The 72,089-nt window shown below is 42.6% G+C and overlaps 1 protein-coding gene across 1 annotated transcript; it reads right to left on the bottom strand.

The window, feature by feature from the left end:
* Positions 1–22,499: 22,499 nt before the first annotated feature.
* Positions 22,500–36,010, bottom strand: LOC310995677 (microfibril-associated glycoprotein 4-like; the record flags this gene model as incomplete). The annotated part of the gene is made up of 7 exons (XM_083984794.1): positions 22,500–22,967; positions 23,250–23,417; positions 23,772–23,868; positions 27,707–27,892; positions 31,249–31,431; positions 33,684–33,869; positions 35,999–36,010. The coding sequence occupies 7 exons, from the start codon at positions 36,008–36,010 to the stop codon at positions 22,702–22,704; spliced, it is 1,098 nt and encodes a 365-aa protein (XP_083840920.1). The 3' UTR covers positions 22,500–22,701.
* Between the last annotated feature and the right edge of the window lie 36,079 nt (positions 36,011–72,089).

Here is a 72,089-nt window from a genome sequence, read left to right as displayed (position 1 = left end):
TCCACTCAGGCGCTCTTAATTCCTCCCGCTGTGAGAGTCCCGGTCTGCAACTGGCTGCCGCCGCGGTGGCGACGCTCCTAATTTGCATTAAGTTGAACTTCTCTCAACTTCTAATTTGACGGCTCTCGAGGCTCCGGCGCGCGTCAACGCCCATCGACGCCCGTCGACACCAGTCTCCATTGAAAATGAATGACATCTGGCCGCCGCGATGCTCCCGATGCTTTTGCTGTGAACGCACCATTACTGTGCATCCCTTATCAGATCTATTAAAAACGTATGCTAAAATAAAAATGTTTCTCTGTCATAGAAACATCCTTCAACTCCATACCCAACCATCCAACTGAGAGACCGAGACTGGAAAACTGCCCTGTCCAAACGATGTCTGTGTGTCATCAGTGTTGATGAACTTGAGGTATGTTCTTGCACTTCAATGGACGAGGCCTTCATCGCAGCCTTCTGCATGTACTTCGTGTTCAACATGGCATATCCTCCAGAGGTGGGTAGTAACGCGCTACATTTACTCCGTTACATTTACTTGAGTAACTTTTTGGATAAATTGTACTTCTAAGAGTAGTTTCAATACAGCATACTTGTTACTTTTACTTGAGTATATTTCTTCAGAAGAAGCGGTACTTTTACTCCGTTACATTGAGCTGCATTCCGGTCGCTACTTATCGATCCAATGCGCAAATTGTTTATTTTTTAATGCAGATACTTCCGAGCCTCTGTCACATGACTGCGTTTCACCAATCAGATGTAGCCACTCGCGACGTTTGCCTCCGTGTAACCAATCAGACAGAGCCAGGGAGTCACATGACCGCACACAAAATGTCCGCGGTAAACAGGACGGCCACTCCACCTCAAATTTGAGAAACTGCGGCTAGTAAATGATTAGGATGACGTCAGCCCTGGTATGTTGTGGATAATGTCCGTCAAGGCAAAGATATTCAATATAAACCGTCTTTGGTGAAGGTTCTCAGTCATCCAGGTCATCTTATTCTTCTTCCTCCCCAGGAAGTTTAAACCCCATACACACCTGGAGACATGTGACTCCTAGTCACATGACCACCCCTCCAGTTTCGGGGTGTGGTCATGTGACTTTGGTTTCACTAGAAACCAATCATAGGACCACTCACTCTGGGTTTAAACACCTGGGTTTCTGGCATTAGTCTCAGACAGTTCATATCATAGATAGGCCTACAGTGGGTACTAGTTTCATTTGGAGGGTTTCACGCGAGATTCACGCGTGAGTCACGGGAGGCTCACGCGGATTTTTTGTGGAGGAGTAATTGTGTTTTCACCAGAAGCTGCAATGTGTCCAAACAACCGCCAGGTGGCATCTGTGAGCAGCAGATCGCCTCTATAAGACAGCAGCACGGAGCAGTGAACACTAATGGGGATGCAATATAATAATAATACAGTATAGTTTTTCAATGAGAAAAATGTAACGACGGCAGCTATACGTCTCACTCTCTTTTATCGATCCTCTTGTCAGCTCCAAACACACCCATCTGCACCGCGATTACGGACCACAGCGTGGTTTTCCACACAGCAGTTAATTAACTCAGTGGGCGATGCTGCCGGTGTGTTTTTAAAATGAGCCAACTACTGTACAGTAGTGTTCATTCCCCACCTTGTTTGACTGAGAGTGTAGCTGGATGATTTCTCATGAATGAACGGGCAATAGCCTATGTCACTTTCGGGCTGGGCGATAAAACAGGATATCCTGAAATAACTTTCCCTCGATAGAAATAGGCTACAAGATGTGTGGATATAGGTTTGCCACAGCAGCCGCGACCGAAGATGGAGCCGTGCTGATGTGACCGCAAAAAAACAAAAGTCAGTCGGGGTCAGCTGGTTTACAGCCGGCCGACTCTGAAACACTCGAGACACAATAACATTAGTAACGCAAGAAAGGTATAGTTCACTTAGTAGAGCAGCTCTCACTGTAAGCAAAGATTTTATTTCAGTCTGGGATCGAATCCCAACGTGCAGTTTTAGTGAATAATGCATTTTCTCTTATCATCATTATTATGATCACTGATATAGCCTATATGTGCGGCTATATATACCGTATGTGTGTGTTTGTGTAATGCAGGGGTGCTTTAAAAAAAACACAGTTGTCTGCACAGCAGGCATTTTTCTCACAACCGACCTCAAAAGCGAGGGCAGGTCCGCCGAAGCATCATTCCGGGTGTTGTCTTTGTTGTTTCTTTGCTGCAGCTCCACAGAGCACATGGCTACTTAATTATGCACGTGCTGACCATATATGGTTGTGCTGATGCATTCTGGGGGTGGAATATGAGGTGTGTTCATGTCCGCACCATTCTTGGGTCCGGTGTGATTTATCAATGGAATATTGCGGAGAGTTGTGCGTACGCACAGCTTGATCAGTGTTTCCCACAGAAAAAATAAATAAATAAATGTGTCCACGTCTCACGTGTGTTTACGTGCGGTGCGCCCGCACGCGAGAGAGGCGACAGGTTGAGAGGCTGACTGGCGGAGATGAGATATGGTGAAACACTAACATGATTATTAAAAAAACACCATCTCTGATCTCTGCCTGCACATAGACAGACACAGGTTCACATACAGACAGGGGCGCACGGTAAATGCAGCTGCAGCGCTATTAAACTAGAGCAACAGCAACTCTCATATTAAATTGTGTTTTATATTGATTTCATATATTTCACTGATTGCAATTAGGCTATAGAATGCTAGTGTGTGTTTTATTGAAAGCGAGGCTGGGTGAATATCGCTAGTGTGGTTTATATGCAGCGGTCTGCTTAATAGACACATCAGCGACACATTAGCACCTTCATTTATCTCTGATCAATAGGTGTGGATACTTCACTCAAGTAGGCTACAGCCCTGCCCCCCACAGAACTTCACACAGCTGTTCAGTCAGCTTTGAACAGAAAAACCGGTTCTTACAGTAGCTACCTCTCCTCACACTTTTCATAAGCCGGGGGACAAAACTGTAGGCTTCGCTTCATTGTTTCGTTTCATTTCGTTAAATGAAAATCATCTCTGAATTATGGAACTAAAAATAAAATAGGTCTATCTTTAAAAAAAAGATCCTATGATATTTAGCCTAATTGCATTATTTTTATTCAAATGTGACTGAGACCTTTATCTACCTAAACAGAGGGTAACATGAATAAATATCCTGTTTTGTATTTCTCTGGAAACTGTTACATTATGTAACGTGAACGCGGCACTCTCTCCCCCCCTCTCTCCCTCCCGAATTGGGCATATTATGATAAATATACTGTAGATAAAAACAATAATTGAAGAAAAAAATAAGCTATTGTCGGCCCGGGGTATAAATGCCCAGAAATCGAATGTTTCATTTGTGTAAGTTGTAAGCTTCAGAAACCATCACATTTACGTAAGAAAAACACAAACGCCTGTGTGAGACCATCTGGGTGGTTCTAGTGTTAACATTAGCCTAATGAAGAATGAAGAAAACACGTTACAAATGAACTATAACCGGATTGACAGCAGAAATAGTGTGCACTTATCTCAAGGACATTTAAATCGAATGCAACTGTAACTTGTAATCCAAGAGGCTGAAACGTCTTCCTAGACGAATAACCAAGTCCAGTTGCATTCGATTTAAATTTCCTTGAGATAACTATGACCGGGAGTCCGGGACAAACGAGAATATTCACAGGCTTAGTGCATGTGCACACGCCGGCCGGAGTCAACTCGCAACAATGTAGCTTTCCCTCGATTAAAGTAGTTCTGTCATCTCCCACTTTGTACCGGATAAGAGACAGCACCCGACAGATATGCTAAATGTTTGGATGCAACAAAGTCACTGTTAACAAAATCAGCATCTAATCTGTCCCTTCAAGAGCAGCTGCTGACAGATGTGCATTATTGCTCCGCTTGTGAGTCCAGCAGCATCGGGTCCAGGCTGCTGGCACGGACGTAGCGATCGTGGGCTGAGTGGATTGTTACATTCACCAGAACTTGCAGAACTCAAACTACTCAAACTTGGAGCCACCCAGCCAGGCTACAGGAGAGATCAGAAATATGCAGGGGACCCCCAAAAGGCTGAGAACCACTGATCCTGTTGAACGTAACCACTGTGAAACAATAAAAAACAACAACATTGATCTGATTGACCGGCGTAGCGGTCCCTCTCTTCATCCACTCTCTAGCTCTCTCGACCACAGCTGCAAATTAAGTACCTATGGCCTATGAACAGCGCCACTCTCCATTGCAGCTACGTTGTGGTCAAACGTGGAATTACCCCAAAATCTTTTGAGCTGCATCTCAGTACGATGCTTCCACCTAGTGGCTACAATGTGACCTACAATTTCACGCAACGCGTGAATCACGCTTTCCGTGAGGGAAACGTCCAAATGAAACTAGTACCCACTGTATAAGATCCAGAAAATCATGGAACTTCTGAAGGTGCATGGTTTGATATTTACAATAGGAGACACTAAATTAACCACTGTTAAAAATGCATCTATTTGACCTTTTTTTCTTTTTTGAATTCTCTATCAGAACAACACAGTTGAAATTCGCAGAGAGGTTGCCATTCGCTGCTTGGTGGTCTATCTTGGGGAAAACGAGGATGATCTTTTCGAATATGTGGTAGGTAAAACCGAATATCCATGCAACACCTTTCCCATTGTGACACAACGCAGCTCATTGACATGCTTGATTGTCTGATAAATTGGTCGTTAGACATTTCTATCTTGGAGTGAAATTGAAGTTATGAACTTTAAGCAAAATTTAACTTTCCTTTCATGCTGTCTTTGTCAATCACTCTCCTGTATCTGTCTCTCTCTTAAGCGCATGTCCCGAATGGAAATGCGGTAAAACAGGTTTTCCTTGTCTCCAGAGCACTGTTATAGAATTTGCCTTCCACTATGGTAACCCTCATGCTGTCCTCAGGTCAAGGAAGGAAAGGAGGATGAAGGAGGGAAATGAGTAAGGGAGGATGGAAAAAAGGAGGGAGGGAAGAAAGAGGTAGAAAAGAAAAAGGGAACGAAGGAGGGAAGAAAGTTAAGAGAGAATGGAAAGGGGAAAGACGTAACAAAGGAGGACGAAGGTAGGAAGTAGTGGAAGAAGGAAGGTAAAAAGAGAAATGGAGCGAGGAAGGCAGGGGAAGGAAAAGGAAGGAGGGAGGGACGGAGGAAAGAAGGAACAGTAAAAATATATGGAGTCAATTTGACGTGAGAAGACAACACGAGGGTTAACAACATGTGTTTCTCATATTCTTGCATTCAGGATTCTGAGGGCCAAAGTGGAGACCTTGAGAGTCGGGTCATGAAGATCCTAGTCACCAAAGGCGGCACAGCATCTCATCCAGCCAGTGCGACCATCATGATAGAGGGCACAGAAGTCCTGCAGGGGCTGGATGTACCAAGGGCCTGTGCTCTGCTGATGGGCCTCATCTATGCCCTCAATCTGAGCTACCCACGAGAGCTGAAGTACACTTGTGAGGTATTTCAGAAGGTATTCCTGAAATTAGATGGTCAGAAAAGCAGCCCAAAAGTCACATCTCTAAAGCAAAAGCTGCTATGAAAAGCCTTTGGGCCTCATGACTGAAAATCAAACATGGACACCTCATTTGTGCTGTGATGGACTTGCTGTTCCAGTTGTTCTTTCTAGATTACGTGGTTAAATGTCATCCAGCTTGCATCTGAGATGGTTGCTGCTTGTGTTATTCCAGTCTTTGAAGTTGATTGTCGTTGATTGAGAGCTGGAATATTGTGGACTGTATTCTTTTCAGCTGACCCAGAATGTTAACCGTTTTTGATGGCGCTTGTCAGCGATATTTGCATTTGGATCCACAACCATAAAGGCATAGTTCATGAGTTTGCCAAAAAAAGTTAGTTAATGAAAATGTACGTTTTATCCTTGGTCACAATTGTGACTGGTGGGAAACAGCATAGTCAAACCCATTTACCCATCAGAAAAACTTAAACAGGTGCAACATATAACACCTAGGCACACTACACACACACACACACACACACACACCATACAAACTTAAAGGGAAACTTTGGTTTATTTTAACCTGTCATGTGTGCTTCATGTGACTAGTGACGTGAAAATATTAGTTGTCATGGTAGTCGTTGCCTAGATACAGACAGGGTGCAGCTACTAGCTTCAGACCTGTTAAAACCTAAGTGAACGGGCATACTTTCACGGGCAAAGTTAGTCCACTAAACAAACTTTTTTTCCACCAAGACCGCCTCACATCGTTAGTATAAATGTCAGAGAACATAATAGAAACCACATGGAAATGTGTCGTGTTAGCTTACCCGTTTTAAGCCATCTTTGTTTACATGTTTGTTTGAGCTAATTACCTCCACTCGTCTGCATGGTATTTGTATGGCAATCAATGAAAGCTGCACCGGATGACGGGTAAGCTAACACAACACATTTCCATGTGGTTTCTATGTTCTCTGACATTTATACTAACAATGTGAGGCGGTCTTGGTGGGGAAAAATATGCCTGTTTACTTACATTGTAACGGGTCTGAAGCTACTAGCTGCGCCCCAGTTGTATCTAGATGACGGCTAACATGACAACTAATATTTACACCTCTAGTCACATGAAGCACATTCATGACGATAGGAGACAGGTTGAAATAAACCTAAGTTTCCCTTAACACACTAGTATACACACTAACACTACAGACGCACACTAACACTAAACACACTCATTAACACACTACACACACTGTAGCACACTACATACACACACACTACTGACCAAAATGGCAGCATCGAGATCAACAAATGGAATTTGATGTTAAACAGCTCTTGATTCAGACAACTATGGGTAGCAAGTTTTTGATAATGTTGTCGGCAATATTTGCACTTATATCGAATCCTCAACCATGCATAGTTGATGAGTTTGCCAAAATGTAGAACTGTTCTTTTACCTCTGAGGGTCACAGTGTTTTGACATCACTGCCGCAACGTACTACTGTTAGGTCTGTTACAGATGAATGATGTCAAAAGTTTAAAGGATGTTCACAAAATAAAGTATTTGAATTGTAAATTGTGGTTCTTGTTTATTATTTACCCCAACTTGAGTAAAATGAGTTGCATATACTATAATAAGTATGTTTACTTTTTGCATGGACATTTCTGAGTAGAAAACATTCACTAAATAAAGTTAGAACAACTTAAATTTGAATGATGAGATGACACTACTTGATTTAGCTCTTGGATATATATAAAAAATCATGGTCATTGTACTTGATTTTATCTTGTACTTAAAACGTATATCAAGTACAATCAACGTGAAAATTCAAGTAGTATATACAAAAAATCAATTAGATTCAACTTAATACAGCTTTAGATTTGTGTGGCTATTTAAGTTCGCCTTACGATGCTGGACTAGTACTGATTACTAAATTAACACTGAAGTTAGGACAACTCAAAAAGATCTATGCAAAAAGTAAACATACCTTTTTGAGTAAACTCAGTACATTCTTTTTTAGAGTGTATTGGATTTTTACATGCCCACGAACCTAATTTCAAGATTGAAATGTTTTGACACCAAAGTGTCACTTCTTGATTCATTATTACAGACTCATGTTGATGTATGGTCCTCGCCCATTGTGGTGCATGAGGTTTGAAAGTAAGCACCAATACTTTAAAAATATTGTGGATAACTGTAATAGCTTTGTCAACATCACTGCAACTCTGAGCAGTCGCCATCAGATGAAGCAATGCTGGGAGTTTTCTTCAGGTAAATTCCTAGTTGACTATGCGCTCAGTAAAGGCATTAGTATGCCATTTTCATGTCTGCCAAGTGAGTTAAAGCAGAACTATGCAGGATTTGGGCTGTAATTATTGTGGCTCAGAGACACTGTGATGGTTGAGTGACCTGTTATGAGGTAAACAGGGTCTAGGCCAATGCCCCCCCCCCCCCCCCCCCCCCGCCACTGGCTGAAAACCACACTTGCAAGATCAGTCGTCCGTCTCGGTGTTACAAATCTCGTCAATGGATAGAACTATCGCGAGAAACTGCCTTATGGCAGTACGAGATAGGAACGCAGATGACGTCATGCATGTCATGAATCGTGATTGGTTTTAGTTGGGAAAGTCGGAGGAAACCATGGAAACATGAAATGTTTGTACTGATGAAGTTCTGCTTGTGGCTAACATGGAGCTAATGCTAAAACAGACACACACACACCATGGATCTTTTATAAGCTACATCATGACACACACACGCCTTCTCGTTTTGGAACATTTATTCATGTGTGTGTATGTCTGTGTCTTTGTCTGTGTGTGGCCGTGTTAGCGTTAGCTCCGTGTTAGCATTAGCTCCGTGTTAGCGTTAGCTCCGTGTTAGCAGGGCTTAGCAAACACCGCTCTCTACCTTCAGCAGTAAACACAAGCACATGTAGGGGGTGGAGGGGGTGGAGGAGGTGGTGGCAGCAAGTTTTTTTTTTTTTTTTTACGACAGTGACATGTGCCTCCCAGAACTGTGGGGGAGCTCCGGAGAGGGAAAAAAAGAGAAACCAACGAAGGAGCGAGCTATTTCTGGCCGACTTGCATAGTTCTGCTTTAAAGAAAACTCTGAAATTAAACCAGAGATTTGAAAATGTTCACTTCGAGGATAAAGTGCTTCAGCGTGTATCATCTGTTTCTGTCAATACTGTCAATTATGCACTTTGGGATGTTTTTGTTGTAGGGCATGTGCACACCGAAGCCATCCCTTTGTTCTTTCAAACCAAGTACATACTGAATGTGGACACATTGTGGGTGTTCTGTGGAAAACTGTTAATGCACCTGTAGGTGGCGCTAGCATCAATTACTCCCGAACATTTTTAACAGCAGCCCTTAAGCATATATTCATGTTATACATTGTTAGAAAGCTTAGATCGCCCCGATCAATTCAAGACCACCCATTTTTTTGGTTGCTCACAGCCCTAACAGGATTAGCAGTTAGGTCGGCTAGCCGCTAAGCTAACGTATGATGCGTACATACCTTTCAAGTCTTCCCTTTATCCACAGCTGATCTACAGCAACCATCTTATGACACAAGACCGTTTGTACAGCTCGCCAAGCAGGGTTTTTCCTGCATTCAAAATTGCGTGCCTGAATCTTGATTGAAAATCAATGTAGTTCTATGGAAGCTCAGTGGCGCTGTTTTCAACTCAGGGTTCAACTCGACCGCAGCAGAAGGGGTGCGTTTGATTTCAACTCCGGGCCGGGCTGCAAGATGACGTTGACGCGCTGCCATAGACTGTAAAAAGAATGGACGTAGCACCCGTGACGTCACCCATTGGTTTGGGGGAGTCTGTTTTGTGCCGCTACTACGGGGGTTTGAACCGCGCCATGTTGGATTCTACTTGCCATATTTGGAGCGGTGCGGCCGTTGGCCAGCCGAGAACCCGCCCACTGGCCTCGTAGCAGCGGTCTCTGGACCTGTCACTCAACGGTTCTGCGCCCTAATTGGCCAGAACTTTAAACCTAATAACAGTAAAACGGTAGCCTGATACATCTGCCGCTTACTTCATTACATTTCATATAGCGGTCTGAACACGAGCCATAGGGATTCGTTTGCTTCCGGGAGGCGGTTGCTTACATTTGCTTCAACTAATCGCTGCTGCTTGGTGGTCACGTGTGCTATACACCGGTTAAGCTCATAGGTTAATCTTGAGCGCTTGAGTTCAACGTCATCGCCTTCACTTACCCGTCTGTTCGCTGATTGGTCCAGCAAACCGAAACGCATTGCTAGTTCCCTGACTACATGGTTGAGGCAAATGAAATTTGCCGGAACCAGTAGGCGGCGCTAGCCTGGCTAGTAAAACGGTAGAGTTTAAAAAAAATTCACCCCCCTCAGAGTGTGTGCGGGGGTAGAAACTATCGGTCGAGACCAAAAAAATAAAATGTACCAGGCTGTAAATATGTTTTTTTAAGCTGTAAAATCGGCTATTTTAACAGGTTCAGAGGTTGTGCTGAGCGTGAACCAATGCACCCCACCGGCACAGAGCGAGAAGAGAGAGAGATGCAGTGGTGTCCTTTGCAGCTTGGTGACAGGACTTTGGGTAACCGTAAAAGCCGACTCCCAATTTACTGCCGGTCTCAAATATCCGAGGTTACCGTATCAAGTTGAACAGCTTGTGTGTCAAAGACACTAGAGACTACGAAGCAGGATTTGAGCTTATCCAGGTAACTTAAGGGTTAACTCTGGGTCTTCCGTACTACGACGGTGGTTCACTTCTTACCGGGATAAATCTCCATGGTAAGATGCTGAACGACTAACCTGGTCCGGAGCAGGTTATGTTCTCTTGGAAAATGACGGGACAGTGAGCGCACGACATGGTTCAATCATCTGACACAGGTTTGTCAGTTTGTCGCTGCCTGAACACTCAGGATCCTCTCACGATCAGCGCTCCGAGTTTTTTTTTTTTTTTTGACACTAGTGTGTGTGAGATATTCACACACCTAACTCATATACACCAAAGTTACATGTGAGCAACAGGCCAGTTAACTCATTGAGTGCCGCGCTCCTTTCCAAAGTTTTAGTCAAGTGTACCGGCAATTTAGACCATTTTTGACTTTTTATGTAGAGCCATAGTGTATTCTATATTATTGCCACCAACACATACTGTAGCTCATTTGAAAGGTGAAACTTTATGCTTCAAATGGCCACAAACCGTTTGTTTCTACGTGCCTCTGTTCCTGAGGAAAGTCAAGCTAAACATGGCTGGGTTTCACCAAAACCCCTCCTTTTTTTCTAGAAAAGGAGATAGAGCGTCTTTTATGAAAGGTGCTCTGTTTGTGCCTGTCGCTCTTCTGACACTCGCATTTCTGGATCAAAGGGCTCGTGTAAGATAAATATATACAACAAATGTTGTTCTATTCACAAAACCACCATCGGGGGCGGGGGGGCGCCACTAAACAGCAATAACACAGACGCACCGTGCCGTGTCACAGCCTCTCGCCGCGGAACGTGAGGGTCTGTCGGCCACAGCGGCTCGGGAACACCGGTCCCGCCGGTGGTCGCGGTCCTGCTGTGGTACGGGTCGGCCGGTCTGCTTTGGCCCAGAGACCATCAGATTTTACCGCGGGAGGACTTTGGGGAGGACACGGTGTTGCTCCAGATGAAAACCGGGCGGGACTGTCGGCTGAGAGCTTCCTGTTTCGGCTCCGAGCTGCTGGAGCCTCGAGGGTGAGAGCAGAGCAGCTGCTGCATCCACATGCAGAACTCCGTTTGCAAAAGCTGAGTTATGATAAAAACTTCCAGATCATGAGCTGTCATGAGACTTTGATCGTCATCTATTTCAGTTCTGCTCGTCGTAGAGTCCCCAAATTTACATATAATGTGTATTAAAGTGTCTATTTTCATAATTAAAAAAAAAAGCAAAAAACGTAAAATCTCGTTTTTGGCACTCAACGCATGGGAACGAAAAACGAGAAATGACGTGGTTGGCACTCAATGAGTTAAGAGGAATATAATGTGATTCCTGTAGAGCCAGTGATTTTATTTAATGTTAGGGTTAGGTTAATGTTATGGACTAGCCTACTGTATAAGCATTGTCACGCAGCAATATGGGACTCCAACCCCCCCCGCCTCGGCCGAAATTTTGGCCAGGAAAAACCCTGCCAAGTATCCATGCTTGTGAAATATGAAATCCGTTTCCTTCTAACCGAAGTATTTTACTCAATATGTCCATGTGTTTAGTCCAATGCGTAACGTAATACACGCGGATCAAAACAGAAACCGACCCCGTTACCGCATTTTACGAGTTGCACAGCGATCTGTGATTACATGTGACTGAATGTTTACATCCGTGAGGTCTTCCTGCTTCAAACGACACCACTCAGTAGCCAATCGGTGGTGAGGATGGGCCGGGACATGTCTCGAAAGCCAATGAGGACACGTGACGATGAGACTGACAACGTGACTTTGATTGACAGCTGCTTGAGCCAATAGAAATTGTCCGTGAAATGAAGCCGATAACCTTTTAGCCAATAGTCTGAAGTTTTCAACGGTGTATGACACTACGCCATCACGTTTGGTTGCTGATAAACAAACCCCCGTGTATCCGGCGTGCACGCCACCCGCTCCGCCGCATAGAAATACACAATGTAGATAGGCGTATAGTTCTATAATCCACTGCTACTGCGCGCCAGGAGTTTAGCGGTTGTATTTGTTTTGTTTCTTTTGGTCTTTTGACTTGAAATTTGGACTGCAGGAAGCCAAGACCTGTGGCTGTGGCCTAATTGTGTCTATAGCCTGCTGAGAGCTCCCTGAATGTCTGTACCCATGTCATTCTATAGGCAAACCTATGGGCGGGGAAACAATTTAATCATTCTAACCTTTGCCATTTTTTGTCAGTAAAGTCACAGAATCAAAAAACCACTTAAACCACTCCTATAAATTCTGTAATATTCGCCTATCCAAGGCGTACCCAAAGTAAATTGAATGCTGTTCTTGAACTGTTTGGAGAATATGGATGGGCTTGGTCTCTTTTGAAAGGTATCACTCTGAAGTTTTTCCCCAAACTGAAATAATCACTATAAGTGCTACTATCATAGAGATATCTAAGTGGGAGCACACTGAATTAGAATGTTTTTATTCTCGCCTGAATTTTTTTGTTGCAATCAGATGCCTGAAGATGAGTGTGGCTGAGAATTTTAGCTGGAAAACACAATGGGACTACAGCATGAAGCCTTACCTGGCCCCAGTTCAAATTTGATAACAATCCTGCTAAAAATGAGTATTTTACACATGTTTTTCTAAGTGTATATCTAGGCGTTTTCCTAAAGTTGCCATTGAGAAACAATACATGCGCCAAAGTGCAGCTTTTGCAAAGTTACGCATGAAAATGGCAGTGCTGCCTTTTCCCAGGGACCGTGAATGCAGCACATCGTTCGTTTCGTAATCTCATTGGCTATTCAATGCTACAGTTTCCATCGGGATCGGTTCCTATTGGCTGAAGCCATTCAGCGCTGTCGGAGGGGATGTTCCTCATGAGACACAGCCACTCCATTCGCTATTGCAGGCGGCAGCCGGGGACAGGGAGCTTGTGATTGGTCGAGTGAGCTGTCAATCGAAAGGTCAGAGGGCAGCGCCATTTTGTAAAGTGAAATAAACATTGTTTTCATGTAAACGCCGGACTTATGAGGAGAAATAAACGGATTTACTGGATATACAATGCGTAATTTCATAAGATGCAGCAGCGGGATGAGGTTATCTACCGGTACAACCGTGTGTTTTGGACTAAATACTTTACTGGATTGGATTTACTGGACTTTTCTGAATGTAACGACACCAAGTTTGTGGGGAAACCCTGTGATCCTGAGCCTGCCCTGACACAAATCGTGAGTTATATCGGCTTTTTACGAACTTTGTTAGCATGTTTATAGTCTGATTCGAGTGTTGCTGTGATGATTATATTTAGGAATGGTCGGCATATCTTTAATCACAAGAGTTTTAGCTTTCCAACGATATGTGGCATGACTATTTCAAGTGACTGGTGACATCCTCTATGACACCTCCCTGATTAAAACCCCCCCGCGGGCCCGCCGGCGGGCCGTCGGAATGACAAGGGGTTATTAACAGTAATCCTGAGAGTGTTACCTTTACAATGATACCAGGCACATCTCTGAATCTTAAACTATGTTGGATCTGTGCTGCTCACAACTTGGGCATGGCGTTATGGCAAAAAACATAAAAAATAGGGGCGTACCATAACTGGTTAAACATGTAAATGAGAGCAATAACTGATGAAATATGCGCTAATTTGCATGTACATTTCCAGAAATAAAAATCTGAGAAATGGATGAAGCCTTTTTCAAAATTGTTTTATTTTGTTGAAACATTAGAGTCAGAAGTTTTTACAGAGGGGATTTGTATATCTCTTTTTATCACTTTATCACTTTGTAGGACAGCAACTTTTTGGCAAAAACTACTTTATAATTTTTCAATATGGTTAAAATGTGTGCCTGGGGTACCTGCAATAGCGACTCCGGATATCTGGAATGTATTCCTGAAGTCATTTTTATCCCATTCCCAAAACCCAAGACATCAAACTTAGCCTATGTACTGTATATAACATATGACTTTAACCTTCTGTTATGTATTTAGTTGAGCTTAATAATAGGGTTTGGGGGTGGTCCACTAGGGGGAGCTCTAGGCATAGGTCAGGGGTTAACTGCATAGTTTTGTTTGTTGTTGTTGTGCAGTCCTCATGAGAAGTGAGCCTGTTTTCCCTGGCTGTACTGAAGTGCTATTAAAGCTCATTCATTCTCCAGTCTACTCTCCGGTCGTGTTTATAGACAGAGAAGATCTAATACCTTCATCTATCTAGCAAACGTAACATTACCGCTGCTAATGTCTTTTGAACTTTGTGAAGTTTTACGAGGAGAAACGGGAGATCAGCGGAGATTAAGCGTTAGCATGTAGCTAACGTTAGCTAGCGTCGTTAGCTACTAGCTAGTGAGTGACCAAAACAATGATTTTCCCCCACTTTTCGGAAAAGTCGGGTAATGCCCGTTCAATCGCTCTTTAGCCACGCCTGTCTTCTATCACGGACACCATTTTTCTGATTTATAAGTTAATTCAAATTTTCCTTACAAGCAATTTAAATCTGCCTAATTTTCAATGGTTTCCAATGGGAGTTAACCCTTCCGTGACCATTGTTTGTCCAACCTAGCAACAGTAACCGTGGGGGTCGGGGCCTTGACAAAGGGTCAATTACAGGAGCCATGGAAAAGGGGATGGAATCCGCCAACGTTCCGAGGGTAATTGCCTAAAACACAAATGAAGTCATTAATGTAAGATTGTGTATGATTGTGAATAATAACAACAACAACAACAAATTTACATTAAATAAACAATCTCAAAGTGCTTGTGTACTACTCTGTCCATGCTGACTGTGCTAACTAACAGACCTACACCACCTACCTCTGCATTTGCAATTCTGTTTATAACAGATACAGGAATCTTTCCCTGGCACTGCTGCCTGATAGTCTCTGGGCCCTGGCTTGCTTGACTCTGGCTTGCAGGACTCTGCCTAGATGAACCTGGAAGGAAGTTGCTGGCAACACTTTGTGTAGAAGCGATCATCTCCACCTTCTTCTTATGGATCTCTGTCTGGCAGTGACCCTGCAAAGCATGGCTGCCTTTGTTTGCATAATTGATGTTTTTGTGGCAAAGAACACATCTGGCAAATCCCTGCCTGTTGATTTTGTTGAAAACACCCCGTAGATGAAAGGACACCTCTTGCCCTTTTACTGACACCTTTCCCTCCAGCTTGAGCCAGGACCAGTTCCAGCTGCATTTTAACCCAGCATCCAGCTGTTTAATAACAACACACTCATTCTGCAAAAATAATGTTTGTATTAATGTTACGGGTACTTAAGTATGAACTGTAACCCACCCCCTGAAGCCTTACGTGACACATAAACACCACAAAATTACCACACGGATTGTGCCGCAGGAAGAAATGGTGCCCTGACTGTCAGTGGATGGAGCGCAGTCTACGAACGTGAGATGCTTAGCTTCCACGATTTGAAATGGCTCAAAACCACTTTCTATTAAGTTTTAATGAATAAATAAATACCATCAAAGACTGCTATTAAAAATTCGGACACGTCTGGGTTCATTACAATGTATGTTTTATGTGTCACGAAAGGCTTCAGAGGCTGGGTTATACAGTATTTACTAAGGTGCTCTCGAGAGGATCACCTCACCTTCAGCCTTGTCAGTCCTCTCACCTCATGCCCTGGAAATACAAGTTAATAGAGATTTTAGAAAGAAGCACTATTATCAGTGTTTCTTTTCTGTGATTTTCCGTTAGCTATACAAGCTCGAAGCTAAAAGTAGGGCTGGGAGATTTTTTAAAAAAAAAACGAATTTATTAGAGGCTTTGTAATTAATTAATCGAAATTAATCGCATATAAATATTTGACCTGAAAACAGTGAGAAGCATTTTTCTTTTCACATGGATTTTAGTATCTACCATTGAATAATAACTGAATACATAGGCTTAAGCAACAAAACAATGTTTATTTGTTTTCATGGTGGTACTTGACCGACTGAGACCAACAGACTAGGGATGAAACTCACAGTAGCATAAACTGTTTTGTTGAACTGAGCCTGATGTAAACATGATTAAAACTAAAAAAAAATGAACCTAAGCAATTTTACATCTGTTTTAACACAGACCTATGTCCAGGCGGAATTTGACCTTTCTCAGGTACCAGACAGGAAATATTTATTATATAATTATATTTCACTAATTCAAAATCACTAATGGTGAACTATGGTTATTCATTCCATCCAAATACAACGGGGGGCAACCGCCATTCCGACATGCCGCCACTCCGACATTAGGCCCTAATTGTCGGAATGGCAACACTTTACCCTTTAATAAACATCCCACCATTCCGACAATTTTCGTCTCCTAAGGTCGGAATGGCGGTATTTTTTTCTCTTTGAAACGTGTTGCCATTCCGACAAATCTTTTAAAAGCCTACCCCACCCCACCGCAAAAAAAAAAAAAAAAAAAAAAAATAGGCCTAACACTATTTTGCACTAATGATATGCCGGCGCAAAATAGCAGTTTGCCCACGTTTGTCCAGTGCATCTCATTAAAGCACACAGATTGGTCAGATAATTCAAACGGCAGACGATTTCAAAGCCTCAGATTTTAAGCAGAGGGACTCCACAACCTCGTAAACCAACGAAGGAGGAGATAGGCCTTGAACGGGAAGCAGACCGTGCTTTCAATCACACACTCAGAACCCACTTGTTGCACTTTAGAAAATATAATTCAGGGGGGAAAAGGCTTACAAACATGGACCAAAACGGCTCCAAAATACGCACAAAAATCCAAAAGAAACGAAAATTAACTAAAAGATTAACTAAACAGGTCGGTGTTTTACGCATGCCTCTGTGCGTCTGGCACACGCGTCTTGGAGCTCTCCCACATTGGTTTGTGAATGAAAACTATATGTTCAGCTCCCCTTACATGTGAAATGTATTACTTATTATTATCTAACTATATGGACAGTGCCATGGATTTATCAGTGAAGAGTGAACTGCTGATATTTTGTAGTGCTGAAAGACAGCGGAAGCGCTGTCCGCTGTCTCGGTGCTGAAGAGAGAGAGAGACTCTGTACGCAACGAAATGTCATTTTACATGTAAGCGGAGCTGAACAGGCAGATGCGTAAAACACATATTTTGACTACTTCATGCTGTTGCTATTTTTTTTCAAGTTACCTTTCGTTTCCTTTGCATTTTTGTGCGTATTATGAAGCTGTTTGTAAGCCTTTTTACCAGGAGTAAATTCCCCAAAGTTGCAACAACTTGTAGTGATGGGAGCGTACCTATGTTCCCCGGGTTCTATGTTCCCCAGGTCCTATGTTCCCCGTTTTTTCCAAAAAAGCTCCTATGTTCCCCGGTTTGTATGGAACCGGGGAACATAGGACCCTTTATTTAAAAAGAAGGTCCTATGTTCCCCGCTGTTGCCGGGGAACATAGGACCTTCTTTTTAAATAAGGGTCCTATGTTCCCCGCTGTTGCTGGTTGACACACACGCACGTTTTAAGACATGCGTACAGATGTGATACAGTCAGTGGAAGCTTAATAAATAAACACAAAGTCTCCCCCCCGTGTGCAGGTGTGTGTGTGTGTGTGTGTGTGTTGGCGCGTGGTGAGGGCGAGTGAGGGAGAGAGACGCCGAGGTGACCACGCCAATCCTCTCCCTCGTCCCGCTTGGCTGCAGACGGACCCGGCCGTGCTGCGTCCAGACGGGCCTTTACAGGGTAACAACACACCATAAATAATCCACAATGATGCTTTGGAATCGCCCCCACACCAGCCGTCCAAACGCCGACTGCCACGGTCCCATTAATGCACCTGTGCGCATTACGCACACAACTTACGGCAAAAAAACAAACAAAACATTCATTCATTCATTCATTACAGGTCCGCACATCCCCGTGCGCAAACGCCAAGGATAATTGATCATGAAAAAAACCTGGGGAGCAAAGCTGCAAATCAACGAGCCCATAGCTCCAACAGACTATAGGCAAAACCCAGTGGATCACTACAAGTTGTTGCAACTTTGGGGAATTTCCTCCGGATAAAAAAGGCTTACAAACAGGGACCAGGACAGCTTTATAATATGCACAAAGATCCAAAGGAAACGAAAGGTAAAGAAAAAACAAAAAAACAAACAAAAAAAGCAACAGCACGAAGTAGTTAAAATGTGTTTTACGCATGCCTCTGTGCGTCTGCCTGTTCAGCTCCACCTACACGTAAAATGACATTTGGCTCAGCCAAGATGTCCGTTGTCTATGCTCACAACCATTACAACAAACGAAATTATTCCAAGCAAATCATTTGGTGATTTGAAAGCCTAACAAATTGACATTTTCATTCTTTAAGATGAAGAAACTTTGTCTTGAGCAAAACTTCTTTCCTGCCACTTCTTTCTGTCATTTTACTGCACGTTTGTTACCAGTTTCCATCATATTTGTATCACAATAAATCCTGAGAAAATGTTTATTATAGCAGCAAAAGGAAATGTGCAATAGTAAATCATATGCATTAGGTTCTCAAATCAGCTGTTAATCTGCAGGGAGGGCAGGAGTCATAAACTGAAAAACAAATGTGTAGACGAACAGGAGAGCTGGTAGGAAGAAAGAAAAGAAAGAGTCAGAGCGCAGCGCATCCTGTGGATAAAGATGCATCCGCCGCGATCTCCGTCTCTCTCTCTCTCTCAGTGACGCGCTGTCATTCATTTCAGCACCGAGACAGCGGACAGCGTGACTTGGTCACAGTTCAGCACTAGACAAAAGATATCAGTAGTTCACTCTGTGGCAAATACATCCATGGCACTGTCCATAAGGCAGAAAGAGAACTCAACACTGTCTTCTCCACAAGTAGAAAAATATAATAATAAAATAATAATATAACGCATTTTATAATGGGCTGGGTTGAGGGTGAGGAAGACAGAGTCCTGTCTGTCTGTGTGTGCCTGTAGGTGTGTGAGTGGGGGTCCAGTACTTGACTGGAGTTGAAATATTATCATCAGAAGCTGTAAAACCAGAACCAGTCCCAGAAGCTCCAGGCCCGGAGACCCAGAGAGGGGACCCTCCCAAAGCGCTCCCCGAGAATGGTGCATTGCCGCCCGCGTAAAATACGTGAGGGAGAGGGCTGGAAGATTTGACGCTTTTTTCAAAACTCCGATCTAAAATATCAGATTATACCACTTTTCCTTGGTCGATTGAGTCCAGTAAAAAGTATGAGAGAGAGAGAGAGAGAGAGAGAGAGATTCTCCGCGTCCGTCAACCGGCAACGGTGGGGAACATAGGACCCTTTATTTAAAAAAGGGTCCTATGTTTCCCGGGTCTTTGGGTGAACAGTGGGGAACATAGGACCTTTTTTTAAAAAAAGGGTCCTATGTTCCCCGGTTCCATACAAAGCGGGGAACATAGGACCTTTTGGGTGAACAGCGGGGAACATAGGACCTTTTTATAAAAGAAGGGTCCTATGTTCCCCGGTTCCATACAAAGCGGGGAACATAGGACCCGGGGAACATAGGGATGATCCCGTAGTGATCCACTGGGTTTTGCCTGGCCAGCCTGGGTAGTTGATTTGCAGGTTTTTTTCATTGTGTATTAGGCCAGGGAAATGATCAATTATCCTTGTGGTTTGCGCAAGGGGACGTGCGGACCTTTAATGAATGAATGAATGTTTCTTTTTTGCTGTAAGTTGTGTGCGTAATGCGTAAAAGTGCATTAGTGGGACCGAGGGTTTAAATGGGGAAGTGACGTGGTGAGAGGGGAGGAGAATGAGAGACACGGTCGGCGTTTGGACGGCTGGCGTGGCGGCAATTCCAAAGCGGCATAGTGGATTATTTTTCCTTTTGGACACTGCACGGCCGGGCCGTTTTCAGCCAAGCGGGACGAGGGAGAGGACTGGCGTGGTCACCTGGCGGAGCCGCGGCGTCTCTCCCGTGTGGACAGTAGGACAAACAAACTCTCTCTCACTCACCCTCACCACGCACCAACACACACACACACACGGACAGTGACAGTGGGGGGGGGGGGCTTTCTGTTGATCTGTGTGTAATTGTTTATTATATACACACACCCTAACCACCGCTCGGAGTAACGCACATTTCCTTATGGAAATTAAAGCCTTGTCGGAATGGCGGGACGAAACTGTCGGAATGGCAGGACGTTTACATGTCGGAATGGTGGTATGTCTGAGTGGTGACATGTCTGAATAGTAGAATGTCGGAATGGCGATATGTCGGAGTGGCAGCATGTCGGAATGGCAGCATGTAACCAAATACAACTGTTCTTGAGTCATTTTGAAAATTCACCCAGGCCTTTATACTATACAGACATCATTTCAGTGCTGCACCCTAGGGACAGAAACAGGGTTTGGTTTTAGCATCATGCCACTCCACAAAACAGTTTTTGTCCTTGCCAAGGGTTAGGTCAGGATAAACATTAGTCGTGTTTCCACTGCAGGAGTTCCTGGTAAAGGGAGAGGGTAGGAACTTCTACAGGAACCGTCCTCTCACTCGGCCCTCTCAGTGGTCGTGTCTCCACTGCAGAGTCGGACCCCGCGGCGACATCATGAGTTTCGATCACCGCTTAATCGCTGTGCGACAGTTTCGACTGTGTCGTAACCCAGGCAGGTCAAAAGCACATGCACAAAAATCATAACAACAACGGAGAAGGATGGAAGGAGCTGAGGCGGTAGCCGCGTTTCTGGTTTGTGTGTTTGTGCACATGGCGGTTGATTGTAATCCTGCTTGAGTTTTTTTTTTTTTTTTTTTTACTTTTCACGGCATTGTTTTGCGGCGTGATGGATCCCCAGTGTGTCGAGGTGCGCTGATATTTTCATTTCGCCGCGATGACTCAAACCCCCTCTGAATCTCCTCGGTGCCGTAGACTGCAATCAATGTCTGCACCTCACCGTCGCTCCATTTGATGTACATCTTCCTGCTGTTTTCTTGTTGTTTACAGCTGCTAGGATAATGCTCCCCTTCTGCTCCCCCTTTTAAAAATGCCGGTTGTTTTGGTGCTTTCTGGTGGCGTCAGAGCTGCTCTAGCTTTAGCCAGTCAGTGCCGGGTTAACCTCGAGCCCCACCCAGGAGCTTTTCAGGGCCGAACGGAGTACCTACCCTGGAGTAGGTACTCTGTTGGCCCCCGTAAAAGTTCCTGTAAATGGCCCTGTGGGGGAGGTTCCTGCAGTGGAAACACGCACCAACGGGGCTGGCCCCGTAAAATTACCCTGAAGTTCCTGCAATGGAAACGCGCCTATAGAGTGGTGCCAAAGACGCTGAACTTGGGTGAACTCGCTACGTGGCAAAATGTGATACAGTCGCCGTGTAGGGTGGAGATTATGTTGATGAAAGATCGCAACATGACATCTGGACAAATCACAGGGCGTACACTGGGGAAGAAGTGTCATGTTCACCTCTCATTTTAATAAGAAGGCAGGGCTTTTACAGTACAGTATAAAAACAAAGTCACAGAGAGAAGAAGTTTAGTCTGGTCTGGGACAGGCTCGGGGTTATGTCCATTTTTTGGGGGTGTAAACTCTAATGCACTGAACTTCATCTCCATCTTTTCTAATCATTTTTGTGAAGTTTTATTGACGCTTTGATGACTTTTTTTTTTTTTTTACTTTTTGAACACTTTTGGATACTTTCATTTGTATCATTGAATGTGGAAAATAAAGATCCTCGATCACAACTAGCCCTGTTTTGGATCCTGATTTTTTCTCCAACAGTGAATGAGGAGGAGGAAGAGGAGAAGGTTGAGGAGGAGCAGGGTCGGGAAATTATTATTAGCTTTATTTTGAAGATACAGCTTGAGCTGGAAAATTGACTTGTTACAGCAGCAGATGAAAAACAACAAAGGTAAAATAAATAATATAAATAAAAGAGACATTGTAGCCTAAAGTTTAGACTTATATTACTGATATAAATCTTTGGACAGATATTCATGGTTCCCTGATGTCAAATCATTATAATTTTAATCCTGTAGTGCCGCTATGAAGTTAGTGTTGTGAACTTTAGACACATGATCCAAACAGGATGAACTGTGGTGACTCTGATGATCACATGACTTCTCCTCCAGCACCATCATCTGCTCAAATGTTTTATTTATCCAACACTCTAGTTTATGACTTGTGAAACTAAAGATGCTCCAATCAGTCTCATCTTTATTTGTATTTGGTGCTAATTATTAGCATGTACGGCCAGTTGAGAAAAATAGAGGAAAAAATGAACTCCTTATAAATAACAGTGAGATCATTTTCTACACTGAGGAATAAAACTGATATTAAAAATGACAACATTGAAGTTAAAACAATCAAGTGTATTTATTTGATAATCACTCAGATCAGCATCAATCACGAACAATAATCACTAAATACAATTTTTGATATGAAAAAAAAAATCAGGAAACTGAATTTAAATGCATCTGGTATAAAAACATAGGAAGCAAGTGCATGCACCTGTTCAACAGAGTTATCATGTCTAACAGGAATTTTGAAACAAGATGAGTAAGAAAGAGAACAATGAAAGATTTTATGATCATTTTGATTCAGAGGTTATTGTTGGCATTAAGTCCAGTCGGACTAGTGATTATATGCCCGAACATCCCAGCTCTCCAACCCTGATGGAGGGCGTGATTATCTCATTGATCTACTGCTGATCAGATTAAGTGCATGGATACTTAGCAACTGATCTGATTTTCATGGTGATGGTCTTAAGGGAGCACACCTCTCCTCTCCATGCGGACCATAGGATTTGGACATTTTGATGGTTGACACCATTAGGTGCGTACAGGCCGTTGGGGTTTGTGCTTTGGCAGTCTTTGTACCAGAATCCACCAAGATGTTGCCGAGCACAGTTTTTATCCCACACATCCTGGTCTTTGTCATAGGTGGTGAACTTCATGGAATTGTGGTCTGTTAAACTGTCCCCTAGAAACAACAGAGTCAAAATGTAATTTCAATTTGGAATGGAGGAGGAAAGATGCAGTTAATCCAGCTAAAAGAAATTTGTTTGTTTGTTTATACAGTGAAATCAGTGAAACTGCCAAATTTTTCTATTTTCTAAAATTATTTTTATAGAATTCAAAAAATCATGTGATATTTTTTTAGTCTGTTTGTCCACAGTGTAACATTCAGCCTTCACCTGGCTCATTGTTGAATACCTACAGTACAAGTAAGAAAAGGAAACATTTCCACTGAAGTGACCCTCACCTGCTGCTCCTCCTGTGAAGCGGCCCAGATCCAGCTGATATCCTTCCCTCTCAGAGTTGACGAAGAAAGACGAATACTGAGCAAAGGCCTTCGCTCCCAAACAGCCCTCCATGTCCACCCGCAGCTCGTTCTTCTTCCTCATCGTCAGCAGGAAGATGTTGTCCAGACCTGAGGACACACACACACACACACACACACACACACACACACACACACACACACACACACACACACACACACACACACACACACACACACACACACAGCTCCGATTACACTTCACCTCTTGCACCAAGGCTCTACAATATTTTAATTTATTCATTTCTAAATGCTCCACTGTGTTCACCAGCCACTCACTGACTGTCTGACTGACATGTGCTGCTGCTGCAGGTTGTGCAGCTTCTTTTCGTTTTTCTTATTTATTTAGTAAAAGCCGCTGCCTGCTGTGCAGTGTAATGAGAGCATCTTTAATCCACAGATACTTTACAGTAATATACCTGTAATTCTCCCTCTAGGACTCACCCAGCCAGTGCTCCCCTGCTACATTCCCAAATCCACTCTTGTAATGTTTCCATGGCCGGTAGAAGTTTTCACTCCCATCCAACCTCCTCTGAAAGACCTGAAAGGGAGAATCACAACAATTCAGTCAACTAAAAATAAAGCTATTCAATTAGCAGGACTTGAAATCACTTAAAAAAAGAAAAAGAAAAACATCTTTTCAACTGAACCAGGTGAGTTTGATGACTATCTGGTCTGTAAACAGCAATCACAGTTGCTGTAGTGTCTTTTATTTGTCTGTCACACTGTGCTCTGTCACATGTTTAAGTGACAGAGATTCCTGATATGAACATCATCACAACTGCTGCGGTGATGGACTAACTAAATTATACAACATGGACACTGGTTACTTTCTCAGACTTTCTAAAAACAAGTGTCTGCTGCTGTAAATATTGTTTACTTGGGCTACTTCATGAGAACATACATTTTAAAATGTTTTGTTATAATTAAAGATCAACAAAATCAGGCATTTTCATTCATTTAAATACACTAAGGTTTTTTTTCAATATAGTTTTCTATACAGAAAACTGTGCAAGCTGCCACAGCTAACAAATCAGATGATGATCATTTAAAGGTACAATATGTAAGAAATCTAAAGAAACTGGCTGTAAAATCCTCCTGTCATGTTGCTTGAAAGTATTGTGTTAGTTAGTCAGCAGCCTAGTCCCATTTGTTTATATTTGTAACCATAGCAACCTAGAGCTGGTGCATTCTGGGAAAGTAAAGGCTGCCATATGTAAGCTGTGTCTCAATTCAGGGGCTGCAGCCTTCGGAGGACCCAGCCTACGCGGTCTCCGGAGGCAACGGCTTCGGAGGCTCCTCCGTCGGCCGCATCAACCGTCGGTAAATGAGACGGTCTAGCCTTCAGAGCATTTCCTGATCCGAACGTAAACAACGGCCGAACGTAAACAACGGCCGGACGTTAAACATTTAAAAGTGCCGCTTGTAACGGCTCTACCGCTCCTCCTCCTCCTCCTTTTTTTTTTTTTTTTTTTTTTCAAGAAGTAGAATCAATACAAGGGCAGTTATCATTAATATACTAATAAACAAACCATTGAACAGCAGCCAGGGGGGGGGGGGGCTTCAGGCAAGTGAATAGAGAATAAAGAGCACAAGTAATGTGTTTTCATAGCTTTCTTATTAAAAGTTGTCACACACCTCCGCTCCTCACCTGTGCAGCCAGAGCAGAGCAGAGCTCAGCAGCGGGCAGCCACACCTCCGAGCCGGCCGCAGAGCCGGTTACCGTGGCTACAGCACAGAGCTGCTACGTTCGATAGCTAACGGCTAGGTTGCTAATAACAACAACGGTGCAGCAAAGCATCTTGGGATACGGGAGGCCGCGAAGGATGGTAGCGATGCATCCTCCGAATGCAGGGGAAAGGAGGACGCATTTGGAGGCTGCATTTGGAGGACCCTTCGAATTTGGACGAATTGGGACAGCCTTCGCGCAGCGCTGTGACGTAATCGGCCTTCAAATCCACCCTCCGAAGGATGCAGACCCTGAATTGGGACACAGCTGTAGTGATCAGCTACAGGTGTGACCTCTCAGTTGTCAGCTTCGCCTTCTCCGTCTTTCTTTCTCTCCTTTCTTGGCTAAAGCAACGTGTGTAAGTATTCTTCAGTATGTAACATTGAGTCGTTACTCATTTTGAATTTTGTTGTTGATTGTGACAGCTAAGATGTTGATTAGCATGAGCAAGGCCCAGTTAGCTTTGTTAGCTCTATTGTATTTATCTGTTGTGCTGTTATATTAGCCAAGTGTGCTATCTACACTGATATTCTGTATCAGGTTTGTTTAATAAGTATTTTACTGTATTTTGTTGCAGTTTCACAAATATCTCAAGTAAACTTCATGGAAGTAACAAAGCTGTGTCCTGGAGTTTCTTGGGAGTGTTTAGTTGAGTTAAGCAATATCACACTCGAGGTCGTGCTGTTGTACTGTATATCAGCACGGCTGTGATTCGGTCAGATAATCACACCGTGCTGATATACAGTACAACAGCACGACCTCGAGTGTGATATTGCTTTTATACAACAGTGCTACGAGCGCATTTTAGAACAGTAATAAACTACAAGAGATTATGATTTGTTTGTTTATTTAATCATTTATTTGGCTCCGCCAACAGAAATAGTTCCGCAACTGGAAGGGAGACAAGGCTGTTGCCAGGCAACACATAAACATTTCATACTAGCTTGCTACGAGCTACAAGCTTCTCCATCGAGCTGCTTCCAGTGCTGGTTCTGGTTCTGAGCCCGTGTCTGATTAGCACCGCAGCAACAGGACCAGCGTGAAGACATACAGAGACGTTATCGACACCGTATTACATTTGTTTATCTGCTATGTAATCAATATAAACACAGTTGAAGCTAAGTAGCTGAGCTACGTGGCTAACAACAGCTAACGCTAATATCAAAACACATCACCGTCAAAACGTAGTTGCCCCCGCGGCGATTTTTCCCCCAGCCGGGTTTAGTAGAGATTTATCGCCAATTAGACGGACCAGGTCAGGTCCAGGTTTTAATGTTCAGGTCCGTTTATAACTGTAGCAGCAACAGCAGCAGCAGCAGAGAGATGGGGCAGCTCCTGTATGGGGAGCGTGGCTCTGACTTAGCTCATATAATACATCCATGCTTAGCTCCTGTCCAGCTGAACAGCGGAGTGATTATGTCTGTGAAAAGTCCCAGTGCTGTTATACTGTATATCAGCACTATGGAATGTCTCGTTGTCCAATCAAATTGCTCGGTTGGGACCGGTCGGAACTAACTGTTGTATAATGGAACATAGTCTATGACACCTCCTAATATATCAGAGAGATTCAGGAATAATGTTCATATAACATACTGAATTCACCAACAACAATCCTACAGCCAAAATATTCGCCACCCAGCGCCCTCTCCCAGTCACAGCGTCAGTGGCATTTCAGCCTCCGGGTTGCCAGTTAAGCTTCCATTCAGCTGCAACTACGGCTGGGAGATAAAACGAGATTGTGAAAAAAAAGATTGTTTTCTATTATTGGTTATCATGGTCATATTTCCTTGATATCACACGGTAGAAATAAGCGGCTTGTCGCTCTACCATTTTATGCACAGCTTGCTGTTGTGAGCATGTAGCCTATATTTTGAGCTGCTGCTGAAGCTAAAGCTGAAGGGAAGGATTACAAAGTGAAAGTTAGAAAAGAGGGAGGAAATGTGGCGAAATGGAGCCGATGGTAAATTAAGTGATTGTGAACGTGTGGAGCGGTTCATTAGATGAGTCCGGCCCGGTCAGGTCGCTTGTCTCCCATCGTCATGTTTTATGATCTGACAGAAAGTGGAGGAGTAGGCTACCGGAGTGGCTTGTGTCGTTTATTCTGCGGTAAGACGTCTCATGTAGGCTCATGTACAGCAGCAGGGGCTCCTGTAGATGCTCCTGTAGATGCGGGGTTACAGTATGTGTGTGTGTCTGTGTGTGTCAGCGCTGCACACACACACAGCGTCGGAGCGGTGAAATGTTACAATAACTTGCAGATCACCTGAGTGACATGAACTCCACTCGTAGTTACTGTGAGTCAGAGCAATTAAAGTTGTTGATGAATATTTAGCTTTTTACTCTGCTTTGAGACTTTGAGACTGACTTGAGTGAGCAGAGCGGAGGTTAGCGCGTCGCTGTCTGGCAACCTCGAGTTTGGGGGGTAGGGCAGGGGAAACTGTTTTGAATTTGACTGCAGCAACATTTTTGGCCACATTCTTACATATCGCTCCTTTGGAGTGACAAGTCTTAAAGGAGAGAAGTCACAACACTCGTTGAAAACTGAAACAATACTTTTTTTTTTATCAATGGCTCCCCACTTTTGAATTGGCTTTTTAGGGCTCATCGTCAAATACGAAATCTAATCAGATATGAGGTGTAGTGTACTGACGGTCCATCTGCCCCCGTCAGTGTCCATGTCACAGAGGACGTGCAGGGGTGAGGTGGGGCCTCCTGGGTAGATGGTGTACACCCCACTGGTGCTGGTGCTGTCATGGCGATACACGTCATCACAGTCAATGGGCAGGTAGCTCTGGTCCGATGCCACCGAAACCAGCAGCCCCACTAACAGAGTTACCTGGGTAGACAATAATAATATGATAATGACATTTATTTACTACTTAATTTCTATTTTAATTTAGGGGTTCAGCGCTCAAGTCGAGAAGGATCAGGATTGAGGAGTCACCATTGCTGCACTTTGTAATAATGTATTAAATTGTCATCTCATGATGTAATAAGGCCACATTTTGTAATAATCTGACACATTTTGTAATAAAATTCTTGAACGCAATATAAACTTTGCCACATTTTGTAATTAGGCTAGTTGTTACATAATGCATCAAATTATTACAAAATGTGGGTGTTGCATTAAGAAAATGTAATAATTTGATGCATTATGTACCAACAATGGTTATTACATATTGTTTTTAAGAATTTTATTACAAAATGCGGCGTTGTTACACAATGACTTTTTTCTTGTAAAATTATGACTTTATTCTCATAAATTGACAAATTTGCTCTCAAACTCTGTGATTTTTCTTTCTCAATGTGGCCCTAATACTCAGTCGTAACAAACTATGTTAAACACAGTGAAAAACTAGCTAGCTAAACAAAAGTTGATAGTTCCCATGGTGACTTAAAATAGACTTTGTGTGACTAATGGGTCAAAACCCCAAAATACTCAGTTAACTGTGGTAGATCAGTGTGAAAACTGAAAATATTTACATAATACGCATTAGTCCTTTATTAAAATGGTTGAAATTTTAGATAAACTTTCTACTGATTCAGTAATTTGCATTTGCATCAGGATGAAACTAACCCTAACCCTATTTAGTGTAAATTAAATGTGAGAGAGTCAGCTGCTCAACTTACCCAAAGACCCATGTCGCTGTCACAGAGGTGAAGGGAAAAACTCTAAAAGGTTGGAGTCTCGAAAGTGGAGATGTCTGCCGTGGTTCTGTTTTTATACAGGCTATGTTGGGTTAAAAAAAGGAAAAGCATGATAGAGAAGGAAGGGGTTAGTGTGAAGCGTGGAAAAGCACTGTTAAGTTTGCGTGTGCACTGTGCAGCCACCTGCAGGGGGAGTGAAGGTCGGGCAACGGAGATAACGGCAGCTTGCAAAAAAGAGTGGTGCTGTACCATGTAAACAATTTGCCAACAACCATATATGAAGGAGACAGATCTGTTAACTGTAAAACTTTATACATTTTTGTGGTTCAATACATTGACAATTTAAGTTGAGCATTTATTGAGGATTTGTAGTATTTTTAATGCTACCACTTATGGGTTTCAACTAAATGTGGTCTGACTCATATAATACATACTTTTAATTTAGTATTTTTTTAGTCTCTGATTTTAAGTATACAACTGATTCTGTTTAACACACAATGATAAATTGCTAAAAAAAAAATCCTACTTGTTCTGACCTTCTGAAACTCTTTACCAACTGATTGTCTTGTCATTACCATCTGCTGTAATCATACATTATATGTAATTATTACAGGAAACTTTCAAGTCTCACAGGGAGGAATGTTGCGTAAATAATTGAAAAGTTCTGAGAAAGTGAGGTGAGATGAGTGCAAAGCGTGGGAAAGCACCGTAAGTTCATGTGTGCAGCCACCTGCAGGGGGAGTCAAGGTCGGGCAATGTAGATAACGGCCACCAGCAAGATAGAGTGGTGCCAAAGACGCTGAACTTGGGTGAACTCGCTACGTGGCAAAATGTGATACAGTCGCCGTGTAGGGTGGAGATTATGTTGATGAAAGATCGCAACATGACATCTGGACAAATCACAGGGCGTACACTGGGGAAGAAGTGTCATGTTCACCTCTCATTTTAATAAGAAGGCAGGGCTTTTACAGTACAGTATAAAAACAAAGTCACAGAGAGAAGAAGTTTAGTCTGGTCTGGGACAGGCTCGGGTTTATGTCCATTTTTTGGGGTGTGTAAACTCTAATGCACTGAACTTCATCTCCATCTTTTCTAATCATTTTTGTGAAGTTTTATTGACGCTTTGATGAGTATTTTTCAGACTTTTTGAACACTTTCGGAAACTTTCATTTGTATCATTTAATGTGGAAAATAAAGATCCTCGATCACAACTAGCCCTGTTTTGGATCCTGATTGAGGAGGAGCAGGGTCGGGAAATTATTATTAGCTTTATTTTAAAGATACAGCTTGAGCTGGAAAATATTTAAAAGAGACATTGTAGCCTAAAGTTTATACTTATATTACTGATACCAAACTTTGGACAGATATTCATGGTTCCCAGATGTCAAATCAAAATGTTCCCTTTGTGCCACCATGAAGTTGACAGTAGTGTTGTGAACTTTAGACAAATGATCCAAACAGGATGAACTGTGGTGACTCTGATGATCACATGACTTCTCCTCCAGCACCATCATCTGCTCAAATGTTTTATTTATCCAACACTAGTTGGATGACTAGTTTATGACTTGTGAAACTAAAGATGTCCCAATCAGCCTCATCTTTAGTTGTATTTAGTGCTAATTATTAGCATGTACTGCCCTTTGAGAATAATAGAGGAAAAAATGAACTCCTTATAAATAACAGTGAGATCATTTTCTACACTGAGGAATAAAACTGATATTAAAAAATGACAAACAAGTGTATGTTAAAAGTGTATTTGGTAATCACAAATAATAATCACTAAATACAATTTTTGATATGGAAAAAAAAAGAAGTTAATTTTAATACATCAGGTGAAAATAACATAGGGAGCAAGTGCATGCACCTGTTCAACAGAGCTATCATGTCTGACAGGAATTTTTAAAACAAGATGAGTGAGAAAGAAAAAACTTTAAGATTTTATGATAATTTTGATTCAGAGGTTATTGTCGGCATAAAATCCAATCGTACTAGACACCATCATACGTACAGGCCGTTGGGGTTTGCGTCGTGGCAGGCTTCGTACCAGAATCCACCAAGATAATGCTGAGCAGTTTTTATCCCACACATCCTGGTCTTTGTCATAGGTGGTGAACTTCATGGAATTGACCACTGATAAACTGTCCCCTAGAAACAACAGAGTCAAAATGTAACTTCAATATGGAACGGGGGGGAAAAATGTAGTTAGTCCAGCTAAAAGAAAAGTGTTCATTTATACAGTGAATGGGTCTCACACACACACACACACACACACACACACACACACACACACACACACACACACACACACACACACACACACACACACACACACACACACACACAGCTCTGATTACACTTCACCTCTTGCACCAAGGCTCTTCCGCTGAGAAACTACAAGTGGTTTGTAACTGCCCTGAGCAGCTCAGCCGCAGACACATGAACCCATAAATTCAGCGCCTGCTGGCCCCCCACACCCGGCCGGTCTGCCGCTGAAAGCCCCACTAGGATTCAGAGAAGCACAGAATGTGTCGCCGCCTTTATTACCGGTACCGGTGTCACGTAGAGACTCTCTGATCCTCTCCCAGACACACAGCACACCGTGGCTCCGCTGAGCTCCAGACCCCGAGTCTTCCTGCTTCTCTCCTCGTTACACAGTACACAGCGTGACCAGTCTCCCTCCAGCCCTGGAGCCTTCCTTGGCGCCGGCGGTCCCGTTGCCGCCACCAGTTAGGCTACCGATAATTAGCGGCGCCGAGGAAGGCTCCAGAGCTGGAGGGAGAGCGGAGCAGGGAGACTTGGGGTCTGGAGCTCAGCTGAGCCGCGGAGTGCAGTGTGCAGAGCGACCCCGTTCAGGCTGCAGTGGCGGTGCTGATACAGCGGAGTTTATGTTCAAAAGGCGCGGTGCTTGGTTTCTGTTGGCAGGCTTGTTGCTCTGCTCTGCTGGAGGGGGTGTGTCGTGAGGAGGCTCCGAGGGGAGGGCCGTACGAGCTCGGAGGGGAGGGGTGGTGCTTTTTTCAAACGTCTTTCAGATCGAAGACCATAGGGTTCATACATTTGATAATCATTAGCTCACAGTTAAGCCTTAGTCAAGATCATTGGCCCTCTGTTTTTTGACTCCTCTGTCTCACGCCGTCCTCTTTTTTTTCTAACCATGTTCCTTCTTTCTTCTCTGCCCTCCCCTAGCTCTCTCGTATTCAGGACATCGCTGATGTACAATGTTGTTAGTGATCCATGTTTTCACAACTGAGGACTTTACCCTGTGTGCCATGACACTGTGTGGACAAGTAAATATCTGACTCAATAACCTTTACTCCATTGCAGTTACGTATATTTGACCACAACTGTTTCTACTTATCATGAAGTTGTGTGCTTTGTCCACCTCTGATAAAAGTTTAACTTCTTCTCAAGTGGACGAGGTTCAACTAGTGATAAATATCACAACCGATAAGTTCAAATATTTTTTTTAGTAATTCATTATTTGGTCCACATGAATGTTAGAAAACAACAATGATATAAATAGTATAGAATTTTCTAATCTTTTATATCATTATCTTGGAATTTCTTGTTTTGTCGACCTCTGACATCACGCTGACACACACTGACATCCACAGAGAGCAGTCCTGGACTAAATTAATGGTTGCAGTTGATTACAAATTTTACAATAAATTAATTTACAAATTATGTTAAACATAGTGAAAAACTAGCTGATCACAAGTTCCCATGGTGATGTCACTTAAAATGTGTTGCTTTGTGTGACCACTGGGTCAAAACCCGAAAATACTCAGTTAACTGTGGTAGATCAGTGTGAAAACTGAAAATAGTTGCAAAACAAACATTAATCATTTTATATTTCAGATAACTTTCTACTGATTCAGTAATTTGCATTTGCATCAGGATGAAACAGAAACTACTTACACACAAACACAGACACACACAATATGTTGTGTAAATGAAATGTGTGAGAGTCAGTTGCTCAACTTACCCAAAGACCCATGTCTGTAGCTAAGCTCTGTGTGAGGAAAAATACGTGTTGTTGTTTCAGAGGAGGAAAAAGAGAAGGGGGAGGGAAAAAAGTCTTGAAAGTGGAGATATGTGTTGTGGTTTTGTACAGCCTATATGTATATGAGGAGGAGGAGGAGGAAGAAGAGGAGAAGGATGGGGAGGAGCAGGGTTAGAACATTATTATTAGCATTGTTTTGAAGATACTGTAAAGCTTGAGGTTGTTTCCGTCATAAATGTAGATAAGACAAGACTTTTTATTGATCCCACTGATGGAAAATTTACTTGTTACAGCAGCAAATGAAAAACAACAAAGGTAAAAAAAAAAAAAAAAAAAAACAACTAAAAAGAGACATTGATATATATAGTCTAAAGTTTAGGCTTATATCACAATACCAATCTTTGGACAGATACTCATGGTTCCCAAAAATTGCACAAAAATGTGTTTGTTTATACAGTGAAATCAGTGAAACTGCCAAATTGTTCTATTTCCTAAAATTATTTTTACAGAATTCACAAAAATCCTGTAGTATTTTTTAGTCTGTTTGTCCACAGTGTAACATTCAGCCTTCACCCGGCTCATTGTTGAATACCTACAGTACAAGTAAGAAAAGGAAACACACAGCTCTGATTACACTTCACCTCTTGCAAGGCTCTATAATATTTCCATACTTTCCGTTTCACTGCTAAATGCTCTGCTGTGTTCACCAGCCACTCACTGACTGTCTGCCAATTTTATGTCTATGTCATTGTCACATATATTCAAACCTATTAAAACCTATAGGTTCTTCCCGTGTGGGCTCACCGCAGGCGGCCCCGGTTCGAATCCCGCGTCGGACAGCCCTTTCCCCCTCTCTCTGCCTCCCCCTTTCCTGTCTATCTCTACTGTGTTCTATAAATTAAAGGCAAAAAGCCAAAAAGTAGCCTATACTTAAAAAAAAGAAAGAAATCTAATCAGATATGAGGTGTAGTGTACTGACGGTCCATCTGCCCCCGTCAGTGTCCATGTCACAGAGGACGTGCAGGGGTGAGGTGGGGCCTCCTGGGTAGATGGTGTACACCCCACTGGAGCTGGTGTTGTCATGGCGATACACGTCATCACAGTCAATGGGCAGGTAGCTCTGGTCCGATGCCACCGAAACCAGCAGCCCCACTAACAGTGTTACCTGGGTAGACAATAATAATATGATAATGAACTTTATTTATATATTAATTTAGGGGTTCAACATGTCAAAAGCAGCGCTCAAGTCGAGAAGGATTGCTGCACTTTGTAATAATGTATTAAATTTTCACCTCATAATGTAATAACGCCACATTTTGTAATAATCTGACACATTGTGTAATGAATTTCTTGAACGCAATATAAACTACTAAACGTCACATTTTGTATTTAGTTGTTACATAATGCACCATACTTCTCATAAATGTATTACTTTATTCTAGTAAATTTACAACTTTATTCTCAAAGTCTGTGATTTTTTTCCCCCTCAATGTGGCCCTAATACTCAGTCGTAACAAACTATGTTAACTCTTTCGCGACCATTGACGAGTAAACTCGTCACAGCCTGCCGAACGTTCACGACCACTGACGAGCAAACTCGTCAAAACCGTTTTTTTTACAGATTACGATAATAGACACTCTCAGGTACCCTGTGTGTGAATATGGTAGTCCTCTGATATGTAAAACTGTTTTAAAGCAGATATCAGTGGAATGTTTTTGTTAATATAAGTCCTAAATAGTCCTATTTTCCGTCAGCAATCACTTACATGAAGTATTTCAGCCTAAACACGAGTCTCTCCGTCACTCTGCTCTGCTGTAACCCGAGGAGAAAATTTTCCTTGTGGGATACAAGTGTTATCCAATGAGGAGAGAGAACGGCATGAAGGGCTGTGTGTGCAGCCAAGGGATGCGCGTGAATGTGGTGACGTAGCACGAGGACCAATTGATGCCTGACAAGGGCGGGGGCTGCTAACTCATGGTGCGTTCAAAGAAACTCGTACTTTGTGTTTTTCCTTCCTGTGAAGTCATACCAGTTCGATCTGGTACGAGTTCACGGGTCGGAAGTTACGAGTGGCCGTTATAGGGAACTTTCACAGACAACAGGATGGTAAAAACACGAGCTACGGGTTACCTGGAACGCTACCAAGTCGTAGTTGTGACTTGAAGCTGTAACTTACGGTTTCAAAAGCCTGCCTTGAACGCAGCATTAGCCGAAACGGCCGTGAAGCTGATATCTGCTTTAAACTAAAACCAAAACATAATGTTTTTTATAAACTGTGTGATCTTGGTTTTGTTTGAGTAATCGTTCTCCTTGAATGCTGCTCTGGGGACAGCGTGCAGCGCTGTGCGGCTGTCGGCTACAGTGTTGCCACTTTCTCGCTGAATCTGGCGACTTTCCAAACCCTCTTGGCGACTTTTGACAAAAGCGACCGACGACAAATCTGGCGAGTTTTTCCGGTGCTGTTACAAACGTTTCTGGTTTGGAGACTCGGATCTGAAAGCCGGTTATCTCTGCTGTTTTCACGGTGCAGCGGAGTGGGCGCTCTGCAGCGGGGGCTGTGACCGGCCGCCCCTGCCACAGAGCACTCATCGCCGGCCAGTCACACAGCAGTATTCTACAAATATATTTATTTAGCCGTAGAAATGATTTGGGAGACATGCCACACTGCAGAGTACCGGTAAAATGAGCAGATTGCCACTTGACACAAAAGTGCGTTTTTCTCTGAAACTAGAGCGGGAGCTCCGTTTTTGGAGAAACCCAGCTCTCTTCTTCTACTTCTTACTCACGAACGAAACGGCGGAAAAACTCGCCGTTTTTTCGTGGAGCACGTTGTAAAGTCACTCTTCAACCACGTGAAGACCGTTTGTTTCTAGGTGACGTACAGAGTTCGGTTCGACGTGAGATAAAAGGTAAACAAATAGCCAAAAACATGTGGTCCTGAGCAGATGTGCTGAGGAATTAGTGTGGTCGCGAAAGAGTTAAACACAGTGAAAAACTAGCTAGCTAAACAAAAGTTGATAGTTCCCATGGTGACTTAAAATACGTTGCTTTGTGTGACCACTGGGTCCAAACCTCAAAATACTCAGTTAACTGTGGCAGATCAGTGTGAAAACTGAAAATATTTATAATAAGCATTAGTCCTTTATTAAAATGGTTGATATTTCAGATAAACCTTCTACTGATTCAGTAATTTGCATTTTGCATCAGGATGAAACAGAAACTACCTACACAAACACAGATACACACAATATTTAGTGTAAATTAAATGTGAGAGAGTCAGCTGCTCAACTTACCCAAAGACCCATGTCGCTGTCACAGAGGTGAAGGGAAAAACTCTAAAAGGTTGGAGTCTCGAAAGTGGAGATGTCTGCCGTGGTTCTGTTTTTATACAGGCTATGTTGGGTTAAAAAAAGGAAAAGCATGATAGAGAAGGAAGGGGTTAGTGTGAAGCGTGGAAAAGCACTGTTAAGTTTGCGTGTGCAGCCACCTGCAGGGGGAGTGAAGGTCGGGCAACGGAGATAACGGCAACCTGCAAAATAAAGTGTAGCAATAACATATAAACAATTTGCCAACAACCATTATGAAGGAGACAGATGTTTAGCCTATCTGTTAACTGTAAAACTTATGGTATTCATTTTTGTGGTTCAATCCATTAACAATTAAAGTTGAGCACTTATTGAGGCCTTTTTTTGTATTTTTTATGTATTATGGGTTGCAACTAATGTGGTCTGACTCATATAATACACACTATTTTTTTTTACTTGTTCTGACCTTCTGAAACTCTTTACCAACTGATTGTCTTGTCATTACCATCTGCTGTAATCATACATTATATGTAATTCTTACAAGAGACTTTCAAGTCTCGCTGGGGGGAATGTTGCAATTGAAAAGTTCTGAGAAAGTGAGGTGAGATGAGTGCAAAGCGTGGGAAAGCACCGTAAGTTCATGTGTGCAGCCACCTGCAGGGGGAGTCAAGGTCGGGCAATGTAGATAACGGCCACCGGCAAGATAGAGTGGTGCCAAAGACGCTGAACTTGGGTGAACTCGCTACGTGGCAAAATGTGATACAGTCGCCGTATAGGGTGGAGATTATGTTGATGAAAGATCGCAACATGACATCTGGACAAATCACAGGGCGTACACTGGGGAAGAAGTGTCATGTTCACCTCTCATTTTAATAAGAAGGCAGGGCTTTTACAGTACAGTATAAAAACAAAGTCACAGAGAGAAGAAGTTTAGTCTGGTCTGGGACAGGCTCGGGTTTATGTCCATTTTTTTGGGGGTGTAAACTCTAATGCACTGAACTTCATCTCCATCTTTTCTGATCATTTTTGTGAAGTTATATTGACGCTTTGATGAGTATTTTTCTGACTTTTTGAACACTTTTGGATACTTTCATTTGTATTATTGAATGCGGGAAATAAAGATCCTCGATCGCAACTGACCCTTTGTTTTGGATCCAGATTTTTTCTCCAACAGTGAATGAGGAGGAGGAAGAGGAGAAGGTTGAGGAGGAGCAGGGTCGGGAAATTATTATTAGCTTTATTTTGAAGATACAGCTTGAGGTGGAAAATTGACTTGTTACAGCAGCAGATGAAAAACAACAAAGGTAAAAAATAAAATATTTAAAAGATACATTGTAGCCTAAAGTTTAGACTTATATTACTGATATAAATCTTTGGACAGATATTCATGGTTCCCTGATGTCAAATCATTATCATTTTAATCCTGTAGTGCCGCTATGAAGTTAGTGTTGTGAACTTTAGACACATGATCCAAACAGGATGAACTGTGGTGACTCTGATGATCACATGACTTCTCCTCCAGCACCATCATCTGCTCAAATTTTTTATTTATCCAACACTCTAGTTCATGATTTGCAGAACAAACAATGTTCCAATCAGTCTCATCTTTATTTGTATTTAGTGCTAAGTAATTAGCATGTACTGTACTGCCAGTTGAGAAAAACAGAGGAAAAAATGGAACTCCTTATAAATAACAGTGAGATCATTTTCTACATTGAGGAATAAAACTGATATTAAAAAATGACAGCATTGAAGTTAAAACAAATATGTGTATTTATTTGATAATCACTCAGATCAGCATCAATCACAAACAATAATCAATACAATTTTTGATATGAAAAAAATCAGGAAACTGAATTTCAATGCATCAGCTATAAAAAACATAGGAAGCAAGTGCATGCACCTGTTCAACAGAGTTGTCAAGTTTGACAGTGATTTTGAAACAAGATGAGTTGGAAAGAAAATTCAGAGGTTATTGTTGGCAATCCCATCTGTCACAAAAGTGACCGTAAAAAATATTTCTAGTTACGAGTCCCTAATAATGTTAGTAAATGTAGTATCAACATATCTCCAAAAAATACTGAAGCAAGAAACCCTCCTGATCACATATGTGCAGTTTCACATGTCTAGTGTAAATGGTCATATGATCAGAGCTGATTACTTCCTGGTTGCACCATCCGAGGAAGATGGCTGCATCAAAGCCCCGACAAAGAAGGTCAGTAAAGAAGGTTGACATAAAGATAAGAGAAAGTTTAAGTTATTTTGGCATCTACAATCACTCAACTGTGTTTAGTGTGGTCACAGAATGAGTAAAATTGTCGACGGCAACAATAGTGACCGGTGGGATAACACAGTGGAAGTAGCTAACTTTCTTATCTGTTCTTTTTTAAATTTATATTTAATTTGAATCAAATACAGTATTTGTTGGACCTTACAGACCCTAAAGCATTTTAGTTAACTCATATCTCAAGGTAAAATTGACACTGTCCCCATTGACTGTGATATGGACAATAAGGGTGAGACAGGCCAATTGCCAGCCAGGCTTTTGAATGAAAGTTAAAGCAGAAGTGAGTGATCCGGTCGTTTTCGCTAATGCTGCGTTCCAGGCAGGCTTTTGAAATCGTAAATTACAGCTTCAAGTCACAACTTACGACTTTGTAGCGTTCCAGGCAACCCACTCGTGTTTTTCCGACCTGTTTTACCGGTGAAAGTCACTATAACGGCCACTCGTAACTTCCGACCCGTGAACTCCTACCAGATCAAACTGATACAACTTCACAGGACGGAAAAACACGAGTCTACGAGTTTCCTTGAGCGCACCATAACAGTCCTCGTCCCTACGTCGCCACATTCACGGCGTCCCTTGGCTGCACACACAGCCCTGCATGCCGTTCTCTCTCCTCATTGGATAAAAACTGTAGGATACGATAAATGTTTTCTCCTCGGCTCAGAGCAGAGCAGAGGGACTGACAGACCCGTGTTTCAGTCCAAACACTCTATGTAAGTGATTGCTGTCGGAAGATATAACTATTTAAGACTTATATTAACACAAATATATCACTTACTTCTGCTTTAAGCAAAAAGATTATGAAAGAAACAATGTTATAAGCAGGGTGCGATTTGTGAAAAAAACAGAGGGGGGGATAGTTTTTTATTTTTTATTTTACATGAATAAAATCTCTTTTTATCATTATTTTGTGTTACATTATTGAATGATTTAGTTGTAGGCCGTGTTCTAAGCGGGATAATGTATAGTTGGTCGGTTGTTATGGAGAAATAAACCCCTTTATTTCTCCATAACAACCTCCGAACTATACATTATCCCTTACATGTACCATCTGTACACCTCTTCTTTCACCACCAAAAAATCGTATACTGTCATATAAACAAAAGCAAAGAACAAAAATGCAGTTTTTACCCCATTAAAGTTTTAAACAAGCCTGCTCACTCAACACAAACAAACCCGGAAGTAATTTTCAAGTGCCGAAAAATACGGACAATCATCAATAAAAGACCCACTAAAACACTGAATAAAATTACAAGCTTACCCTCTTTTTAAAGCAACATTGCGGAGTTTCAGCTCAGTGCTTCCTCCATCTGGTTGAGAAGCGCTATCGTCTGGGGGGAAAAACGAAAACAAAACTTATCAGTGAGCGCATCCAGCGTTTATTCCCATTAATAAACGACAGTATTTCCACATGTTTGCAAGGAGACTGTGTGGCGGGTGGTCGGGGGAGGGGGGGAGGCGGCGGCGACGACCGGAGGGGAACCGTAAGTTTCGCTTTTACCCACCACGTCTCTCCCTCGACGCAGAGGGGAGGGGGGAGGAGGGGGGGCGGTGTTTCGTACCCGTGCAGGGAAGTTCCATAGTGCAGTTTCAGCCGACGCGACCCCGCTCAGGCTGCAGCGGCAGCACCATTCATCCTATTAACCATTTGTCTACCATTGCAATGAGTCTGGAAACATTATTTTAGGGCCGAAAAACTCTGCAATGTTACTTTAAAGCTGAAGATGTGCTCGACAAAACTGGCGGTTACATGCTGCTATTCCGACATGCCGCTATTTCGACATTGACTTCTAATTGTCGGAGTAGCGCCACTTTACTATTTTTCAAACATTCCGCTTTTCCGACATTGATTGATTACGTTATAGTCAGACGTGTCCTTCTGATTGTTTTTTTTTTCATCTGAGACACTGTTTCTCATACACAAATACATAGGCCTATAAGAGAGAAGAAAAAACAAACCCGCCAAGTTTAAAAACACACCGGCAGCAGCGCACACTGATCTGCAGCTACTGAGACTGTTATTATTCTGTCACCTGAGTTAACGAGGTGCACGTGTGTTTGGAGCTGACGAGAGGAGAGAATAAAGAGTGAGACAACGCGGCCCTGAGGAGGAACTGTGAAGGACTCAGCTGTAATGGAAAATGACCTAAACCGAGTCCAATAGAGCTGTAACTGTGTAGTGGAAAGGCCCCCCCCCCCCCCCCGCCCGTTGTCTTCGTTGTCACTTTGTTGTCACTTTGTAGCCGCTCCACAGAGCGCACATGGCTAATTAATATGCACGTGCTGACCATATATGGTTGTGTAGGCATTCCGGGGGCGGAATATGGTGCGCACCATTCTTGGATCCAGTTTGAGAGTTGTGCACGCACAGTTTGATAGATCTGAAAAAGGTGTAAATATTTTTGGGTGTCTTTTCGCCGTAGGCCTAAGCAAAACATTTAGTAGCAGCAGTTTTACACTGCTTACTTACAGTTTTGATAAATAAGGCCAGAGCCCAGACGCTCACAGCTGCAGCTTCTCCGCGGCTCATCCGCGGCGCTGTCCGTGGTGCTGAAGGTGACAGGTTAACTTGACAAACAAACTGCAGCATAGTTCTGTTTGTTTATCATGTGTGTCAGTTTTGTTTGCGACTTGATAGTTGAGTTGTTGCGAACATCACTCCCTCATCAAACCGGTGATAGGCATGCTGAAAAGAAAAAAAAGAGAGAGACACGCCTAGGTATCGCAGCTGTAAAAAGAAAAAAAAAAAGAAAAAAGGAAAAAAAAAAGATGACGTGTCGGACTAGCGATACCAAAAAGTGTCGGAATAGCGGCATGTCTAGATAGAGGGATGTCGGAATAGCGGAATGTCTAAATAGACGCATGTCGGAATAGCGGGATGTCTGAATAGCGGGCGGACCCCAAAACTGGCATGTTTGATTTTATCCATTGTGACCAGATAATCCATCGTAGTGTACGTTTCCCCTTAGTGCGAATCCTGTTACACATTCTCTGTCAGACTGCGCACCCGCTTTGCGCAGGTGTCGTCACCCCCGTGACTCTGATTGACAGGTGACAAGTCGTTCGTCCAATAGAAGAGACTGTAAGGTGTGACCTGATATATAATGATCCCTGATTGGGCAAATCTTAAGCCTGCACCCAGCTGGTTCCTGTGGTTCCCTCTCCCCCTAGTGTCAACAAGTAAGCAATACAAGTCACCACAAAAAGTGTGTTTTTACTGCCCCAGTTTTAATGTAATAATGAAAATAATAATAAATGACAATATATGAACTATTTCAAAAGTCCTTGTTAATTTAAGCCATCACTGGTGGTTGTGGGATGTTTACTTCTGGAGTTTTAAAGGAAAATAACAATATAATACAGGCGAAAATAGGTCAAATTCCTGTTTGGATGGGTTTTGGACACCAAATATTCATCCCCCTAAATTACATTTTCAAATGGCATTTTACTTATGTAACTAGTGTTCCTAAAAGCCATCAAGTTTGTGATTGGCCCCAATAGGTTATCTGTTGGAAAAAAAAAAAATCTCACTAAAATCTTGCAGTGTGCATTTTAGCCAAATTGGACAATTTTGGACAGGTTTTGCACACTGGACATCGCCAAGGGACACTCTTTGGAAAAACTCTATAGTGCCTCAGTAGTTTTACATATCAACCTAAAATTTGGTACATATGTGGACAGGGAGTGTGTGAACCATATATGTAAAATTCAACCTGTTTTATAATTAGGATTTTGAAATATCACCTTGTCACCAAAAATTTCAAACTTGTTTTTTTTTATTTTCAGAAGCTCAATTTTTTATGGAATGACTCAATTCAATATTTAATTTATTTTATAGATATAGATGTAAAGGGACAAAGGTTGTCTTTCATTTAAGCCATAAACCGTAGTTGTGGGATTAGTACTTCTGTAGTTATAAAGCTGTAATTGCAGTGATACAAAAACAGGCGGAAATTGCCAAAAATGGCCTCTGCATGAAGAAAAAAAATGTAGCATAGCCACAGGAGAAATCCTGTTACCTCTTTAGGTTGCTTGTGTTGTTAAGCGGTAGGTTTTGTCGCTCCTCTCCAGTGTTTTGCTGGACATAATTTGCATTCTGCTTTGTTTTTGTCTCTCTCATTCACCTGAAAATATTTCCACACTGCTGACATGACTCCTCGCTGCCGCCTTGCAGTCAAGTGCTGTAAACTGCGTGCTGCAGTAAAGTGGTATCGACGTTGCAGTATCTGTGGCGATTTCATGAGTACGAGTACTTCTGCCCGGTATCGGTGCATCCCTACTCCTTGTGAAAACCAGAGTTTAAGACTCAAGACTGTCGTTTAGGCAAGCATCATGATATGTGAACATGAATGAGGTCTATATTGCTCTTTCTATGCATTAAAGGAATGTGTGAGCATGTCCAGCCCAAGTAAAATAATTAACAAGAATAAATAACTAAAAAATAAATAACTCCTAAATAAACACAAAATTCAATCAAGTCAAATATTGAAGACACTTGACGTCCTCCTGAGTGCAAAACAAATGGAACTTTTTTTCCCAACAGGATTAAATAAACACAATTCCACTTCTCTTATCTCTACTCCTTCAGCGCTCATCTTTCTCACTTTCTTCTCCTTCTGTAAACCTGAGTTGGACACTGTCGAGCAAGCATGTGTGAAAGTGAATGTGGTCTATATTGTTCTCTCTAGGCATTGAAGTGAAGGAATGTGAGCATGTCTACATGGTCTTGCTCTTTTTTGTAACAATGGGCCTCAATCACCAATATCTTCTTAAGAATCTTCTTAGATTCTTTCTTAAGTTGTTCTTAAGAGGTTCAGATTCATCAACGCGTTCGTTAGCTTCAGAATAGTTTGCAGCTGTGTTCCTACATTGATGAATGCCACCTCTTCGTTAGTTGAGAGCGCGTGCCAGGTGAGTCTAATTAACATAGGATCAGCATAGGTAACGGCCCCATCAATGCCCATAAAAGGGCATGAGACTGCAGGGCCGTGTGCACACAGCACCCACAGGCCCTGAGCAGAGCAGGTGAAGTGAGAAACAAGCTGAAATGCTCAAATGAAAATCTGGGAAGGAGCAACAGACTCCAAACATAATTAAAGGCGCAAGCGGCTGTGACCAGCGTTGTTCAGCAGAATCCACGTGCAGGCTGTTGTGTGCAGCGCTTGTAAAGGTTCCCCGGCTCCTAAAGCCCGGCCGGACCGATTTAGATGTAACACCGGTAAAAAAGTTCAACTGGAAATATTGTGGATTTACCCATAAAACAAACTTTTCACGGCAAAACAGCAAAGGTAAGAGGAAATGTACAACCATGTTTTGGCCAAGCAGCGTCTGTGTTTGCTCGACTTTGCTCGTTGTTGGTTTCTCTCTCTGCCGTGCTGCTGTGTAGCTTCTGTGTTAGCCGCGGCTGCTATGTATCGTTCCATCTTTGCCGTGGGCTCTTTCATGAGCGGTAGCTAATGTGTTTTGCATAATGTACAGTAGTATACAAGCCAGAAATGTGGCTTCATGAAGTTTGATATTTAGTTGTTTATTTGAGTAGTGTTTGGGTCATAATAACATGGTTTTTACACGTTGTAGCCCAGCTTCTGCTGTTTAATTTGACATAATATGACTATATTCTTTCATAATTAGTGCAGTGGTGGCTCTGTGATTGCTCTGCAAACCTGCAAAAACTGTGGTTTTTAGCAGGCAGCGGCAAGGTAAGAAGTTGTACCTTTTCTCATATCATGGTTATTTGAATACAATTTTATAAACATTTAACATTGTGTTTTTTCCTTTCATGGAATCGTGATGACTGTTTTTACAAAATGTCATCTCCTCAAGACTTGCCAGAAATTGACGACCCAGAGGTGCAGCATCTCAGGAGTGAGCTGCAGCTAGCTATCGTAAGTAGCTTGTTGCGTTGTGTAATATGCTACATTATTAGGAGTTTATTAGCACGTAGCTCGAACATTTTGATATGTTAAATGTCACTAAAAAAGTGTCTCAGCATGTTCGTTGTGGATGGTAGATGGTACGGCGAGTCACTTTTTAGAGAAATTAATTTGTTCAGATAAATTATAAACATATTATAAATATCGAATAAAAAGCGACAGCCCTATAAATGTTAAATGGCCTTTTCCTTGTGTCTTTTTCATTTAGCTGAAGGGCAATGATTTTTGGCTTCAGCTGCACCCCATGTGGCTGATAATAGATAGACTTGTGAATCTCAAATGAGTGGCAATAGGCGAGCTGTTTACATGCCATTACAATAAGAAATGCCTTTTGTATTGTCCTTTTTTCTAGCTACTGTAATTTTTTTGTCCAGGCTTATAAATAAATCACCTTTACTAATATGCTTATATGGGGTTTTAAGTGTAACATAGTACTAGATTGCATGCTGTAGCATATGTTTCATAATTAAAGGATCCATCACCTGGTGTTTATATTGGTTTTAGGTGTTGAAAGGGTCTTAAATGCACATTTTTGAGAAATAATATGCAACATTCACCTTTATTTATCCGTATTTGTGTACCCAATTTTGCTCTCGCGAGAAAAACACGCGATCTTGTTCTACAGATTGTTATTGAAAAAAAAAAAATTCCATGCATTTACCGCGACTACTGAAACCATGGAAACGTAGGAAAATTCCACCGGAAGAGCAAAACCGGCTTACGTTTTTGACGTTCAGAAAAAGGTGGATATATAAATAAATAAAATGTAATACAGGCTGATCGGTTCATTGTAAAACATGTATTTATTGACGTTAATGTGGTGATTTCTGTACATACAGAGCCCCCAAGCAGCACCACTCCTCTGTCCAGTACACACAGGAAGCTTCACTTTTCACTCAAACAAACTGCCACAATTGTTAGATTTCATCAATGAGACAAGCATTTACATCCTAAAAAGAAGTTAACCAGCCGATGGTAAACCTCTAAAAGCCTGCGGGTAAGTTAATTAACGAACGTGTTGTCCGCCGCGGTGTCGACGTAGTTCTGGCCGGCCGAGCACGTCAGCAGACCGGCTGCTGCCTCTGTGATGTCCCGGTCGTTGCTCCACAGGTGGAGTTTCACTCTCTCCGAAAAACATCAGAGCGAACTTCTAAACAGCCGTTATTTGGATCTAAACAGTTACTTTCTCGCATCAAAAAATATTAAAACTTAATAAAGTGACGTAATAACAGCGCTACAGCAGGAAATAAAACGGCTTTTTGCCTGTTTCACAGCTACTACCACTACCGCTGCCGGCTGCTGCGTACGGCGTGCGGGGGGATACTCCCCCCTCCCTCTCCTGATCCTCGGCTTCTCGGTGACGTCAACGAGAAGCCCAATCAGAAGTCGCGTTTTTTTCAACTGCCGGTGAATTTAGGGGGGAGGAGGCGAGAGTGAAGTTCTTTGCCCGGAAAACATGTCAGCTATTGTCAGTGACAGAGAAGATCGAGTTATACATGCAATAACCTGAAAAAAAGTGATTTTCAGGTGATGGATCCTTTAAGCTCAATGCAGCTTTTGTGATGTGTCTCGTACTCTTCGTTATTGTACTAACTGTATTTGCTCAATCAACGGTTATTGCAATGGAATTTTCTATGGGGACATGTTTCATAGGATTATTGAGATGAAGATACATGTATTACTATTATGTTGCCATAACAAATACAATGCCTGTGTGGAGCACTCATGGTTTTTCATTTTTTGTGCAGTGTTCATCTGTCAAAGTCATTATTACTGTGTTTTATTTGCAGTACGCAGCACTTGATCCGGGGGTGAGTCAGGAAGATCATTTTCGGCTCCTGATGGGGGTAGGCATGGATATTGTGTCTGCCCCCATCAGGGATGTTCGGGTCAGGAGGGCAGATGTGGCTGCAGTCAGCCACCTCAGAGCCCTCCTGACCCAAAGCCAAAATGATGCAAGTTGCCTGAGGGGTCAGGTCGAATTTTTACAGGAGGGTGAGTGATGGTTTTCAAGTGTGCAATTTGTAGTGGTTGTGTAATGTTGGAGTATTAATACCATGTTTTGGTGTTGTCAGAGAGTAGGTTCTCCAGACAAAAGAACATTCTGGTCACAAGGCATTTATTTCATATTCTTACCACACTATTGGTCAGCTTTACATGCTCTAAGTAAATCCCTATTGTGTGATGTAGCAGGTAGATTTGTGAATAGATTTGAGCAAAACAACAAAAGGTATACTGGCATAATTGTAGTCAATAATGGTTTGTCTTGAATAGTGTTAAACAGATTTGCAGAGAAGGAGGATGTTAACATTTGACTGACAAAATGACATGTTCACAGTAAATGTGTCTGCATTTTCTGTTTGTTTTCACAGACATCTCGCGATATAGCGAGGTCACTGACCCGAGCCCTGCCCTGGTTCCTGGCCATGTCTCGGACTCGGTTCCTGCCCCTGACCTTGACCCTTCTCCCGCTCCTTCTCCTGACACTGCCCCTTGAATATTCTCCTGCTCCCGACCATGACCGTGATCCTGCCCCTCACTGTTCTTCTCTCCTCATACACATTTAGTTTAGTTTTGTGTGTGTGTGTGTGTGTGTTTTTTTTTGTGATGTGGGAGTTTTCCTTTTGTATTTATCTATTTATTTTTTGTTTGGTTTTTATATAGATTTTTTTTAAATGAACTATATTTGCATTTACATGAATAGTGTTTTTTGTGATAAAGTCAAACTTGATGTTGTTGTGAAGATCACATAAGGCCACACCAAGTTATGACCAATATAAAAATTCCAGGGAAAAGAAAAAAAAAAAACAGGGTTATCAGTATAAAATATTTCATATGATATGTGACCCGATCCATCAAAATGAGTCACAGTGACCCAAATTTCAAAGTTGAGATTTTGGTATCAATGGAAAGATTAGAAAATAAGCTTTAAAATGATACCCTAGTCAAAGTCATACATTTGATGGTTTTCGTTAAAGTTTTTGCCAGTGACTCTGGCATCTGTTCCTGTACCACGTGATTACACGCACCCTCTACGGTCTCTTGTTGTCGTAGATGCAACATTCAATGACCCTCGGAAAGCAGAGAATCTCACAATTCAGATACTTTTTACAGCTCGTTTCTATCATAAACGGTTCAGAAGTTGTCATGTTTTGTTGACATTTTGTAAAACATGTGCAAGCGTGTACGTTCGGGTTAGCATCGATGCTACGTTCGAATTAGCATCGATGCTAAGCTCTGTTAGTGTCGATTCTACGCTCTGTTAGCGTCGATGCTACTCGGTTTAGCATCTGTTTCTGTATCCGTCCCTGCTCGTCATAGATGCAACATTCAATGACCGTCGGAAAGCGGAGAATCCCGCGATTCAGATGCAGTTTTCAGCTCGTCTCTATCATGAACGGTTCAGAAGATATTTCATGTTTTGCACCGAAGCAACGCTCATCTTCAGAGGGTTTAAGTTGCAGGTCAACTTTAATCATCATTTACGTGCCTTTTCTCAATTATCTGGACTGTGAAACTTTGGGAGATTGTTTTTGAATGTCATTGCTTTGAAATTAGGGTAAACATTTTTTTTTTGATTTTCTATGGGTTTTCCATGTTATCAGCTGATTATCTAAAAATAGAACGTTGCGACTTCCGACTCATTTTGATGGAACGGGTCACATATAGGGGAGAGCCGGGTCGATTGATACACGGGACGATTGATACACAGCGATTTCCTCGAAAACCACACAAGCTTGAGCCGTCAGATTTTGTCACTATGTTCAGCACTCAACACCGACCAATCCTGGGAAAGCTTGTGAAATGACGTCACGCCATTCAAAAGTTATTAGCGCGAACCGGTTTTTGACTACGGAAAGTAAAATGTTAGGTGCGGTAGTTTTTTTGTGATCAAAAGTTGTATTGTGTGTTTCATGCAATAATAATATGACCTAACAACAGATGAATTCGTACATAAACAGGTCCTAAATTATGAAATGTCATAGTTTTGAAGTTTAGAGGCAAAACAGGTTTTATTGTCAGTAGTCGCTGCAGGGACGATTGATACAGCTGTTTCAAATGTCCCTCACGCCACCGTGCGTAGTGATTGTGGTCACACTGCGCGATCAATATCTGTATATAAAGCACCAAATTAATAGCCTAACTGTTTTGCAATGAACAATAACCGATTTGAATGAACGGGAGCGTGCCTATGTTCCCTCAGCCCTATGTTCTGTCGTGGAAATTTTCTGTTGCTGTTGCTGGTGAAAAATGAAATAGAGACTTGGCCGGCCATCATGATTTTATTTCCTTGCAAGGAAAGGTCCATTCGACCCAAGTGGGTGATGTTAATGAAAAGACAAAGACAATGGGGCGACCGAAACACTTATACCTGAGGAAACACCCCCTCAGGTATGCCACACCCCTTTGTCTGCTGCAGGGGTCAGCCCCCTACTCAGGATATCTTTTCAGGTATTGGCACCGACATCCTGGAGTGTGATTATTAAGAGGTCTAATCAATGCACTTTAAAATACAAAAGGGTTTGAGTATATCATGAGGAAATGAGAGGTTGGGTGTCTCTGGAACTTGAAATGCAATTACAAGGTCTAGACATTAGAATACACAAATGGGTAACAAACAAAAGAAGATCTGATACCTTGGAGGGAAAGCAGGGGGTAGGGACGTCACAAGTGATTAAAACAAAGGAATATTCAAATTTACCATTACAATTCCCCCTTTTGATTATTCATTAATCACACAAGAAAAAGTCACAGCTTAATCGTTATTACAGTTGCTAGAAAAAGGAAAATGTTGAAAAAGTAAGAAATCATAGTCAGGAAAAACAGGTATCAGTTACAATAAAACGATTAGGGTAAAGAAAACAATTATGTCAATTCTAAACATGTTCTAAACAAGTTGTTCTGCATTGAGGGGTAGGGTTGTCTATAATAGAAGGTTATCTGAAATGTGGTTCTCAAATGTAAAGATTTAAAATTCAGACTGACAAAACAAGTGATTACCAAAACAAGCACAAATTCAAAATGTTAGACAGCCTACTGACACTTGACTTGTCACAAATGAATTTGTGGTGTCTAAGTTATGTAATCGACTGTAATATTGTCACACGTCATATGTTGTCTCATGTCAAGTTACATTGTTAACTTGAATAAACATGTAATATTCAGTCCATTGATGATAGTGAGGTTTCCTGATGTAGTCAGAACGTAGTTATGTGTAACACGATTCTGTAACATCTTGAACTTTATTGCAGTCATTGCTTGTGAAAGCAGGGGCATGCCTTCTGTAGAGTTCTCAAGATTCTCAATTGTTCTTGTGGCTTTGTAGTTCGGTCTCTGAGGGCACCAACAAATCTTGTCCAGGTGTTCTTCAGAAAGAAGTGGAGAAATGAAAAAGGGAGTGGAAAGGGGCAAGGAGAGTTGTTGCTGGTTCCTCCACCGAACAAATGTCTTTAAGGTAGAAATATGGAACAGTGTCTGACCATGGTTCAGGTTGGGCACAGTTTCTTAATTGTGGTGAGTTTGGGCTGGCAGAATGGTTATGATGGAGTTGAAGTATGGAAAGGTAGGAGTCCTTCTGCACACATGACAGTGGCATTTTGGCTGTTGAGGACAATGGCTCATGAGTTGGGGTTGTGTGTCTCTTGGTGCAGTGAAATTTTGATGTAATCCTCTTGGATGTATTCTTTGGGCATCATATCTATGCTTGCACTGTTCTTCTGATCTCTTGATGGTTGTGTTCTAAAAGAAGTCTGTCATTTTCTTATCGGCCGTTGGTTCTGCATTGCTCCTCAGCTCTGTTGGTAGGGTCTATCATCTTCTTCTGCTGCGCTGCTCCTCAGCACTTCTGGCAGTTTCTAGGTGTGATGGAGACCTATGCGTCTGGATGGTCCTTGTTGATTAGAGTTCCTTTTTGTGGCCGTTGGTTCTTTTGTTGGCTTCTTCCTGCAGTGACCTCTTCACTGCTGGAAATCATGGAGTAGTGTGGACGCTGGTCGTGAAAAGGCTGATTTTCACTTGCTGCATCTGTTGTATAAACCAAAACATACACATCCAATATCCCCCCTTTTGACACATGGTTTTACCCATGTGTCACATTAGCAAAGTGGGAGTAAAATAGTAAGAGGAGAGTGAACTTAAACAGATCTATCCAAAAGAAAGAACCAAATCAGGTTAGATAGTTAGTTTGTTAGTTTGTTAATGATTATTCTTGTCGGTCCAGTCAGGAGTCAACCTGTTGGAAGATAGCAATTCAGTTAAGTTCTTTTCCATCATCTGGTGGGGGAAAAAGAGTGATAGGGTTTAAAATACTGTATCTTATGACAGTAATGTTGGACATTTCTAAAAGTACAGTGTCAAATTTTAGTCATCGTGTTGTGGAGAGGTGAACAAAGGTGTGCCACCTGGGGAGTCTTTACAGGCAACAGTTACTCCTACTGCTTTAAGAGACTCAAAAACTGGCATAATGTAAATCCAGAGCGATAGATATATCGCTCTGTGTAAATCGATAGCTTCTTGATTTCCGAGGTTCATATTTGATGAGGCCAAACATCACAGTGACTGACAACCCACAGTGTCTTAGGGACCTCCTGTAGAGCTGAAATAGTTTCAACTTGTTTCAGACAAAAACAGACAAAGAAAAACAAACAACAAAGAAACAAACATACAAGCAAACATACAAACAAACAAACCTAAAAAGTGTTTTAGGTACCAGCTGGATTTTCTTTGAGTGTGCACAACAGATGTTAAACTCTTAAGAATAGCTCTAGATTGATCAGATGTTTTCTTGCCAATTGGCTGCGCGCTTACATTGTTTTTCTTAAATGGGTCCCAATCTTCACTCTAATTATAAGTGTAAATGTGTAGAACCAAATGGTTCGTGGTGTACATGTCAAAATTGAATTGGTGTGAGAGAGAATGATAAAGCACATCTGTGTTGTCCAGTTGATGTGTGTTCACATTATCAACTCTCTTTCCCAACCAACCTTTCTCATATGTCTCATCAGATCCTGGTGACACATGGGGCTCTACTTTCGTGAACTAGGTGCAGGCGGAGCGGATCAGGCCTGCGCCTCGCCTTCGCTTCGCCAACGGGGAGTGGTCAGGAGTAGATTGCAATTTTCCTTCGGGACGCAGCGGAGCGCATCCTGCCTACTTCCCTCCCACCGGCGCAAATGGCATAGAGGGAGGAGAGAAGGCGTGGAGTGGGTTTGACACAGCCGAGTCAGATCTTCACCAATCAAATGAGCTCCTCTCCTCGCCTTTAAATCCGCCGCGCGCGCAAGGCGGACGTTTGATTTCACCGTGGAAGAGAAGATTTGAATCAGCACCTATACAGCATACACATTCAGCACATCTATATCGATTGTCCCGTCACACTGATGACACATCAAAGGCTGCACAGATGAAAGATGAGGATGGATTACTGCTGTGTTGACACTACACGATTATCTGCTATATTTATGTATTTACTTATTGATTTATTGAGCCGCATCGTCACGCGACCATAACAAATAAAACTGAAAACAAATAAACTATCATCTCTCACAGCAAACCACAATCAGCCTGGCATCATAGTGAGCAGATATTAACATATCCATCTCAGGTAAATTCTAAAGAAAAAAGAAAAAGAGAGACGCTCCGTGATGCCTCCGTTACGCACAGCTGTTTGTTTATATTGTGATCTGTGCACACGTGTTTAAATATAGGTTACTAAATATGAGTGTCTTTATTAATGGAAAAGGGGTGTGTGTGTTTTGTTTTTTGTTGGCTGCGCTTCGCCTTGCGCTGACATTAGACCAGGTTGGAGCTGGCGAGCTTTCGGCGCACTCTCCGCGCGGTCTATCGGCAACAAATTGTCACTGCGCCACGGCGAATCTGTCGACACCTCCCCCTGCTGCGCGACCACTCCCATCTCAGCGCACAGCCTGCCAATTTACCGAATCCGCTGCGCACCTTGTTGCACTGGACGAAAATACCACTTCGCCAGCTGCGTCAGGGCTCGCTTTGCTGCGCCACCCTGAGTTGCGCCAAGAAATTAGGGCCCAAGAGGTTCAATGCAGTTCCTCTGGTGTCAAAAACTGTTTTTCTGGGTTCTGTAACAAGCTTGGAAAAGGCCGTTAAGGGTTGCAATTTCCATTGATATGCATACTGCAGTCTAGGGTGTGGTGAACAAAGTAGTGTGAAAAACATTTGGTTCCAAATTAGATCAGTTTGTTTTGCTACATCTGGGGTTGAGACCAGACAAAGGCCTAATTTGCACATCAAGTATCTGCCCATCAGGTTAATGGGGCATTTGGTCCATCTGCACATTTAAGTGGGATGGTAATGGTATCTGTAACTATTTTGACCTGATGAACACAACACATAATTTTTTCTCAGTTCTTTCATAACTAGTGTCAGTGTTCAAACACAATTTGTAGCGATGTGTATAATCTATACACTCTATGGGTGTGTGAATGTGGTGCAGTACCTTTCTCAGGTTTCACAGATTGGTTAAGCTTGTCAGCAAGGATCCATTCCCCTCCGACCATCCCCGATCATCCTCAGTCTTTGTTTGTTTGCTGGAGTTGATGATGTTCTTAGGGGTCAGTTACGTATCCAATGTCCATGTTGGCGACAATGATAGCAGACGTCACTGGGAACTTTTCTTCCTGAGTTCCTGTGTCCATGACTGGGTTTTCCATGTTTCCAGACTGTGTTGATGTCTGTAGTCCATACGCAGAAAACCATTGTTGTACCTTCTGGTCCTGACACTTCAACCATGGGCATGTTGAAGGCTATATCTTGATTGGAATGGTGTAGTCTGTGTGCAATTGGAGAAGATGATGGAACAGGCACATCAGAATGGCCTGCTCCTGAGCTTGTTGAGTTTTTTTGTTGTGGCGTGGTGGAGTCTGTTTCTCTTCCCTTGCTGGGTGTTGCAGAGTTGTATGACGGTGGAGCTGAGGGATGATGGTGGATGGCCGTTGAGGTCTGGATCCAGCTTCAAAGCGGTCAACTGTGGAAACAAAGAAAAGGAAATCTACAAGCTTGGTGCTGTAGTGTTAGTGTGAGTTGCATTTTTCTTTCTTTTTCAAAAAAATTTTTTTTTTTTTTAAAGCAATTCTTGTGTTGTTTTCTCCATCTGTAAACATTCTTTTAACCTTTCATGAGTCACAGACTTTTTTCTCATTTCACTTTTTTTGTTACCGTTAATATTTTCTTCAATAGCAGTATTCTTCTAAAAACCAAGGGATCCCCCTACTGGGAATCCAGACTCAGCGATACAAACATTCAAATATTTAAAATTTTAGTTCCCACATTTCTTTTGTTCTCATAATATCCACAATTGACCCTCCGGAGACCTGCCTCAACGGAGCCTTACTCCCCATTCCAGCTGTGGAGGCCGTGCACGACAATTTCAATACAGACGTCTCTGTAAGGACCACTTTGTTACATATATCAATATAATAAAATATTAATATAACCCGCACAAGTGATACAAGCGAAACCCAAAGTATTTAAACTTTGACCCCTGAGTCATAGACTCAGATACAATTGTGGATAAAATCAGAAATGGAAATGTTATGCCAAATTAAATCCCAAATTTAAAGGAAAAGAATACAAAATGTCAATATTTCAGTGCTCACCAGAGAAATTTCCCTGACTTAGTTTGTAGAATTACAGCGGCAATGATCCAGGACGACAGTAGCAGCCCTCCCCTCTTTTTGAGGTTTGGAGGCTGGAAAACTTTTCTCTTTCCAGGCTGGCCTGTCGCTGCCAGCCGTCCATCCCAGACGATTGCACGAGGAATCCCGGACCGAGCCCCCAAATTGTCGTGGAAATTTTCTGTTGCTGTTGCTGGTGAAAAATGAAATAGAGACTTGGCCGGCCATCATGATTTTATTTCCTTGCAAGGAAAGGTCCATTCGACCCAAGTGGGTGATGTTAATGAAAAGACAAAGACAATGGGGCGACCGAAACACTTATACCTGAGGAAACACCCCCTCAGGTATGCCACACCCCTTTGTCTGCTGCAGGGGTCAGCCCCCTACTCAGGATATCTTTTCAGGTATTGGCACCGACATCCTGGAGTGTGATTATTAAGAGGTCTAATCAATGCACTTTAAAATACAAAAGGGTTTGAGTATATCATGAGGAAATGAGAGGTTGGGTGTCTCTGGAACTTGAAATGCAATTACAAGGTCTAGACATTAGAATACACAAATGGGTAACAAACAAAAGAAGATCTGATACCTTGGAGGGAAAGCAGGGGGTAGGGACGTCACAAGTGATTAAAACAAAGGAATATTCAAATTTACCATTACAATTCCCTCAGCCCTATGTTCCCTCTGGACTCTGTCTATCTGGCCTGTCTAGCCTCTACCTGGTCTTTTTACTAAACTTAACCAACTCTTTTCTTCATTGCCTAAACCCAACCAATGGTGGGACCAAAGGGCTGTGGGAATAGGGCCTAATTTTCAGTGACAACAAAAGTTAGAAATGAGGGAACATAGGGCTGAGGGAACATAGGGCCTAATTTTCAGTGACGACAAAAGTTAGAAATGAGGGAACATAGGGCTGGGGGAACATAGGGCTGTGGGAACATAGGGATGACCCCGAATGAACAACATGTATTTTTAATAAACACCACATATTTTTAATGTTCGTGTTTATGACGTGAATCAACAGATATTCAGCAAAGTGAGGGAAAAATGCAGAGGGTAAAATGACAATATGTTCAACTGTGTATCCATAAACATGACTTAGGACAGGGAAATAAGTAAATGAAATGAAAATGCAGTTGTCCAACAACTCGTACGGGAGCGTGCCTATGTTCCCACAGCCCTATGTTCCCTCAGCCCTATGTTCCCTCTGGACTCTCTCTACCTATCTGGACTCTATCTATCTGGCCTGTCTAGCCTCTACCTGGTCTTTTTACTAAACTTAACCAACTCCTTTCTTCATTGCCTAAACCCAACCAATGGTGGGACCAAAGGGCTGAGGGAACATAGGGCCTAATTTTCAGTGACAACAAAAGTTAGAAATGAGGGAACATAGGGCTGAGGGAACATAGGGCTGTGGGAACATAGGCATGACCCCACTCGTACAAAAGAAGAAAGGCGAGTTTAATCGAAATGCGGATCTTGACAATTACGCACGGGACAAAAATATTTATTTGACCTATTTATATTGTGAGAAATTATGTGACATTTTGGCAATAACTAGTACACTAGTATGTTGTCTGATATGCTGCATAAAAACGAGTGTAAGTTCAGTAGTTTCTGTTTAAAACATGCTGTTTCAACCGCCCCTCCTCTGTGTCTCAAACGACCCGCATAGGTGGGGCGTTTGAGACAAATGTCAACTTACGTTCAAAGTTATAAAACAGCGCGATCATCCAACATATGTGTTAAATTACACTTGTAACTAAGAGAATACACATGTGAGTTGTTGATCACATGATAAAAATGTTTGTGTACATAACGTCATCTTTGAAAAAGACGTTTAAATGAAAAGTGTATCAATCGACCCGGCTCTCCCCTACTTAATTCTTTCTACTCATTGACCATGATATTCATTTGTTTGTCTAATACTTATAAATATAGAGTATTTTTTGATATACATGTTTGTTGTCTATCATGTCCTTATACTATCCTACAATATTTATTTCAGGTGCTGTTGATTGCACCCTTCAATTTATTCATAATTTTTTGCATGCCTTTTTTCTTTTGGTGTGTGCATGTTCATTATCTACTCAAACAAGTTAATATTTCTATTTATGTTATGTTTTTTTTGTCTTAATCTCTTTCCTCCCTTTCTAATTAGACTTCCCATTACTGGTCTCCTACGATCCTGACGTTTGGAATCTTCTAATATATTATATATAACTTTTTCTAGGCTTGTTATTATTTCCTTATTGGGCACATTTATTTGCTTATTTCCTCTAACCCATTAAACAATATTCTGTCTTTTTACCTCTTTTTTCCTTATTTCTTTGTGTGTATATTTATATATTTTTCTTCAGGGAATCAGATATATATTTTTGCTACCTTATAAATCTTTTTATGTTTACATTATTATTGACATGTTTAATAATAATTAATATTATTATTTTCTTGCGTTATAAACATCTCATTATACCTATAAATCCCAGCCCTTTATAGATATCTTAACATAGCCTTGATTGACTTTGGTCCTCCCTGACCTTAACCTGTGGGGTATCAGCTTGCTATTTAACTATAGTAGTACTTTTGGGTTTCACATTATACCCATTTTTACCCCCTATCTTTGCTTTTATACTAACCCTAACCATACATAACATCTTGCCTTAATTTAACCTGTATCCCTGGGTTTCAATAACCTTATATATGATCTACCCTACTCTGATTAACTCTCTTTTATTTTCCTCATAATTGAGATTTATACTTACCCTGCCTGTCCCGACCTTGTGACCTCTCCCTGGGGTCCATCTTTTGCTATTAAAATGATTTGTTTATTATTATCTCTGTTATTCTCTCCCCTACGGTTCCATTGGTTAATTGTCTTTATTTGTTTTTGTTGACTTTGAATTAGTATCTCTACTGAATCATGTTCCCATTTTATTTACTACTAACTGTTACATCAGACTACATGTTATCAAACATATTACTAGTTCATATTATCCGAGGTAGGTGACAGCCTGTGCCTGAGCCTGCTGCTTCAATTTCATTGATTTAGCAATTACCCTCCTTAAACCTAACCCTAACCCTAAGGGGCATAAGTGACCCCAAACACCCACACAAAGACACTAAATAAAATAGGAAATGGTTTTGATGACACAAACAAGGCAGACACAAACTAAAACAAAAGAAAAGCCAAGCTGAGAGGCAGGCCCAGCAGTCCCCACACACTGCGCCCTGCCTCGCTTCTGGTGCCAGCTGCAGGGGTTTAAACTAACTAACCAGGCCAGGTGAAGCTCATTCTCCAATTAGGGCCTGGTGGAGCTGTGGGGGAGCAAGGAGAGAGAGAGAGACAAGGCCGAACCCCTTTTGGCCATCACAATATGTGATACACCTGAATGAGAGAACACTTATGCCCTATTCGCAAAGACAGCTCTCCATTCCGACACACCTCCACTTCGACACCCCGCTGTTCCGAAATACCCCCACTTCGAAACACCGCTACTCCGACACCCTCCCCCCTGCAGCTGTCCAAGGTGCTGAACCGTGTGACGTTGTTTACATTCTTCTTTGTGGCTTGTCTGTGAAACGTGCGCTGCTCAGGGACTGGGCAGATCTGTCCCACTTGCTTTCTCCCCGACTCCGTTGTTGGAGATCTCCCACACAGTAATAGAAATACACTTTTTTTCTTTTTCTCCCCCCCTGCTCCGCTCCAGCGCGGCTGAACCCTGTTTGAGCTCACACGGGCGCGAGGCTGCTGCAGCCGCCGCTCGCACCGACAGCTGACTGAGGGAGATGCTTTGGTTGGGCTTAGGCAATGAAGAAAGGAGTTGGTTAAGTTTAGTAAAAAGACCAGGTAGAGGCTAGACAGGCTAGAAGCATAATGAACATTATATGTCATTAATATGAAGTATTTGCTTGTTTTGCAGTTAATTATGCACATGATCCGTTTGACCCCAAAAAGGAAAAAAGGATCAATGCGCACTGCGCACTGGGGGTTTCCCCCAATAGCCTTTTCGGAGTAGCGGGGTCTTTAGAAAAAATAGAAAACCCCGCTATTACGATGACTGGAAGTCTATTGTCGGAAAGGCGGGGTGTAACCCCTATTCGCACGGGATTAGTATTACCTGGGGACGTCTGGTAATTTGTAAATTACCCCCCCACGTCTGTGTTTCTTGCGGTGCATTCGCACGGGATAAGTGAAGTCTGTATTTTTACTCGAATTTACTGACATTAAAGGTACAGTATGTAAGAAATCTAAAGCAACTGGCTGTAAAATCGTCCTAATATGTAACAGAGACTCAGGAATAATGTTCATATAACATACTGAACTCACCAACAACAATCCTACAGCCAAGATATTCGCATTAAAAAATTTTTTTTGCGGACCGCAAATCATGTTTATGTTTTGAATTTCTATGGTTGGCTTGTGTCGCCACCCAGCGCTCTCTCCCTGTCACAGCGTCTGTGGCATTTCAGCCTCCGGGTTGCCAGTTAGCTTCCACTGAGCTGCAAATACGGCTGGGAGATAAAACGAGATCATGAAAAAAAAGGCCAGCAGCGCTCTTTATGTCTGTGGCGTGGAGCAGTGCGTCTCTGAATGCAGCGGAGGCAGCTCCGTGACACTACTGTGTGTAGGCTGAATACCTGTGAGTGCCCGCGGCAGCGCCGCTGCTTGTTGAAAACAGCTGTGATAACGTGATTTCAGGTCCAGAAACGTTTGTAATATCACGGGGAAAAGTCGCTAGAAAATGTCACCAAGAGGGGTTGGAAAGTCGCCAGATTTAGCAACAAAGTCGCCAAGTTGGCAACACTGACTGAGTGAGCAGAGCAGAGGTTAGCGCGTCGCTGTCTGGCAACCTGGAGTCTGGTGGGTAGGGGAGGGGGGACAACGCGCTGCTGTGTTTTGAATTTGACTGCAGCAACAATTTTGGCCACATTCTAACATATCGTACCTTTAAGGCTCCGATATGACGTCAAAGCTGTGCACGTCGTAACATCCGCTGCTGCATGGACCGCGGAACGCATCTGGACGGGGGGGGGGGGGGGGGGGGGGGGGGGGCATAACTTCAAGTCAAGCGGTAGAGGGGTAGGCTGCCGGTTCTCACAGCCCGGACTTCTGCCAATAGTTTTTTTTTTTTTTTGGGAGGGTGTGTCTGTGTGCGCCGAGCGGACCCGTCTAGAGAGACACGCGTCTATATGGGACAGGCTTTTATTTAATTTAGAACAAACCTTTATATGCTCAGCAAAGATGGAAAATATAGGCTATAGTCTAATATAATAAAATGGTTCTGTTGTTTGGCCACTGTTTAAAAGAGTCAGAATATAAGGAAAGAATCGTATCAGCACCAATTAAACTTCTAGGCTTCTTTTTTTTTTTCTTCATCACAGGAGAAATAAGGCGTGCGCTCACCTCGCTACTCTCTGCGGTGCTCTGGTTGTGATTTGTCTGCTGCCTTGAATCCGCCTTTTATACGTGCGCGTTCACAGATTCACAGGCATGACGTATTGATAAACAATGCACTTGATAGACTCACAAATTCAAATCGAAATGCAGCAGTTATCGGCAGCAGTGAAGGTGTGTGTGGTGGTGACTTGGCTCTTAAAAACACAGATACAACAAAAAATGCCCCTCAATTACTGAGATGCAGATTCGCACGGGACTAGTTTTACCACGGGACGTCGGTCTTTGGTGAAATATAGTAGGTAATTTGCGGGGGAATTTTTACTTACTTTTTTACTGACATGGCGCATTCGCACGGGATTAAGATCACAGACGTCTTCCGCAATTATTACAAATTACCAGAGGTCCCCAGGTAAAACTAATCCCGTGCGAATAGGGCTTTAGTTTAATTTCAATATTTTATTGTAAAATACAATGTTAATCTACGAGGGAAAAAAGGGAAAGCAGAACCAAAGTGTGGGTATTCTTTCACCGCGGTGCCCAAGGTGGGGGACTCCTCCCTCTTCTCTCAGGCTGTTTTCAGAACCGCATACTACCGTACTGCCTACTACATACTGTGTTAGTACGTACTGTATACTGCATACACGGCAACCAGCAGCGGTAGCTGTAAAACAGGTAAAAAGCAGTTTGAGCGCTGTTATTACATAACTTAAAAAAATGTTGCGAGAAAGAAACTGTTTAGATCCCAAATATACAGCTAGTTTATCCAAATGACGGCTGTTTAGACGTTTTCTCCAATGTTTTTCAGAGAAGTGAAGCTCCACCTGTGTGAGCACTGCAGTGACCAGGACGTCTCAGAGGCAGCAGCTAGTCGGCCGGCCAGCCTACGTCGTCATCCCGGCAGAGAAAACGATCGCTAATAAACTTATCCGCAGGTTTTCATTTATGTATTTATTTTTGTATATTTTTGGGGGCATGAAAATGCCTTTAGTTGATAGTACAGTTGAGAGAGACAGGAAATGGGCAGGCAGAGAAAGGGGGAATGACACGCAGTAAAGGACCGTCCGATGCGGGATTCGAACCGGGGCCGCCTGCACGAGGACTATAGCCTCAACACATGAGGCGCCTGCTTAACCTACTGCGCCTAGCACCTATCCGCAGGTTTTTAGAGGCTTACCACCGGCTGGTTAAATTCTTTTTAGGAGATAAATGTTGGTCTTGTTGATAAAATCTAACGATTGTGGCAGTAGCATTAGTTTGTTTGAATGAAAAGTGAAGCTTCAGGTGTGTAACTTGGTTACATGCTGCTATTCCGACATGCCGCTATTTCGACATTGACTTCTAATTGTCAGAATAGCGGAATTTTTCAAACGTCCCACTATTCCGACTTTTTTTTTTTCATTGTCGGAGTAGTGGCACTTTACTATTTTTCAAACATTCCGCTTTTCCGACATTGATTGATTACCTTATAGTCAGATGTGTCCTTCTGATTTTTTTTTAATTTTTTATCTGAGACACTGTTTCTCATACACAAATACATAGGCCTATTAGAGAAGAAAAAACAAACACCCTCCAAGTTTAAAAACACAGGCAGCTGAGATTTGGGAGGTTTTTGTTTTTATTGTAGCTTATTAAAATGCAAGATCATTTTTCTGACTGATGTATTGCCCGATGCCGTGTATCTCGCTTTCTTTCCCCCACCCTCCGCCCGTTGTCTTCGTTGTCACTTTGTTGCCGCTCCAAAGAGCGCACATGGCTAATTAATATGCAAGTGCTGACCATATATGGTTGTGTCTAGGCATTCCGGGGGCAGAGGTGTGTTCACGTGCGCAACTGCGCACCATTCTTGGATCCAGTTTGATTTATCAAAGAGAAATTGCGGAGAGTTGTGCACGCACAGTTTGATAGATCTGAAAAAGGTGTAAATATTGTGGGTGTCTTTTCGCCGTAGGCCTAAGCAAAACATTTAGTAGCAGCAGTTTTACACTGCTTACTTACAGTTTTGATAAATGAGGCCACAGGCCCTAAGCCCAGAGCCCAGACGCTCACAGATGCAGCTCCGCGGCTCATCCGCGGTGCTGTCCGTGGTGCTGAAGGTGACAGGTTAACTTGACAAACAAACTGCAACATAGTTCTGTTTGTTTATCATGTGTGTCAGTTTTGTTTGTGACTTGATAGTTGAGTTGTTGAGATTAAGAACATCACTCCCTCATCAAACCGGTGATAGGCATGCTGAAAAGAAAAGAGAGAGAGAGAGACGCGCCTGGGTATCGCAGCTGTAAAAAAAAGAAAGAAGAAGAAGAAAAAGACCACGTGTCGGAATAGCGGTATCAAAAAGTGTCGGACTACCGGCATGTCTAGAAAGAGGGATGTCGTAATAGCGGGATGTCTAAATAGAGACATGTCGGAATAGCGGGATGTCTGAATAGCGGGCGGACCCCGTGTAACTTAATTATTGGATAGAAGAGCGGTGCAGCCTCGGGGCTCTGTATGTACAGAAATCACCACATTTACATAAATAAATGTTTTACAATGAACACACCAGTCTGCATTAAGTTGTATTCTATTTAATTAAGATATAACATGGTTACGTCAGGGGCACATTGCATTGTGGGATACAGTATAGAATGTAGACTGGTCAGATCCATACTGGAGATATTTTCCGAAACAGTGCTTTTGCTTTTGTTTGCATGGTGCATTTTGGCCGGGGGGCAACCGCCATTCCGACATCCCACCAGTCCGATATAGGCCTCTAATTGTCTAAATGGCAACACTTAATTTTCTATCAAACGTCCCATCATTCTGACAATTTTTGCCTCCTATGGTAAGAATGACGTGTTTTTTTTTTTTTTTTTTTTTTAACATCCTGCCTTTCTGACAATTCCTTTAATAGCGTATTTTTTTCCCCCAAAGATTTTGCACTGATTGGGTTAAGGCAATGAAGAAAGGAGTTGGTTAAGTTTAGTAAAAAGACCAGGTAGGGGCGGTGCGTGGCGCAGTTGTTAAAGCGGCCTCCCCATGTAGAAGCTACAGTCCTCACCACAGGCTCCGGTTTGTCATTCCCCCTCTCTGCCTCCCCCTTTCCTGTCTATCTCTACTATGTGCTATCAAATAAATTACAGCTGCGATACCCAGGCGCGTCTCTCTCTCTTTTTTTCTTTTCAGCATGCCTATCACCGGTTTGATGAGGGAGTGATGTTCTTAATCTCAACAACTAAACTATCGAGTCACACACAAAACTGACACACATGATAAAGAAACAGAACTATGTTGCAGTTTGTTTGTCAAGTTAACCTGTCACATTCAGCACCACGGACAGCGCCGCGGAGAAGCTGCAGCTGTGAGCATCTGGGCTCTGGGCTTACGCCGGGATTCCACTAGATGCGGAACGATTCCGAAACGGGTCCGCTACGGAACGGCTGTGTACTCCGACTCCATCAACACACACTGGTTCCGTCCGTGATGTTGATTGCGGGAACACGTGATCTCGCGATAAAGCAGGTTGTTGTTTCCATAAAGTGAACCACAAAATCAAAAACAATTAATTGAATCCAGAGGAGTAGTAGAGAAACAACTTGGTGCTGACCTGACTTGATTTTACAATCACTATCTCCTTGTCCATGGTGTGAACGGGGTGAAATGATATCTGAAAACCTCCGAGCTGCTGACTTCAGGCCGCTTGCTGCCCATTACAATGTTTTCAAGGTGTAAAGCAGGAAATATGCTCCGCTGTAAACATGGTGTATTTTATTTTGTAAATTAACCGGGTGTTTTATTAATTTTTTATTATTATTAACTTTTTATTGATTTTCAAATGCAACCCTTTAAATCCAAATACATTCCATTTTATTATTGAACATATTAACCCAGAATTCCTCCCTTTTTTTACAGCTGCGATACCCAGGCGCGTCTCTCTCTCTCTTTTCTTTTCAGCATGCCTATCACTGGTTTGATGAGGGAGTGATGTTCTTAATCTCAACAACTAAACTATCAAGTCACAAACAAAACTGACACACATGATAAACAAACAGAACTATGCTGCAGTTTGTTTGTCAAGTTAACCTGTCACCTTCAGCACCACGGACAGCGCCGCGGATGAGCCGCGGAGAAGCGTCTGGGCTTAGGGCCTGGGGCCTCATTTATCAAAACTGTAAGTAAGCAGTGTAAAACTGCTGCTACTATTTTTTTGCTTAGGCCTAAGGCGAAAAGACACCCAAAATATTTACACCTTTTTCAGATCTATCAAACTGTGCGTGCACAACTCTCCACAATTTCTCTTTGATAAATCAAACTGGATCCAAGAATGGAACGTGAACACACCTCCGCCCCCGGAACGTCTAGACACAACCATATATGGTCAGCACATGCATATTAATTAGCCATGTGCGCTCTGTGGAGCGGCAACAAAGTGACAACAAAGTGACAACGAAGACAACGGGCGGAGGATGGGGGAAAGAAAGCGAGATACACGGCATCCGGCAATAAATCAGTCAGAAAAAATGATCTTGCATTTTAATAAGCTACAATAAAAACAAAAACCTCCCAAATCTCAGCTGCCTGTGTGTTTTTAAACTTGGAGGGTTTGTTTTTTCTTCTCTAATAGGCCTATGTATTTGTGTATGAGAAACAGATGAAAAAAAAAAAAATCAGAAGGACACGTCTGACTATAAGGTAATCAATGTCGGAAAAGCGGAATGTTTGAAAAATAGTAAAGTGCCGCTACTCCGACAATGAAAAAAAAAAAATGTCGGAATAGTGGGACGCTTGAAAAATAATGTTAATGCCGCTATTCTGACAATTAGAAGTCAATGTCGAAATAGCGGCATGTAACTTTCCCATACAACATGTGCAAAAGAGCCAAAGGTTCCCTGGGGACAAAATGAGCAATATGGGTCCATAGTTAATCCCATTTGATGTCTAATTCTAGGTGTTAGATATGCTCTGTGACAGAATTTCAGGTGTATATATTGATGATTAGGATTTCTTGATGCTCCAAATACATTGTCCCATATCGTCTTCCAGTCTAAGTTTTGCCCCGAGTCTGATAAATCTCTCTCCCAGGCTTTCATTCCTGCTGTGGGCATATATTTCTGAGAATTCAGTTTATCATATATGTATGAAACTGTACATCTGGGAGCATTTTGTATCCATTCCAAAATGGGGTGGTCTTTTAATTCTGTCCCCCAGGGAACCCGGTAGGCTTTACATGCTGATCTTATTCTGAAGTAGAAAAACAGAGAGTATTCGCTAATACCATATCGTGCTATCATTTCTTGGAAGTCAAGAATATTATTCACCCCACTAATATCCTGGAGCACTTTAATACCCTTACTCTGCCACTCTCTATTAACAAAAGGCTGTCCCCCTGTTAGTAATTGTTTACCTTGAGTGCCTTGAAAGGCGCCCCCAGATAAAATGTATTATTATTATTATTATTATTATTGTTCCATAGTGGTGACGATTTGTACCACACATTTTTCCTGGTGTTTTATTTTGTAATTTGCCGGTGATTTCCTGTCATACATGACCTGCTCTGTGTTAATTGATGCACCGTGCTCCGGCGTCCGGCAAAAATAGAAGCTCTGCGTATGTGTTACGAGCAGTGATGGGAATAACGGCGTTAAAATAAACGGCGTTACTAACGGCGTTATCTTTTTCAGTAACGAGTAATCTAACTAATTACTATTTCCACCGTTACAACGCCGTTACCGCTACCGACAATTAAATGAGGCGCGTTACAAACTACTCAGTGAAGCCGTTGTCCTCCGACTTGGCTCATCTCATCTCAGACACAGAAGCTGCTAAACTGTTTTTTTTTTTTTCCTCCTCTCCTTTGGTGAGGGGAGGGGGGAGGAGGGAGGGACGAGACAACCGCATAATTGATGATGATTGGTTGAGGCAGAGTAAGGTTTCATGCTAAGCCAATCAGAGGCAGTGTTCAGTTTGTACACAAACCACACACGCACGCAGTTGAGCCTCACACACACAGACTAGCAGAGGGAGGGGGGCAACCGCCATTCCGACATGCCGCCACTCCGACATTAGGCCCTAATTGTCGGAATGGCAACACTTTACCCTTTAATAAACATCCCATCATTCCGACAATTTTCGTCTCCTAAGGTCGGAATGGCGGTATTTTTTTCTCTTTGAAACGTGTTGCCATTCCGACAAATCTTTTAAAAGCCTACCCCACCCCACCGCCCCCCCCCCCCCCCCCCCCCCCCCCCAAAAAAAAAAAAAAAAAAAAATAGCGGCGCAAAATAGCAGTTTGCCCACGTTTGTCCAGTGCATCTCATTAAAGCACACAGATTGGTCAGATAATTCAAACGGCAGACGATTTCAAAGCCTCAGATTTTAAGCAGAGGGACTCCACAACCTCGTAAACCAACGAAGGAGGAGATAGGCCTTGAACGGGAAGCAGACCGTGCTTTCAATCACACACTCCGAACCCACTTGTTGCACTTTAGAAAATATAATTCAGGGGGGAAAAGGCTTAAACATGGACCAAAACGGCTCCAAAATACGCACAAAAATCCAAAAGAAACGAAAATTAACTAAAAGATTAACTAAACAGATCGGTGTTTTACGCATGCCTCTGTGCGTCTGGCACACGGAGCTCTCCCACATTGGTTTGTGAATGAAAACTATATGTTCAGCTCCCCTTACATGTGAAATGCATTACTTATTATTATCTAACTATATGGACAGACAGTGCCATGGATTTATCAGTGAAGAGTGAACTGCTGATATTTTGTAGTGCTGAAATATGACCAAGCGCGCTGTCCGCTGTCTGAGAGAGAGAGAGAGAGAGAGAGAGAGAGAGAGAGAGAGAGAGAGAGAGGGAGAGAGAGACTCTGTACGCAACGAAATGTCATTTTACATGTAAGCGGAGCTGAACAGGCAGATGCGTAAAACACATATTTTGACTACTTCATGCTGTTGCTATTTTTTTTCAAGTTACCTTTCGTTTCCTTTGCATTTTTGTGCGTATTATGAAGCTGTTTGTAAGCCTTTTTACCAGGAGTAAATTCCCCAAAGTTGCAACAACTTGTAGTGATCCACTGGGTTTTGCCTGGCCAGCTGGGGTACTTGATTTGCAGGTTTTTTTCATTGTGTATTAGGCCAGGGAAATGATCAATTATCCTTGTGGTTTGCGCACGGGGACGTGCGGACCTTTAATGAATGAATGAATGTTTCTTTTTTGCTGTAAGTTGTGTGCGTAATGCGTAAAAGTGCATTAGTGGGACCGAGGGTTTAAATGGGGAAGTGACGTGGTGAGAGGGGAGGAGAATGAGAGACACGGTCGGCGTTTGGACGGCTGGCGTGGCGGCAATTCCAAAGAGGCATAGTGGATTATTTTTCCTTTTGGACACTGCACGGCCGGGCCGTTTTCAGCCAAGCGGGACGAGGGAGAGGACTGGCGTGGTCACCTGGCGGAGCCGCGGCGTCTCTCCCGTGTGGACAGTAGGACAAACAAACTCTCTCTCACACACACACGCGCACACACACACACACACACACACACACACACACACACACACACACAGACCGTGTGGGGGGGGGGGCTAATTGTTTATTATATGTGTGTAATTGTTTATTATATACACACACCCTAACCACCGCTCGGAGTAACGCACATTTCCTTATGGAAATTAAAGCCTTGTCGGAATGGCGGGACGAAACTGTCGGAATGGTGGTATGTCTGAGTGGTGACATGTCTGAATAGTAGAATGTCGGAATGGCGGTATGTCGCAGTGGCAGCATGTCGGAATGGCAGCATGTAACCGCAGAGGGAAGCTGCCGAGATCGGAGGGAAAGTGGAAACAGACACATCTCCCTGAGGTAAAAGACAAGAACATGTGAGGTGTAGCTACATTATGTCCCGGAGCGAAGTGTTTGTCCTGAGCTTCTGCTCACCTGACTCTGTGCAGCTTCTTCATTAAATCCAAACAGTCCGACACAGCGACGCACTGCTCCTCTTTGACTCTAAAGTCTCTGTAGCTCATCAGCTGGAACTCTTCCAGAGCAGCTACAGCAGCGTTGTGACCTCAACCATGGTTGGTGAGAGCAGAAATGTTGTTGTTGTAGTGAAAATGGGCGGGCTCGTGAAGACGCAAATTTACACAAAGTCAAAACGAGCGATAAATCGCATTTCTCGCGTATCTCGCGTTTGGTCGCGCGTATAAACTCGAGCGAAAAAAAAGCGTTCCTCGTGTTTGGTGGGAAGCCCCTCGTGGGAAGCCCCTCGTGGGTCTTCCCACCAAACACGATGAAGAGGACGAAGACGCGAAGGTCCCGTCGCCATAAAAGAATCGGGTGTAGCGTCGCAAAAAAACCGCGTCTCGCGCCTAAACGCGTCTTTGCGTCACGGCCTTTTACACCGCGGACGTAACGAATAAACGGTGACGGTGTGAACGAACAACGTAGAACAGGACCAGACGTGGCGTTGTTTCCTCTTTTCACCTACAGCTCCACTCTCCCTTACTTAGGCTACACTAACTACTGTTATTGTTGAGGCCAGAGAATTGTGGGATTTGTAGTTTTTGACCAATCGTGTGCTCTTTCTTTTTGTGATTTTTCCGGTTCACACGTTTGTTTTTTTTAGGGGCAAATGCGAGTGAAATGCTCGCCCATGGTGGGCATAAGAAAATGTAAGACCTGTCTAAAATTATTTAAGACTTGAACACAATAATTCAACAAATTTAAGACATTTTAAGACCTAAAATTTAGATTTTCACATTTTAGACTTTTTAAGACCCTGCACGCATACCCTGTTATTTCATATAAAAGTTTAAGTGCATACATATTTTATGATGCTGTGTATTATATATTTAAGACCATCTTAGAATTTTCTAATACATTTAATACTTTTTAAGGCCTTAATTTTAGATATATGAATTTAAGACTTTTTAAGGATCCGCAGATACCCTGTTGTGCGCTCGTAGCAGGACAGATAATCAGATGGATAATCGGTAAAGTTAATAATTTCACTTAATGTGGCCATGAATAAATTAATTTCGATGTTTCGCCTGTTATTAAACGCAAATCTTGAATAGGTCTCCGCTGTTTTCACATTTAAAAAGGTCTTTGTTGTCTTTGTACAGAGACAATATGAGATTTGCTTGTAGCCACAGCACTTAAAAAACCCACTGTAACCTATTTTCATAGGCACACCAGCCTCGCTTTCAATAAAACACACACTCGCATTCCATAATTGCGATCAGTGAAATATATGAAAACAATAAAATACAATTTAAAAATGAGAGAAAAAAAATCCAAATTCTTCGACATATTTAAACTTTAAAAAAAAGAAAGAAAAAGTAACGCAATAGTTACTTTCCCTGGTAACTAGTTACTATTATAGTGAAGTAGTGGAGTTACTAACTCAGTTACTTTTTGGGAGAAGTAATTAGTAACTATAACTAATTACTTTTTAAAAGTAACGTTCCCAACACTGGTTACGAGGGCTGCCGGATGCCGGTGCCGTTCTGGACCCACGACGCAGCGGACCCGGAGTCGGTGGACGCTCACATGGTGATTATAATTAATACGTAACGGCTCCGCCGCCGTACCGGAGCGGATCTGCAGCCGTTCCGCCGTCAGTGGAATTTATGGTTTAGGCCGGGCCTGGGGCCTCATTTATCAAAAAGGGTGTAAAACTGCTACTAAATTTTTGCTTACGGCGAAAACACGAAAATGGTATAATCAGCAATTTCTCTTTGATAAATCACACTGGACCCAAGAATGGTGCGCACGAGAACACACCTCCGCCCCCAGAACGCCTAGACACAACCATATATGGTCAGCACGTGACCTTTCGAAAAGTTGGTTAAACATGCTATCGTAATTACTGCGGTAGTCCAGTGTTTAGAGCAGTTGCCTGCCACACAGGTGACCTGGGATCAAATCCAGGAAGGGGTGTACTTATATTTATAGCTTTTTGTCTTGTATATTAGCCCACTGTACATTATTAGCCGGCCGTGGAAGCACCTGTCCATGTTAACCAATTGTGTTGTTCACACACAACAGATGCACCGCCGGCTCGCTCCCTGCAGCAATCGTTTCTTCTGGTGTATTTTCCGGGAGCGATCGCGTCAAGCCGGGCAGGAAGTCAAACAAAGACACACGAGAGAATCCGGTCCCTGACCCTTCAAAATAAAACACCACGATTGACACCTTAGGAATAGCGGCCCCTCGGAAATTCGGAATGACGGACCTTCTGAAATTTTCGGAATAGCGGACTGTCGGTCTTTCGGAATGGCAGTCGCCCCCCGTTGGTGGCAGAGTTAAAATCTCAAGTGTGGGGATTAATGGTTGATGGGACCACAGAGATCTGTCACCAAGCAATGGGGTCTAGTTGTGAGGTAACATTACTTTGTACAATTAAATAAAATTGTGTATTAAAAATTACTTCAGCTACAGAGATTTTTTGTTTGTTTGTTTAGCTTTTTAGGACTCAACCATGTGGGAAGCACTAGTCCAAACCAGGGTGCTGCATTTGGGTGCAGTGTCTGCTGGGGATGCTGCAGCATGTATGACACCATCCTGCGAGTCATCAGAGATGACAAAATGCTGCCAAACGGACAAGCTAGCCTCCTTTGCAAGTGACGGAGCTGCAGTAATGATAGGCGAGTTTTTTTTTCTTTTCTTTTTTTTTTACCTTTTAGTTAACATTTAATAAGATTGACAGAGTGATTGTTTTTTATATTATTATTATTATTATTTTAGGGAGAAAAGCTGGAGTTGGGAAAAGACTCCAAGACTCTTTCCCTGGCCTGATAACCGTACACTGCGTGGCACATTGACTCAATCTGGCAGTGTCAGACTGCATTAAGGGGCAGAGAGCAGCTCAATACCTCACCAAATTTGCCAGGACTGTTGGAACTATCTTCTGGTTCTACCAGGCCTCCAGTAATAGGACTAGCAGTCTCAAGGACATGCAGAGGCCTTTTGAACACCCCCAAATCAAACTGCAGGTTAGCAAAATTCAGTGCTAGATTATTCATATTCCTTTTTTTTTTTTTGTCATTTACTAATTAATTTTTTGTAGGGAAGAAACACTACCAGATGGGAATCCAATAAGGAAGCAACAAGATGTGCCGAATTCTGCCCTGCACTCATCGCGGACCTCTCACTTCAAACCCGGAATGAGCCAACCACTCAAGGACTGTATTCCTTTGTAAAGGACAAGTTATTCCCCCCTGCCCTGTGCCTAATGCAACTTGTGCATGAAAAGATCCACCGGCAGTTTTTGGTTTTTCAAAAGAGAAACCTTTTTTTCTCTCTAGTGGAGCAGGAGGTATGAGGTCAATACCATAGTCCTTGGGTTTCCTGTTACTTGAATTCTTCAATTCAATTCATTTATTAAGGACTGCACAACAAGTCGGCAGAATTTGCTTTCGGCACAGCATAGTGCCAGCACATAGTACTGTGTAGCAACAGACATCAGTTATACATTTAACATACATGAGCAGACATCAACATTAAAGCAGACATTTACATACAGACTATACATTTAACCAGTGACGGCTGGTGGTCAAATTAGTTGGGTGGGCTAATAAATAAATTATACCCATTAAATGGTTAACACAGCTAAAGTTAGGCAAAGTTAGGGTTATCCTCACAAAAGTATAGCAACTAACTAGGCCTACACACTGCATTAAGTAGAAGGGTCTAGTCCAAAAAAAAAAAAAAGAAAACTTCACCTGGTTATCTCACACATACACACACAGTCTCTCTCTCACTCTCTCTCTCTCTCTCTCTCTCTCTCTCTCTCTCACGCACGCGCGCACACACACACACACACACACACACACACATACACGTACGCACGCACGCACAAACACCTGACGATATTGCTCAATTAAAAAAAAAGAAAAAAAGACGATATATGCAGCTCATATCGACGGCCTTTCTGGTCTGTTATCGCCATGTCATTAAATCTGGTGCTCCCGGTGAGTTTAGAAACTAGATTCTCCACTTCGTTCATGTTAGCAAAGACAGTTTAGAGCAGTAAAGTAATGCTACCTGTGATGCTAGCGCCTAGCGCCGCTGTTTCTGTCTTCTCCCTCCCACAACAACACAACTTTTCCTCTGGTTCCTGTCATTGGTCTGAAAACAGCGGTGTTGGGCTAAATGAAATTAGCCCCAATGACAAGTGAACCAAGGGGGCGGGACATGACGCCTGTCAATCATTGACCCTGGGTCAGCCGGCTGCTGATTGGTCAGAACCGCTCGGCCTGTGGGCTGAATGAAATTAGCCCCAACAGTCGGTCAATGGCGAGGGCGGGACATGAGACCTGTCAATCATCCACAGTCGGAAAATGAATGAGAGCAGACTCGGTGAGCTGGGGCTGATTAAAATTAGCCCATTTAGAGATATCCGGTGTTTTTCTTGAAACTATTTAAAGGGACAGTATGGGACTTTATTGGCTTTTTATTGACAAAAATCAAATATCGCTTTCATAAATACGTATTTCACTGAAGTGGAATCGCGCCCGCATACAAACGAGCGCTTTCTCGTACCTTAGAATGAGATGTTACAAGTCGTTACAAACATACAGGGGGGGTTCACCGAACCTTCTCTGCCATGTTGAATCGCCATGTTTTACGTTCAGTGTCACCGTGGCTGTAAGTAACCTCAAACTCGGGCCGCCGGAGCTTCTCGGCTCGGGGAGAAAGTTTTCCAGACAGCGCCTGTTAAAACTGTCACCACCGTGTAGCTAGTGTGAGGAAGGACGGAGGCACTGGTGTTGCCTTCAGGTGCAGTCAGACACCTGAATGACGCCGTGAGTGACGCCGTCGGCAAACCAAC

Source organism: Trachurus trachurus (assembly GCF_905171665.1).
Source record: "Trachurus trachurus genome assembly, chromosome: 13".
Taxonomy (NCBI): Eukaryota; Metazoa; Chordata; class Actinopteri; order Carangiformes; family Carangidae; genus Trachurus; species Trachurus trachurus.
Note: the sequence above shows the minus strand (reverse complement) of the source record. Positions and strands in the feature narration are given on the sequence as shown.